The sequence below is a fragment of the Paramormyrops kingsleyae genome, chromosome 10 (genome assembly GCF_048594095.1).
Source record: "Paramormyrops kingsleyae isolate MSU_618 chromosome 10, PKINGS_0.4, whole genome shotgun sequence".
Taxonomy (NCBI): domain Eukaryota; kingdom Metazoa; phylum Chordata; class Actinopteri; order Osteoglossiformes; family Mormyridae; genus Paramormyrops; species Paramormyrops kingsleyae.
The window spans coordinates 8,201,867-8,273,955 of record NC_132806.1 but is presented as its reverse complement, the minus strand read 5'-3'; the positions used below and the strand labels follow the sequence as shown (position 1 = coordinate 8,273,955).

Here is a 72,089-nt window from a genome sequence, read left to right as displayed (position 1 = left end):
TGTGCTTGAAGTCAGTGGTGTACAGGGTGAAGAAAAAGATAAACTGGACCGTACCCTGCAGAGCTCCTGTACTTCTCAGCACCTCGTCAGACACACCATGCTGAAGACGAACATGCTGTGGGCATCTGACCAGGTACTCCATAATCTATGCCAGCAGGGGAGCTTCCACCTGCATAGCCGACAACTCAGTTCCAAGCAGGTGTGGCTGGATGGTATTGAAGACACTGGAGAAATCGAAGGGCATCCTCACAGTCCCTTTTGGCTTGTTAAGGTGGGAATAGGTATGGTGCAACAGGTAGATGATGGCTTCACCAATCTGGGCCTGGTAAGCAGGCTGAAGGGGTATCAAACAAGGACCTAACCAGGGGACAAAGAATCTTCAGGATCAGTCACTCAGGATCAGTCTTCATGCTGTGTGAGATCAGTGCCAGTGGTCGGTAATCAGATGGGACACTGGGACACCCCTTCTGGACAGGAACCAGGTGGAATGTTTTTTATAGTATTGGTACCTTCCTCAGACTGAGGCTTAAGTTAAAGATACTCTGCGGAGTTGGGAGGCACAGGGTCTGAGCACCCAAGGACCAATGCAATCAAGACCTGCTGCTTTTCCTGGACAGAGTCTGCACAGCTCTATCTTCACTAGGCACTGGGAAATGATGGTACAGCAGGAAACAGAAGCAGGTGTAGGATGGAAAGGAGCTGGGTAAAGTAGGGTAGTGGGAGGAAGGGGACTCGCCAGTCTGGGAGTCTGGGTGGGGGATGAGAGGACAGGTGAGGGGCACCGGTAGCTGTTACAGGTGGGGGAGGGAAGGCAGCTCTAGGAGCAGCAGTTCTGATGGTGGGGGGCAGCTGGGGGGGATTCAGCAGAGGTGGATGCTCAAATCTCAACTCACTACAACAGATTAAACTCTTTTATTCATTCTGGTTTACCCCCTGTCTTCTGTTCTTGTATCCAGCGATGGTCTTCATGCTCCACCATACCTCCCTGCTCCTGTTCCGCCTGTAGGCATCATTCCCCTCTCTGATCTCAATGAAGTTGTGTATGGATGAAGCTTTATGACAGGGGCGTCTCTAGGATCTGAAGATATCCGGGGCTTAGCCCAGAAGCGGGGGCGGGAGAGGGGGCGGGGTTGTTGCCAAGATCAAATTTGCTGTTGGGGGGGGGGGGGGGTCACTGATTTATGTTACAGTACTTGCGTCAAACTATTTCACATAATACATTTACTATTTTTTTACACTTAGTAAATGCAATTGGATCTGTCTGCCCCATACAAAGTGCATTAGTAACTCTATAGTAACTCTGAATGTGGTGTTTCATGACAGCAAGACCACATTATACATTGCACATATGATACTGACACCCATCTGGAACAACCCTGACATCCTGTTAAATAAAAAAAATGATAAACTTCCTTGCTTGGGATAATAAAGGAATCAAGCGCCTCGAACATATAATCCAAGACAATCGCATGATATCATTTGACAAAATAGAAACTTATGGCATTGAGAAAAACAAATACTTAGAATATCTTCGACTTAAATCAATAATACATAATAGATGGTGCCGTAAGCAATTAGATCTGGAGCTTTCACCTAAAATAGCAAACTTCTTAATAACTCCAACTAAAAAACTACTGTCTAGGATTTACGTGCATCTAGCAGAATCTGATACAACGCTCTCACCCCCTACCCACAAATGGGAAAGGGATTTACTCATCAATCCAGACACTAACTTCTGGAGGCAAATTTGCTTGAATACCTTTTGAATGATTCAGAACTCCAACCTGCAGCTATTACAGTACAAAATTTTACACAGAACACACTACACAGGGCAGAGGATGTTCCAGATGGGTATCAGAGATACTGACATATGCGTAACTTGTAAGAAGGACGCACCAGATTATTACCTGTATGCTTTCTGGTACTGCACACCGGTCAGCGAATTCTGGCAAAGGATTTGTGAAGACTTATCGACACACCTAGGGCATCCCATCCCACCCTCCCCCTCACTCTGCCTGCTTGGGGACCTCACTGACTCTAATATGGACACGAATAAATCTTGCATGCTTCTCACAGTACTAACCATTGCCAAGAAAACAATCCTTCTGAACTGGAAGTCAAAAGAAAATTTAAACATAACTCAGTTAAAAAATCTGCTCTTGGATTATGTTTCCATGGAGAGGATGTCTGTCTGTAAGAAAAATCAATTGATCGATTTTGAAGATAGTTGGACTCCAATAATTAATTTTTTTATGTAATGTTGTCGGGGGTGGTGGGGCCTTGCCCGGGTTGGGGGTGGGGGGGCTGGGTAGTTGGGGTCCTCTGGTGTTCCTCTTGGCTGAGGTCACGTGGTTGGTGTCTCTGGGTGGCCGCTGGCCCGGCCTGTTGGGGGCGGTGTGGGGGATGGGAGGTTCTGCCCCCACTGGGGGTGGGTGGCGTGCTGGGGGGGGTCGGGGGTGGGACCACTGGGTTCCGCCTGTGCCACTGTGCTAGGGTGGGTGGGTTTGGGGCCGTGGGCTCTATCTGCTGGGGCCGCTGCTCCGGCTCCTGGGCTGGTGGTCGCCCGCATGCAGGGGGGGCCTGGTCTGCCTGGGCCCATTGCCTGGTGGGGGCGGGTCGGTGTTTGCCGTTGGCGATTCCGGTGTGGGGCCCTAAGGTGCTGTGGGGTGGTTGGAGGAGGGGGGAGGCCTGTCGGAGGGAGCCTCTGCCTCGCTTGGGGGGGGGGGCCTGGGGTGGCCGGGGGTCACCCCGCCTGGCCGGACCGGCTCCCCGTTTGCCGGGGGGTCTGGGGTTGTCCCGTCCTTGGCTGCTGGCTGGGGTCTCATCGGGCGTGGTGGGGCGGGACTCTCCCGGTCTGTGCATGGGGGGGGGGGGGGGGGTTCCCTGCTGCCGGGCTGCCTGTGGCGGCCCTGATCACCCCGGTTGGCCGTCCCTGCCGGCTGTGCGGGGTCGGGGATGGGGACTAATAAGGGCCAGTTGGGGATCTGGCTCCGGTGTGGGGGGGGGCCCACTCCTGGCACGCCCTTATTGCTCCCCTGGGCCCAACATCACATTTCACACAACACTAGGGCCTTGAGGGGCGGTGGGGAGGTGCGCCGAGACACTGCCCCTTTACTTGCATGTTAGACACCACATGACATTAGGGCTGAGGAGGTGGGTTGAGGCAGGTGGGGCTCTGCCGTCTGCCAGCGGTGGGGCGACCGTGCCTCAACTGCTCGCCCACTTTTTGCACCTTAGTCATATACGCAGTCCATATTACATTAGGGCCTTGGGGGTGCGGGGAGGGGGATGGGGGACTCTGCCATCTGCCAGTGGTGGGGCCCTCATACCCGAACTGCACACACTAATTTTAATGCATTGTAGACATAAACACACAACTCTCTCACACATGTACATGCACACTTCACACCAACATGGGTCGGGGAGGGGATGGGGGCTGCTAGGCGGATTGGGGGGTTCGGTTTGGGCTGGGCAGGGCAGGGTGGTATTTTATTGGATTTATTAAAAAGGGAGAAGCACAAAAGACAATGTTACATGTGAAAACAATGCAACCGTAGATATAGGAATTGAAATATACATGTGTATGGGTAGGATCACGTGTGTGTATGCTACAGGTATATAATACCTATTTGTAACATTATCATTATTATTATTATTGTTATTATTATTATTGACATTGTTGTTGTTATAATTTTTGTTGTTTGATGTCCTTGTAATGTAGGTATGTGAAGAAAAATGTAAAACTCAACCAAATTAATTAATGGTACCATTGGAAAGAGCTTGAATAAACAAAGACAATGACACCAAAATCACTCAGATATCTTAACAAATAAGGAAAATATTGGCAAAAGAAGTTCGCTAATTAGCCCTATTTTTTAAAATGGAATGTGTGTAGAAAACTGTGACCAAATACCTAACTTTTTATATAAAAACGCTTGTAGTTTCCTTAATAATCAAGATATCTCAATGAAACTTTTAGGGAAGGTGTATCTCTTTATATTCTTCAATCTGAAAGAATAATATATATTCCAAGTATGTCCTTAGTCTGAAATAAAATGGATACAAGGTGAAGACTGGAATGGTGTATCAACAGGCACCGCTGTTGGTTTAGGTCACGTGACCATGTGAATATCTCTTACTGTATCTTCTGCTTAATTAAATGCGACTCAGTGGATATAATCATCTTTTTCACATCTTAAGATATTTCCCTAATATCATGGCATATTGATGCAACAAATCACTGATGAACATACAGCAGATTTCAGGATTTTTGGCCCGTGACGATCCTGTATGCTGCCGGTCCGGGTCAGTAAACTTTTTTTCTGATCCATAGAAAGCTATGAAACTGCAGGATTAGAAAGATGAAATGATAAACAATATGTCAATTTAGCTTTCAAAAGCGTCACTTAATCCTTTGAAGTGGTTTTTGTATGTTGAAATCGAGTGTATTTTCCGGAAAAGGTCTAAATGTACACAGAATTGAAAAATTCAAAACGGAGGACGAAGAGGGGTTCCCCTTCTATGTTATCAGTGGGAATACCGCGGAATTCCGCAATGCGATACAATAAGAATGCGTATTTTCCGGGGTATACCCAGCGCTCAGATGACCCGATGGTGGAACAGGAATCTGGAACAAAAAAGGCGGCCATGTTGGTCGCGCTCTTCACATACCTATGTAATGAGTGTTATGTTTCTTATGGTTGTTTGTATTCTGTATTCCCCTACACTTCATTTTCTCCATCCCACCTACATTATTATAATTATTATTTCTGTATAGCCTTGTTTTCTTTTTTCCTTTTAATGTCTGTTATTGTTACGATTGTTTCTGTATCCCCCCCCCCTTTTTTTTTCCTTCACGGTACTAGGACGGGTGAGTTCGGAGCGGCCACACTCTTTACTCTTTAATTTAATGTAAGATAAAATTGTCCTCCGAAGAGGGGGGGTGGTGGTGGGCAATTAAAAATAAAAATACATTGCACATATAACACACAAAAATAAATGAATAACCATGAATAAAAAACATTCTGATTTTGCTAAAAACACTGTGGGCTGAAGCCTCATTAGCCTGACACTGGCACCGCCGCGGCTTTCCATCCCTTTCAAATCACAGGTTAGTTCCTTTAAAATCTCAGTAACGATGGTGCTGTAGCTACCAGGTGATTCTGCATTATTAATTCGTTTGAGGAATAAATGGCACAACTGAACAAGTAACGGTGTTATAAGGCCAGTGTTACTGCCTCCTTTTCTTTGCTTGTGCTTATTTGTTTTCTACAAGGCTATTTTCATGATTACAGGCAGTGTTTACTGCTGCCCTGCAACATCAGTGTCTTGGACCAGGGCAGACTTGGGGCGCTGGCGAGGCATGATGCTGGCAGGGAGGGGGACGACCCACTGGCGGCTTGCAGGGAAACTGGGGTTTATAGACAAACTGAAAACACAAGGAACACTACAAAAACAAACGAACCACGAGGGGTCAAAGGCAAAAAAAGGGATAAACAAGGACTAACTACAAACGGGGCAGGGAAACAGGGGGGGGCTACAAAATAACAGAATATTCAACATCAGCAACAAACATCAAACAATGAACCACTGGGGAACTGAACTGAGGCAGGGACTTTAATACTAAGGGGTAACGAGACTAACACAGGAGAGGTGACACTAATTAACAAGAACTAGTAAAACAGGCCACAGGTGAAACTAATAAACTAAAACATGAAAAACTAGGAAACAGAATCTAACAATGGGGACAACAGACGGGTAAAAACACAATCAAGGGCACAAGGGCAAAAGACCAAAACTGAATACAAATCAAAACACAGGGACTAGAAAACTGATACAACTGAAACACAAGGGAACAAAATCTACAAAAACAAAGGACAAAGGGATTTGGAGGCAGCTGCATGCGCTACACAGTGAGCTATGCAGCTGACAGGTAGCAAAAGAAAACACAAAGGCTGACAGGAGGGACAGGATGGCCAGCGACACCTGCTGACCAAACGGGGAAGCGACATGAAAGACTGGGAACAGGACCTGACCCTGACAATCAACCATTCTTATAAAACTGTAAAACAGTCAAATATATAAATAAATCATAATCTTTGAGTTAACTTGTTGAAATAAATCGCAGGTTTTCAGTACATAGGTAATGGAACCATTTTTTCCCCTGGTTGGTAGCATTTAGCAAAATGAACAACAGCTCATAATCCTGGACATTTATCACCAGGTGCTGAACGTGAACCACCCATGGCCCTTCCCTGTGTCCAAAACCAGCCACACCAGCAGTATCTTATCTCCTTAAGGATATTGCTGCTGCAATCTGCCAGGTCTGCCCAGCTCCTCCACGTCCTTGCAGCAACAGTAAATATTGACGGATAAGTATGGCGGCGAAATGGGACATCGTTTTCTGTCTGCTCACACCATCAAGTGACTATCGCATGCTGGATGACTGAAATACGACTGAAGATCAAAGACTGTATTAAACAAACTATTCTGCAGTATTATTATGTTTGATTACACGTGCAAGTATGTCTAAGGAGATATTTTACAGCTCCCAAGATAGGGACATCTTTTGTGTCTCAGGTTTTATTTACATTGTAACAGGCTAAACGTGCTAAAGTAATTCCACTTTATTTTAATTTATGATTATGAGACTAGTCATTCACAGGCTCTTTAATGGTCAGACATATTTAGTATTGTTTAGAATGATATGCCAAGGATAGGTCAGTTTGAATCTTTGTGTTTGATGCAGTCTTTTTTCATTAAAGAGGAAGTGTGGTGGGTAATTTCCTGTCACACCACTGTACAATGGCAGTTCTTACACTGAAACAAACACACTGAATCTCTTATTGAAGTAGCTGTACTGTACACCATCACAAAGAAACTACACCATAAAGCATTACTAGCAAGCTAGCACACTGTATACCATAAACAGGCAGGATTTGGCAAAACCATCATCAGGCAAACACAGTATATACCAGCATCAGTGAAAGACCGCCACCAAGGAAGAATGTAACAACCTCCAGCTTGAAATTTGCAATTTGAAAAGTAAGAAGATAGAAGCTTTCGAGGGCAATGGGATGCGAAAGTCTTTAAAATCATTGACTGCTTGTTTCAAGATTTAAGAGAACTTCATTATCAGCCCATCAAAATACATCTGGGACAAAATACTCTCCCTGCAACCCATGGTGCTACATTTATACATTTACTACACAACACATTATGACATATTAACATTTATACATTGACTGAACAATGTACTTCACTACCTTTTGCTACTTTTACATGGTGACCAGACAATATGCCACAATAAGTGCAGAAGGGACACAAAGTCCAGACATGGCCGTACAAGAACTTTTTCTATCAGTGTCAGTGCTTACAAATCCTGTGCGCCTTGAGCATAGGGTATTTTGGCATTAGCTAACCATAACAGCCATTTTTGAAATATGCCCTGATTGTAGACAAAACCAGGATGAAAATAATTACATTTGTCAACCTTTATGGTTAATATAAGTAAAAAAATAAGTATAATTTTAAAAAAATAATAATAATTTCATAACAAAATATCTGTGGTCACCTGTTACTTAAATGATTAACCAAAACAAGGCTGTAAAGCTTTAGTTTACGGAAAGTTTGATTATCATGGGCCGTAAAGATTGTGTTTTATTGCTCTCCTGTACCTTTGCACCATAGGCCTCCTGAGCTCAGGACCTCGGGCTTCTGCTGGTTTCCCCAGGTCAGGTACAGACCATGGGACTCATCATGCTCCCGTGATTACTGCATGAACACGATTACACAACGCTCCGCTCTGCATGCGTGGCGTTTATATGGTGACCCTGTGTAGTGTGGCCTTCCTCATAGGCCAAAAACAGTTAGGTGAATTGGTGTCTCTAAATGGCCCATAATGTTTTATTATGGGTGAGTGTGTGTGAGTGCCTTGTGACAGACTGGCATTCGATCTGGGTGTTACTCTGCCTTATGCCATGTGCTGGGATAGGCTACTGTTCCCCCATGATCCTGTACTGGGTAAGTTGGAAAATGGATGGATGGATAAACATGCCAATCAGTCCACAGTGTAGTATTATTTATTAATTACTTTGATAGGATGATTTGTGCATACTCTAAAATGTCACGTCTATAAAATATTTGTCCTTCTGTGTTACATCCATCAGTATACTGGAAGACATCCATGACTTCATTTATGTCCAAGAGGGTAACTGACTTCATGTCTTTACTGGAACTTGTCAAGAGTACGAGGAAATGTGAGCACTTGCCATCAGCTAATTATAAGGCTCTCCCACTTGACCGGCACAATTGTGATAGGAAAAAGACCAACTTGGTAAACAAAGTCCATTTAGAAGCAAGAAGGAAATAAACCTGTCTGTTTAAGAGCATTAACTTAGGAAAGAAAGGTTTAATCTCTTGAGTTCCTTTGCTTTAGTTATCTAGGGTAAGCTTACTTTATGATGTTTTTACTCAGGAACACTGCAGGGCCTATGTTACAAAAGGCTATGTTTCCCTCTAGTGGTCATACTTGGACCTGATCACCATTACCCCATCATGAAAAAGTAGGGTATATTTGGTGTATCATAATCCGATTTCATATTTTGTTCATTCTTTTAACTGAAATATAAAATATTACTTGTTGGAATGTGTTACATGTCATGCATAGTGATTGATATTGATTTTGATACTTTAGTTGTATGTATAAGGTATAAGGTTTATGATTTTAAAGTTTGTTCACACTGACAGATTGATCCACCTTTCTCCTTCGGCTATTTGGGAAATTCTTCAGGCTTTATGTGATTTTCCTCTGACTGTAAAGCATCACTTTTATGGACAGAATTTCTAGGCACAGCCAGGGCGTTGAGGGTGTCCAGTTTGGTGACCTCAGGATTAGGTCTCTGCTTTTTGCAGATGATGTGGTTCTGTTGGCCTCATCAGACCGTGACCTCCAGCTCTCACTGGAGCAGTTCACAGCCGAGTGTGAAGCGGCTGGGATGAGAATCACCACCTCCAAATCCGAGACCTTGGTCCTCAGCCGGAAAAGGGTGGAGTGCTCTCTCCAGGTCGGGGAAGGAGTCCTTCCCCAAGTGGAGGAGTTTAAGTATCTCGGGGTCTTGTTCACGAGTGAGGGAAGGATGGAGCAGGAGATTGACAGGCGGATCGGTGTGGCGTCCGCAGTGATGCGGGTGCTGCATCGGTCTGTCATGGTGAAGAAGGAGCTGAGCCAAAAGGCAAAGCTCTCGATTTACCGGTCAATCTACGTTCCTACCCTCACTTATGGTCACGAGCTGTGGGTAGTGACCAAAAGAACGAGATCGCGAGTGCAAGCGGCCGAAATAAGTTTCCTCCGCAGGGTGGCTGCGCTCTCCCTTAGAGATAGGGTGAGGAGCTCGGTCATTCAGGAGAGACTCAGAGTAGAGCTGCTGCTCCTCCGCATTGAGAGGAGCCAGATGAGGTGGCTCGGGCATCTGATTAGGATGCCTCCTGGACGCCTCCCTGGTGATGTGTTCCGGGCATGTCCCACTGGGAGGAGGCCCCGGGGAAGACCCAGGACACGCTGGAGGGACTATGTCTCCTGGCTGGCCTGGGAACGAGCTGAATGAAGTGGTCAGGGAGAGGGAAGTCTGGGTCTCCCTGCTTAGACTGCTGCCCCAGCGACCCGACCTGGAAAAGCGGTAGGAGATGGATGGATATTCAAGGGCTCCTGTATAGTGCTGGGTTCTGTGAATCTGCCAGGGTACTCATGCCCCTACAGTACCCTTGCAGAGACATACATTAAATAAAGAAGTTAGGAGAGAATATTTGTACATAAGAACATACTGTAAGAAATTTACAAATGAGGCCATTCAGCCCATCAAGCTCATTTGGGGAGAACTTAACTAATAGCTCAGAGTTGTTAAAATCTTATCTAGCTCTGATTTAAAAGAACCCAGGGTTTTAGCTTGTGGGAAGACTATTCCATACTCTAACTACACGCTGTGTAAAGAGGTGCTTCCTCAAATTCATTTTAAAATCTTCTCCCGCTAATTTCCACTTATGGCCACGAGTTCTAGTATTTAAACTAATATTGAAATAGCCATTTGGCTGAACAGCATCCAGGCCTGTTAGAATCTTATATACCTGGATCATGTCCCCCCTTAGTCTCCTTTGCTCCAGGCTAAACAGATTCAGCTCAGCTAACCTTTCCTCATAAGACATTCCTCTAAGACCAGGAATCATTCTCGTAGCCCTCCGTTGCACCTTTTCTAAGGCAGCAATGTCCTTCTTAAGGTATGGTGACCAAACCTGCGCACAATATTCTAGGTGGGGTCTTACCAAGGAATTATATAATCGACTTGACTTAAACTCCACACACCTAGAGATGTAACCTAACATTCTATTGGCCGTTTTTATTGCTTCCACCAATAGCGGCTGGCCCATAGGGGGCGCTCGGGCATCGCCCTCCCAGATGTGGGGGGGGGGGGGATATAAAATATATCAAAATAAAATATATATATATATTATATATATTATTTTTTGTCAGTTTTACTCATTCAACAGTGAATTTCCACCGACAGATTTCCACCAATCATTTCTCTTCTTGGGCACTCATCAAAGCGCCCCAGAAGTGCAGCGAAATAGCCAATCGTGTATGGTTGCTAGGCGAAAATAATAAAGATTTGGCCTATGAACATCGCAGAATTAAATGGTTTTGGGGCGCTGGAAATTTTGCCCCAGCTACAGAAAATGCAGGAAAGTACCCTCAAAACAATTATTTTTCATCCAATTTGTTTCTTACCTCTTGGTTACCTTGTTAGGCTTCCTTATCCATGAAAAGATTGGTTTTAATATTTTTGGTGTGGATTTCTGGACCTTTCTTTGACAGCATTCCTCTCGTTTTCAATAAAAAAATAATGATAAAATAAACCTCTAGAGAATTATATAAATAAACTGAACTCGTCTTATCTTACCTTACATGTATGGGCATGCCTTACCTTGATTTTGTTTTAATTTATTTAGTTTAAATAGAGATTCCTGACAAAGTCAAAAAGCTTTGATCCAGTATCACTCTTAGAAAAAAGGGGTCTTGGGGGTGCTATATAGAACTAGAGGCAGGGGTGAAAGTAAGCCGGTACGCTCCGGTACGACGTACCGTTATAAGATTTACAGCCGGTACGTAGTACTGGTAAGAGTAGAGGGTCTATGCGGTCTAAAAAACACATTTACAATGAGTAACGTCCGCTGTTTAAGTCTACCCACGAAATGTAATTTGAGACATGCATTCGATGAAGAGAATAGCGTTTAGGCTACTCGAAATAGCTATTAGTCTGTGGTGCACTTGCATGCGTCTGCTGCAGACAGGTCTTTTATTTGCGCTCTGTCGGATTTTGGCAGGGCGTTTGGTGTGAAGAATCCCCTCGATAAAAATGTGTTCCTCTTTTGTGGTGATTTGTGTTTATTCCGACATCAGAGAGCGCTGCACAGGTGTTTTCTGTCAGACAAACTATTGTCATGACTTGTTTCCTATGCGCGCATATTAGGCTACTTTGAAGGGGTGCGCTGCAGGGACGCTCGAATTCATTATACGAGAATTTCACACTACACATTTTATTACAGTAGGGCCTGGGCTTAAAAAGAAGGCTAAAAGGTACCAATTGTTTTTAAAAAGGTTGACAAAGCCAGCACTATGATCAATAGCTTTTAATAATTTCTGCAAATGTCTACTTTGCTCTTTCTGTCGGTGCGTTTTTGGAACTCCCCAGTCGTCACCTCTCTAAAGTATCGAGCTTGCGCTGCATCTTCCGCAGTTATTCAGCCAATGAAGTCTTTGTCTTTTATAAAAAATGTGTAAATTATATAATTGTTTAATTGGCATCTTTATTTCAAACGACCTGACCGACCGCGACCCGAATATTGTTAAAAATGTATATTTTTTTAGTGATTGCAAGTAAAACATTTTTGTCATTTCACGTAAGCCCACTTAAATATTAAAGTTTTTTTCAGGAGCGACTGAAGAGAGATATAAAACGATAAAGTGATTAAAAGATTGTAGTACCGGCAAGAAATGAAAACTACTTTCACCCCTGACTAGAGGGGTTCTAACCAGAGGAAATTTAATAATGTCTCTAAGGATGGTAGCAAACAGGGCTCTTGGGCCGTCGCTTCACCAGACGCCGCGGGTGGCGAGTCGTGTTGAGCAAAGTAAACCGCATCATTATTAGCGTTGTTGATGTTGTCTATTTCATTTAATAACGCTTCGGGTATAGGAGGGGGTGTTGCTTCGTCCATACCTGCTGATTCAGGTCTTGCGTAGATTTTCTCTTGACCGGTCCGCGCCGCACGTCTCTCGTACATAGAAAAAAAAAACAGAGAATACCTATTATTAGAATAAGTTATTTTTCATGTATGGCGTTTATCATAAAACACGTATAAAAGAAATAATATACTCACTCTATGCAAGTCCTGTGTAGTTTTCTTTTCTTTCTTTTTGCAGTGGGGTACTTGTGTTTCTTTACCAAAGGAGGAAAACCCGTACGGTGACCGCTCAGTGTAATAAAAATATCTGCGACTGGTTATTCTTAGGATTCTTTAAGGAGATATAGCCTGTCAAGTTATAGGATTATCTCAGTTTCTTAATTATGTCTATTTCATGTATGTCGCTGTGTTTTTCTTTTAACTCATATTTGTACTTGTGCGCAGACGATACGCTCGACCCAGGGATGTACATAACGGGCGTATCGGAAAAACCAAAACTTAAAAAAAAAATTTTTGTAAGACAAAATGTCCAATTTGATGTGTGGCCCAATTACACTTTGACCGGGATTTGACCTACGCTGATGTAGTATAACGGCTGCATGAGGAAAAACACAAACTTGAAACAAGTTTGAGAAAACAAAACCCTACCACACACACACACACACACAGACACACCTCCCAAACTGCTGCTAAGCGTTTATTGGAGGAGGATAGCGTCAGACCCATTTTCCCAGACCCACCTCCTCTCATTCTTAGCTGCAACTTTCTCATTCTCCCAGTTTCTTTCAGTCTCGCGCAGCACAGCTCTCCAGCATCGCTCTCTCCGAGTCCTTTGCGCTATGCCCAAGTACACGCTCCGCCGGACCGACCGGGACCTTCCCAAGGTACAGCTCCACAGGCACCCCCTCCGAGTCCTTTGCGCTATGCCCAAGTACACGCTCCGCCGGACCGACCGGGACCTTCCCAAGGTACCGCTCCACAGGCACCCCCGGCGTACGGTCACACTCCATCAGGCAACCGACCCACTCAGCTCCGCGCTCAGCTCCGTGTTCGGCACCGTCAGCCTCATAGCACAGGGCTATTCCGACAAAAACCCCACTCATAAGCACACAATTCACTCTCCTCAAAATAAAATAAAATAATAAAAATAATAAAAATAAAATAAATAATTTAAATAATAAAAAAATAAATAATTTAAAAATAATAATCATAAATAAATAATGTAAAAATATTAATAAGAATAAAAATAAATAAATAGTCACTAGTCGTGACATCACCTGGCTCCGCCCCAAACCACACCCACCCAGTGAACTTTTGACCCGTGACCTTTTTGACCTTTAGGTCATAAATCTTTTTGAAAGAAGCGGCATTATCCATCTCTCTGATGTTCATCGCCGTCTGCCCTGTTCCTCCTAATAAACCCTCGTATCCTGCATCCTCGCCTGCCTCGTCCTTCCCTGCTTCCTGCCTGTTCGCTACCCCTGGTCACAACAGGTATGGTGGCAGGGTCCGGAGAATGTCATGTATAATACGCTTTATGAAGATTTATATGGATGGCAAACAAAATACACTGGCCGTCCAACAAAAAGTCACACACTCTAATATTTCATTGGACCGCCATTAGCTTTGATTACAGCATGCATTCACTGTAGCATCTTTTCGATAAGCTTCTGCAATGTCACAACCAGAGCATGTGAGCGGAGTGGAGCGGAGCGGGCGAAATTTCGTCATCGGATCGGATCAGTTTTTTAATTAAGGCTGGAGCGGTCGCTCTGTCTCGCTCCAATTTTGCTCCGATACCGCTCACACTACGACTCTGAGACGTGCCCAAATCTACCCAGAATTCATCTATACAATTATCAAGATTTAGATCCGCTTTGGAATCTAAAAAGACCTTTCTCTGAAACACGAGTGTGCAAAGCGAACACGCGGAGGCCAGAGCAAAATGTGAGCAAGTTGTATATGGTTGTAGCATATCAAGTCTATAAAGTAAATAAAAGTATAAAAGCCTATAATTTGGTAATCAAATTAATTAGTTTGTCATTAAAATTAGGTCTAATAGGATTTTTTAAATTCACGTAACGCTGTCAGTGAAATTTAATTTTATAAAGAGAGACGCAGCAGCAGCATCAACAGAAAATAACTGAGGAATTTAAAACGTGGATGCGCTTAGCCTGTATATTCTTTAGGCTATTAAGCCCTCTGATTCCTTTATTTTTAAGCCTATTTTGTGTGGAATGCCATTGCCAAACCTGTCCATTGTTGCCTATATGTTGTTTAAAAATAAATATTTTCAGTTCTGAGTGCCGTTGCTCACATTTCTTTATGATATAAGGCTTCGGTTTAAGGTGACATTTGTTAGGCATGCAGATTATTTGTCCCTCTTTTAAATTGGAGTGGGAGGAAATTTTAGTGGAGCGAGGAGCGGTGTTGAGCGGAGTGACTTAGTGCGAATTAGAGCGGAGGAGCGGGCGGAGCCAACAGCCTCGTGAGCGAGGAGCGGAAATTCTCACCGCTCCACTCCGCTCACATGCTCTGGTCACAACTTTTATATTCGTCCAGAGTTTCATTATTTTTTTGGCAAGATCTTGTAGTGATGATGGGAGAGTCGGACTTCTGCGCAAAGTCTTCTCCAGCACAGATTCTCAATGGGGTTAAGGTCTGGACTCTGTGGTGGCCAATCCATGTGAAAAAATGGTGTCCACTCTTTCACAATTTGAGCCCGATGAATCCTGGCATTGTCATCTCGGAATATGACCATGCCATCAGGGAAGAAAAAATCCATTGATGGAATAACCTGGTCATTCAGTATATTCAGATAGTCAGCTGACCTCATTCTTTGGGCACATAACATTGCTGAACCTAGACCTGACCAACTGCAGCAACCCCAGATCATAGCACTGCCCCCACAGGCTTGTACAGTAGACACTAGGCATGATGGGTGCATCACTTCATCCCCCTCTCTACTGACCCTGATGCGCCCATCACTCTGGAACAGGGAAAATCTGGACTCATCAGACCACATGAGCTTCTGCCATTGCTCCAGAGTCCAATCTTTATGCTCCCTAGTAAACTGGAGCCTTTTTTTCTGATTAGCCTCACTTATAAGTCGTTTTCTTAAGGCTACACAGCTGTTTAGTCCCAATCCCTTGAGTTCCCTTCACATTGTACGTGTGGAAATGCTCTTACTTTCCTATTAAACTTAGACACGAGTTCTACGATTTTATTTCACCAAATGTATAAGTGATCGCCGATCATGATCATTCACACCCATTCTTGTGTTTGTCCAGTCCTCCTGTGTGCCACGTCATTAACGTCATGTGGAATCCCAGTGTCATCAGCTGTTTCGAGTTGTTTTCATTAGTCCTGTGTAGTTAAGTCTGTGTCACAGTATGTTTCTCGAGTCCTGTCATTGAAGTCCATCCATTTTCCAACTGCTTATCCTACTGGGTCGAGGGGGGTCCCGAGCCTATGGGCACGAGGCAGAGAACAACACAGGACGGGGGGCCGCCCCATCACAGGGCACACTCATACACCAGTCACTCACACCTATGGGCAATTTAGAATCTCCAATTAGCCTCAGCATGTCTTTGGACTGTGGGGGGAAACCGGAGTACCCGGAGGAAACCCCACGACGACACGGGGAGAACATGCAAACTCCACACACATGTAACCCAGTCATTGAAGTGGTTATTTGTTTTGCCCTGTATGCCTCTCCGATTGCCTATTAAATCCCTCATTCCCCGATCCTTCGTCTCCTTCTCCTACTTCCCTGGTCCGTGCCCTGCGATTTGTGACAGTTCTTAACCCAAATTTTTTAGTTTCAGCAGTCTCCTTAGATGTTTTCTCTGTTTTGGGACGTCATTCCTGAAACTCTCTGCAGTTTGCCCACCGCCACAACAGGTCACTGAGATGCTGTTTCCTTCAAATCACCCCGATTCATATAGAAAAAAACAACTACTATTTCAGGCTGCTGTTTGTGGATTACAGCTCGACATGGTCATCTGTCCCCAGGTATGCAGGGTTTGAGGCCAGAACACAGAACACTCTCCCACAGAAAGCATAAAGTTAGCTGGGGGAATTTCTGTTGCCGCTGCCTGAACAGCATGTGTGGAGAATGTTTAGGAGGGTCAAGCCATGCAAAGCTGCTGGCCCTGACGGCGTCCCTGCCTGCATTATCCAACCACAGCTAGCCCCTGTCTTTACCTACATCGCTAATATCTCTCTGTACATTGTGAAATCTGTTCAGAACATCACTGGGACTGACCTACCCTCCACTGACCAACTGTACCTTAACTGCCTCTGTAACAAGGTTCAGTCTATAATCCAGGACCCGAGCCACCACCCACAGACTCTTCACCCCTGTGCAGTCTGGTTGGAGATTTTGCAGCATCAGAACACTGGCTTGCTGATTCATGAACCGCTTAATTCCTTAAACAATTCAAATTTGCAGCTTTTGCATTCCTCTTTTGTGTTGTTATACACCATGTGTTTCGTTCTGAGTAGTGCCATTATGCAATATTACCAAAAAAATCTTGAGGATATGCAGATTCTCATTGATGAAGGCACGTGTTTTATGTAACATACTGAAGGAGCTGTACAAATTGTTAGATATAAAAGTGAATAGGTCTGGCATCTGTCATCAGAAAATAGATGGTGTGTTTTAAACACTTTGATAAAATCTTGATTTATAGGTTTGTTACCACAGAAACCTCAAAGATTAGTCCTTGTTCAGAAGATTAACATGGATTAAAAACAATTTGAAAGTGATTCAGTTATGTTGTAATTTAAGAATATGTGGAGAGAAATTAACTTGTCTTTGTCAAACATCAATCACTGAACCAAGCTGCAGCGTTGGCACCCCCTAGTGGTGAATTGAGGATTGTTCTGTCTGAAGCAGCTCACCAGGAGATCTGGCATCAGCTGCTGTCGATATGTGCAAAGAGGAAGGTGAATTATAAAAGAATTTAAGAAGATCCGTTATAATTTGGGGGTGTGGTGGCTAGTTATCTGGATAGTTAATATAAGGCTGAGTTTTGGTCTAAAAATTGACTTTAATCATTTCAAGCATAAACAGCCAAACTTGCTGTCACCTGTACTGTATGTTTCTTTCACTGATACCAAGACAGGACAGATGAAAACACAGTTTCCCCACAGGGATGAATAAAGTACCTCTATTCTGTTTTATTTAAATGTAGCCCATGCAAGCCTAGCCTATGTAATTACACGAGGGTCTTGTTTAGTTATTTACCTTAGTGTTGCTCCATCTGTTTGTGACCCCTTGTGGTCCTTTGTTTTAGTAGTATTGTTTCATCAATAAATCCTGTGTGTCTGGGAGCTGTAAGTGGATCATTGCCCTTTTCCCATCTGCACCAATGCCATGGTCTGACAGTTCCTGTTTAAACTCAAAACTTTTCTCTCATCATCCTGATATTCAGTCTTCAGGAACACACTTCAAACTCGCCACATTAAATGTAATCATTTATTAAAAGTTAATAGTAACACTTGGTTACAAGTCTGAGAAGGATGCTGACCTTCTGCCTGGTGTTCTTTTTGCTGACAGCACTGGATAGGTCAGGCTTCCAATCCTAACTTTGCCTCCTCTTTTTCTTTCGTCGACGGGTGCCGGAGGTCTTCAATGGCAGCTCCACCACATTCCCACCCTTGGCTGCCACTTTCACTCTTCCTGCTTCATTTTCATGGAAGTCATCTTGCCTTAGTTGCACTTCCTTCATTAGCAGGTCACAGATATCCACTGTTACGTCATTCAATGGGACGCCGTCGCAGTTTGCAAATTCCACTTCTGTGACTTCCACTTTTATTTCTGTCTCTTGTATGTCATCCTCTACCACTTCCACAATGACATCGCCAATTTCAAGCCCAACAATCTCAAAATGGGCGTCACCTTTGAATTCTTGAAGGTCTGTCAGGCTTATTTCGATGTCGAGATCTTCAATTTTCAAATTTTTTTCATCTCTGACTCTTATGATGACCTTCCCTCCCTCCACTTTTGCAACCTCCACCTGCTTCAGCTTCATGAACCCTTCGGTCTCCACTTTTGGTCTAAGGCCAACCTCAGCTCTCTTTTCTTCTGCTGCTGGTGTCTGATTCTTGGTCTTTCGACACTTTTTCTTTTTGTTTTGATAATATTGCAGACTCTCTTCGACAGCGGTTTCTGCCACACCAGCATCCAAGCCTCCATTACGTGAGCTAACCAGGTTATGGGGAGGGGTTGTGGATGAAGACTTTTCCTCATCTTCCCACTGGATTATCTCATCCCATTTATCCCAGGCTGCCCAGTAAGCATCGTCAATCCAGGAAACCGCTTTTTCCATTCGCCTGCTGCTGAGAGAAGAAACAGCATTCGGTTAAAAAGGTAGCAGTACAGGAAAAGAGATAACAGTGAAAACCTCACAGAGAACAAACAGCTGCATAATCCGGTTTAGTCAAATAATATTTAATAACAAACATCTAAGTACCATCAAAGTAGACGGCCAGAGCATTTTAATGTTACATATACACATTCATCACCTATCCTCCAAACACCTCTGCTAGCTAGTTTGGCAGTACAATAATTAACAATAATAACTGATTGCAATTAATCAATATTAATTGTCATTAACAATAATAATTAGCATCCCCATCTTGGCGAAAATTTGCTGGAAGAGGGGGAGTCTACCACTTACCTTGCCATCTTGATCAAGAATGAGATTCGTTGGGGATGGGTCAACATCATAGAATGCGCGAACGTTCTAGAATGTGTATAATATATCGTATTGGCCGAATATGACACCCCGCCCCCCCACCCACACACAAACACACGCACGCGTTTTGGCAACTATTTTGCGTGCGTGCCTGTGTGTGCTCGGGGTACTTGGTACCGAGCGCCAGAGTGTGACGGGAGCGTTTGTTGGAATTGCTGGAATAGATTTTCTTTACTCACCAAACTGAGAGGTCCAGACTTTTATTCTAGGTAACTCTCTGTGTTATCACACTGTAAAAAAATCTGTAAAATAAGTCAAAAGTCTGGCAGCAGGCATGTCAGACAGAACCTGTTAACGGTGAAAAATATTTTCAGAAAATATGGTTAAAATCTGTTAAAATACAGTAACTTTAACTGATAGGAACACAAATTTATACCATACTTCAACAGGTTTTGTAAGTTTTCTAACACATTAAGTAAGTTTAATAAAATTTTTCAAGGTTGAATGATTATCTGTGTAAAAATAAGTTTTTAAATCAATAAATATTTTTGTTAAAAAAAAAGGAAAACTGTCAATTTTAATTAAATACCCTGTAAAACATTTAATTTAGCCTGTAATTTGAAGGTTTTTAAGCTATAACTAAACATAAGCCTTGTCTGGTTTTGGAAGGACCAGTTATCTATATGTACCACATAAACTATCTTGCCACCTGGTGCATGTTGTCCTGATGTGTCGTCTGACTGTTGTTTAGGACAAAAAAAAGGTTTTTCCTGGCACACCTTCCAAATAATCTGTTAGCACAAAGGGGGGGGCGTCTGATAGTTTTTTAGAGACGTGGTAACCTTAAGATTTTACTTGATCTTGTAATTCACCAACAGTCATCCTTGGGGATTTTTTGCCTCTCTTACAATCCTCCTCACTGTAAGTGGGGAAAAACAATCTTGGGTCCTCTTCCAGGGGGCTTCCAGTTGTTGTCCACTTTTTTATTATTGCCATAACAGTAGAAATGGGCATTTTAAGGCAAGTAGCTATTTTTTTATACACAATCCCTGACTTATGAAGGTCAACACACATCTCCCACATTTGGTTTGTATGTTGATGGATGATTAAGGGAATTTGGGCTCTGTGTCACCTCATGTTTGTATCCCTGTTAACCAGGAAGTCATGGATTACAGCTTGAAGGTTCCTCTTCACTCCACTCAACTCAAAGATGTGCAAATTAAAGGGGAAACATGCTTCAGTTACATTGTGTTCACTATCATTTCCAGGGGTGCCAATAATCGTGGCACATGTGTTTTGTTAAAGATAATTATTTCTTGATGAAGGGATTTTTCCTTTGAATAAATTAATGTTAATGATTTTCTCATTTTTTCAGTGTGACATGAAGCTGCTTCACCAAAAGGTTTGTTTTCTAACCCTTTTTACAAATCTTTACAAGGGCTGCCAATAATTGTGGAGGGCGCTATAAACGGGTCCAACTAGGCTCATACTGACCAGTTAAATGTGGTCAGTCAGTCATAGGACAGTGTGTCTATCAGGCAGGTAATAGGAAGATGGGCTATTTTTGCACTTTAAGCTACTAACAATGAAAATACGCTCCTAAATCACAATATCCATGTTGTTTTGAAAACAAAGTCATTTGAAAATCTGAAAAGGCATTAGATCAACATATCTAGTTATCTGAAATTGGCTTTATTCGGGATATTACAAATTATGAACAAAACCGGACAATGCAAACAAATAAAAGAATATGCATGACAGAGTTAAAGCTAGAATGTTTTTGCAGCGGTGGGTTTAGTTTATGTATTAGCTCACATTCGAGAAACAGCATAAATGCTACTTGTACGTATACAGTTATAACTGTAACTGCACGTAAAAACAGCAAAGTATAATTGCTTACTTTCCGTGGAAACAGTCTGTTGAATTTATGGGCTAGCGGAGAACATCCTGTAATTCTGTTCAGGCATGCACTCGAAATCAGAGTGTGCTATTCTGATCGGTATAATATAATCTCAGAACACCGGTACTAATTAAGAAATGTAATACATACCGAACAGCTTTCAAAAACGCGGTACCACAGTCCCTTTTCTATATCGGTATCCCATGCAGCGGGATTTACATTTACAACTCAAAGATAATTAGTAAAATATAGAAGTAACTTCTTATACGTGCAGCATGAATGAATTAAAATCACTGCGCTGCATACTTAATAAATCTATGTGTGTCGATCGTCGTGGTCAAAACGACTCCAAATAAGTCACAAAATAAGGGCATTAATCAGGAATTTCTTTCTGCTGTGCGACTGCGCAAACCTTCCTGTTTGGGGGGGCAATCGTGCTCAGTCACGGTAAAATGTAAACGGATAAATTGTGAATTAATCTAACTTCAGGTTCTTGAATTGTAGGAGGCTTGTCCGGCATAACCTTGTTCAGCATACCGATATCAATATGTATCGGTATCGCTGTACGATTCATCTTATAAAATTCCATTCTTATTATTATTATATACAACTACTATAATTATTGTTATGTTATTATTTAATTATGTTATCGCTGCGTTGCTTGGTTACATTAGACGTCTCGGCACGTGGGACGCTGCAAGTTTGAAACACGCAGCTTCACTTCCGTTTCTGGACCAAGATGGCGAGGTACGATAAATGTCTGCTCCCATTTTATTATGTTAATTATCTTACACTTTAGTATCTGTCAAATTTGCATGTATATTAAAATGTTTCTAAGTAAAATCAGTATATTTTAGTTGATATTAAACTTTTCCGCGTGTGCTTTCCTGCGCTTGAGTAAATTTTGCGCTTGACTGTGAGTAAAATCAGTATATTGCTATTAAATAAAGTGAATATTGTTCTGGGCTGCTGTGTTAATTACACTTAAATTTTATGTGCAAGTCGGCTAGTTTCCTGTGCCGCAAAGTCTAGTTGATATGTCCCTTTTCCGCGTACGCTTTCCCGCGCTTTCATGTTGCGTTCGGCTTCGGATGCGGATGGTTGCGGTCGGTGCTGCCTACAGCAGTGATATTCCACCAGACCAGGAGAGGGCGGATGTGTTGCAACAAACACAAATAAAGGCAGTGTAGCGAAACGGGTAAACTTTGTCTGGTGACTGAAATCGGTACATTGCTATTAAATAAATTTAAATTGTCCCAGGCTTCTGTTTTGATTATTTTTAAATTTTATGTGAAAGATAGCTAGTTTCCTATGCAGTAATGCGATTGTTGATTGCAAAGGTGTGGGTCTGTGCAGACCTGTATTCTGTGTGTCTGGAGTGACTGACAGCTCCATTGCATTGCCTGTATGTTGTTTTTCCTCATTCAGAATCAGAAGAATGGCTAAAGCTGTCAGCTGGAGCGACGACCAGTACTGGGCGACTTGGGACAAGTGGGGAGAGGTGATTGACTGGGGAGAAGAGGAAGAGCTGTGCTCCCCAGCAGAATCACCCTCTGACCAGGCTGACGGTTCCATCGTGTCACACACCCGAAAGCCAATTGCCAAGGCAGTTAGCTGGACGGATGATGTGTATTGGGCAGCCTGGGACAAGTGGGAGGAGATCATCTGCTGGGGCGATGGAGAAGAGTGCTTCCCAGTAACTGCACCCACCAACCAGCCTGGGAGGGATAAGCGGTTAGATGCACATGGGTTGGAGGCCTTTGTGCTAAATAAAAGGACAATCTCCATAAAGCCTGCAGACGACCACCAAGACAGGCTGAAGGTAGGAGCTGTACTTGTAGACCTCTGCCAGTTTGATCTTTATGATGTAAATCAAAGTAATGTTAATTTTGAAATAGTAGAAGTACAGATTGGAGAAGTGATATTGGAGGAGACTGCAGAGAGGGGTTTTGATTCAGCAGTTGAATTGGAAATTATGGATGTAGAGATAGAAGTTGTAGACGGTGAATTCCAGCTGAATGCTGTTAATTGGGACATTGCTGAAACTAAAGTGGATAAACTATCAGTGGAACACCTCAACGTAAATGATCCAGAAGCAGGCAGTGTGAAGGTGTCCACATCAATTGGCAATGTGGTGAAGGTGCCCCTGCAAGCAGGGCATGGGAAACAGAAGAAAGGAAAGAACCGGCAAAATTAGAGCCCACTGCCAACCACGAGAGCCGGTGGCTGAAGCTGAACATCCTTCTCAGCCTCTTATTTGAATTTGCCCCATTGAACCATTCACATGCATACTTATAGCATCTCTAAAATACTTTAAATTGTAAACATGTTTCTTCTCTACATCCATTTATTTCTTATCTATTATGCAATGTAAAGGGAATCTTACTAATAATAATGCTAACTAATAGTAATGTAACTGTTTTGCTTATGTTTGGAAGTCCTGGGTTAAGGATACCTAGCTTAGAACCAGAGTTTTTGTGTGCGTACCTGCCTGTATGTATGCCTGTGTGTGTGCAAGTGTAACTGTGCATGCCTGTGTGCTTGCGTGCGTGCATCCCTTTCTGCGTGCGTGCCTGTGCGTGTGTGTGGGCCTGTGTGTGTCTGTGGGCCTCTGTGTGTGCGTTTGCCTGTGGTCTTTGCATGGCTATGTACATGCGTGTGTCTGTACCTGTCTGTGTGCGTGCCTGCCTGCGTGCAATTGTGTGTGCGTTCATGCCTGTATGTGTCTGCATGCGTGCAAGTATGTGTCTGCGTGCGTGCCTGTGTGTGTCTGCATGCGTGCCTGTGTGTGTCTGCGTGTGTGTCTGCGTGCGTGCCTGTGTGTGCGTCCGTGCATGCTGGTGTGTGTGCGTACCTGCCTGTATGTATGCCTGTGTGTGTGTCTGTGTGCAAGTGTAACTGTGCATGCCTGTGTGCTTGCGTGCGTGCATCCCTGTCTGCGTGCATGCCTGTGCGTGTGTGTGGGCCTGTGTGTGTGCGTTTGCCTGTGGTCTTGTGCATGCCTATGTACATGCGTGTGTCCGTACCTGTGTGTGTGCGTGCCTGCCTGAGTGCAATTGTGCTTGCGTGCGTGCCAGTATGTGTCTGCGTGCGTGCCTGTGTGTGTGTCCGTGCATGCATGTGTGTGCGTGCCTGTGTGTGTCTGCGTGCGTGCCTGCTTGTGTGCCTGCCTGTCTGTGTGCATGCGTCCCTGACTGTGTATGTGCCTGTGTGCGTGTCTGCATGCGTGCCTGTGTGCGTACCTGCCTGTATGTATGCCTGTGTGTGTGTCTGTGTGCAAGTGTAACTGTGCATGCCTGTGTGCTTGCGTGCGTGCATCCCTGTCTGCGTGCGTGTGTCCCTGTCTGCGTGCATGCCTGTGCGTGTGTGTGGGCCTGTGTGTGCGCGTGCCAGTGTTCTTGTGTGCATGCCTATGTACATGCGTGTGTCCGTACCTGTGTGTGTGCGTGCCTGCCTGCGTGCAATTGTGCTTGCGTGCGTGCCAGTATGTGTCTGCATGCGTGCCTGTGTGTGTCTGCGTGCGTGCCTGTGTGTGCGTCCGTGCATGCTGGTGTGTGTGCGTACCTGCCTGTATGTATGCCTGTGTGTGTGTCTGTGTGCAAGTGTAACTATGCATGCCTGTGTGCTTGCGTGCGTGCATCCCTGTCTGCGTGCATGCCTGTGCGTGTGTGTGGGCCTGTGTGTGTGCGCGTGCCAGTGTTCTTGTGTGCATGCCTATGTACATGCGTGTGTCCGTACCTGTGTGTGTGCGTGCCTGCCTGCGTGCAATTGTGCTTGCGTGCGTGCCAGTATGTGTCTGCGTGCGTGCCAGTATGTGTCTGCGTGCGTGCCAGTATGTGTCTGCGTGCGTGCCTGTGTGTGTGTCCGTGCATGCATGTGTGTGCGTGCCTGTGTGTGTCTGCGTGCGTGCCTGCTTGTGTGCCTGCCTGTCTGTGTGCATGCGTCCCTGACTGTGTGCGTGTCTGCATGCGTGCCTGTGTGTGTCTGCGTGCAAGTGTAACTGTGCATGCCTGTGTGCTTGCGTGCGTGCATCCCTGTCTGCGTGCGTGTGTCCCTGTCTGCGTGCATGCCTGTGCGTGTGTGTGGGCCTGTGTGTGCGCGTGCCAGTGTTCTTGTGTGCATGCCTATGTACATGCGTGTGTCCGTACCTGTGTGTGTGCGTGCCTGCCTGCGTGCAATTGTGCTTGCGTGCGTGCCAGTATGTGTCTGCGTGCGTGCCAGTATGTGTCTGCGTGTGTGCCTGTGTGTGTGTGCGTGCCTGTGTGTGTCTGCGTGCGTGCCTGCTTGTGTGCCTGCCTGTCTGTGTGCATGCGTCCCTGACTGTGTATGTGCCTGTATGCATGCCTGTGTGCGTGCATGCGTGCCTGTCGGTGTACCTGTCTGTGTGCCTGTGTGTGTCTTCTCCGGAGAGTCGCCACCTTGTCGTGGTGGGGAGGCTTGCGTGTGCCAAAGATCCCGAGAGCGATACCGTCTGGAGCCACGCTCCTGGTAGGGTCACCCTTGGCGGTAAGGTTGAGGGGGAGGTGCCAGACAAAGCGCGACTCAAGAAAGACCTCAAGAGCGGAGCAGGCGGAGGATTGTGTCCAGGCATGCAGGTGGATCACAACAACGGCTGTGAAGGTGGAAGAAGGCTGCAGCAGAGATGGACCTTCAGCTGTCTTGGAGTCCATGCCGTTGATAATAGGTTTGTCTCTGTCAAGGACCGTGTGGTGGCTGTTTATGCCCCAGTCTCCCCACATTAAAAGAAGCCACGCACAGGCGTCCACCTGTTGGGATAAGGTTTGTGGTTCGATAATTGGCCTCTTCAGCCATCTGAAGATCCACAATAAGGACCCCCCAGGTGGACCATCCTACTCGATTCCGAGTGATCGCCGATGATGCCTGTGTGTCTCTGTGTGCATGCATGCCTGTATGCCTGCGTACGTGCGTGCCTGTGTGCATGAGTGCCTGCCTGTGTATGTGCGTACCTGTGTGCACCATTCACACCTATGGTCAACTTGGTAACTCCAGTTAACCTCAGTATGTTCCCAGAGGCGGGTGGCACGGTGCTGCAGTGCTTAGCACTGTCGCCTCACATCTCTGGGACCTGGGTTTGAGTTTCTGCCAGGGTTCCATGTGTGCAGTTTGCATATTCTCCCTGTGTCATCATGGGGTTTCCCCCCACAGTCCCAAAACATGCTGTGGGGAACTCAGGTTAGAGGGATGGTGGAGAGGGCAAATCAAACACTGAAACTGAAATTGGCCAAAATTTCAGAGACGACAGGCCTGCCCTGGGTCGATGCAGGAAGGCCGATGCGTGTTTTGTCTCCCTCACGATATGTTACACTGGAGACCGTGGATGGGGATTTGCTGACTTATCTGACAGGTCTGCGGTGAGCGACAGGTGCAGCCTGGGACCAGGTTCGTGCCAATTGGAGGAATGCGGACGGTAAGCCGTTACAAGCTGTGACACCGCTCGAACCTGGGAACTGGGTGTTAGTTCGTGACTTGAGAGGGAAGAGATGGACCACGTCGAGATGGAGGGGACCACACCAGGTCCTGATGGTGACCGCTCACGCAGTGAAAGTGGAGGGAATCGACGCCTGGGTCCATCGGGTCCACTGCAGACGCGTGTCCGACCCTGGTGGTTCCTTCAAGACTGGCCCCCGAGAGGGTCACAATTGTGTGGAATCTACGGGATTCCATACACCAATCATGAAATGGCAGTCCTAAATCAAACATGCCCCGGCTATTTGTCCGTCATGGCTGCTCTGCTGACTGCGTGCCTATTCACGGAGCAGACGGTCTCTTAGTCGAACTGAGCAATGGTTTGGGGTTTATTCCATCCCTTGGTGTAGCAGACCTTCAGACAGAGGTGGCTGCCCTGCAGACTGCAGTTGAAAAAGTGACCAGTCAGACACTTGACACTGTAAAGGCCGTTAAAGGTGAATTATCCACAGTGAAGCAGGTAGCTCTGCAAAACCGTGAGGCATTGGATCTCCTATTAGCTGAGAAAGGTGGTGTTTGTGCTATAGTGGGGAAAGAATGTTGCACGTACATCCCTGATTCCTCTCAGGCTGTGCAGGATCTAGAGGACGCAGTGCACAAACAGCTGTCTGAGATACATGAAGAGCATGGCCTGTTTGAGTACATCTGGGACAATTGGTTCTCCTCACTGATTCCGGGGTGATTAAACCATTAGTTTTTAGTATATTGCTTTTGCTTGTAGTGTTGCTACTAATCATATTGCTAGTTCTGTCTTCCCAGGCAAAATCTCTTATGTTCCTGCGGGCTCCCTCTTTTCCATACGTGGATGATCCTCCCATTCCTGCCTGGCTCTATGGGCCTCAGCCCCCGGTCGTCATCAATGTCACCAGCAACACCAACACCGCTGGTGACTCGTGTTCCATCCAACCGCCACCGGCCCGCTTCTACCCGTTGCGCTTTCGTCCGGAGGACTACTACACCGTGGACTCTGATTATTTGTGAACAGCGCGGATCTCGCGTGTTCAAAAGCGGGGAGTGTAGAAGAACAATTGGACATTGGTAGGCCCGGGAGGGGAGGCATATTGGGTCTGTTATGTCTTAGGCCTTAGGCAAGAAGAGATTGTTTTGAATACTGCTGTACGTTTGAGCTCCATTTGTTGGTGTTTTGTGACCAATCAGGGCTTAGAAGTCCTTATAGGGAATTGGGAGTTATGCTTTACCAACTGGTTGCTCTGTGTTCGGGGTACTTGGTACCGAGCGCCAGAGTGTGATGGGAGCGTTTGTTGGAATTGCTGGAATAAAAGAGATTTTCTTTACTCACCAAACTGAGAGGTCCAGACTTTTGTATTCTAGGTAACTCTCTGTGTTATCACAGTGTAAAAAAAATCTGTAAAATAAGTCAAAAGTCTGGCAGCAGGCGTGTCAGACAAAACCTGTTAACGGTGAAAAATATTTTCAGAAAAGATGATTAAAAACTGTTAGAATACAGTAACTTTAACTGATAGGAACACAAATTTATACCATACTTCAACAGGTTTTGTAAGTTTTCTAACACATTAAGTAAGTTTAATAAAATTTTTCAAGGTTGAATGATTATCTGTGTAAAAATAAGTTGTTAAATCACTAAATATTTTTGTTAAAAAAAAAAAAAGGAAAACTCAATTTTAATTAAATACCCTGTAAAACATTTAATTTAGCCTGTAATTTGAAGGTTTTTAAGCTATAACTAAACATAAGCCTTGTCTGGTTTTGGAAGGACCAGTTATCTATATGTACCACATAAACTATCTTGCCACCTGGTGCATGTTGTCCTGATGTGTCGTCTGACTGTTGTGAAGGACAAAAAAAGCTTTTTCCTGACACACCTTCCAAATAATCTGTTAGCGTCTGATAGTTTTTTAGAGACGTGGTAACCTTAAGATTTTACTTGATCCTGTAATTCACCAACAGTCATCCTTGGGGATTTTTTGCCTCTCTTACAATCCTCCTCACTGCAAGTGGGGAAAAACAATCTTGGGTCCTCTTCCAGGGGGCTTCCAGTTGTTGTCCACTTTTTTATTATTGCCCTAAAAGTAGAAATGGGCATTTTAACAGTGGATCTTCCTGCTGTTGTCTTGGCAGATGTATCTGCCATTTCATTCCCCTCAACTCCTATATGGGCTGGCACCCAAACAAAAGTTAAATAAGCTCCTGATTGTAGAAGACTGTCTGCTAGCTGTACTATTTCAAATGACACCTTTTAATGCTGAACTGGAATCAGAAGCAATTACTGGAATCTTACGCTTATTGCCTTCCACCCAAAGCAGAGCCAAACATATTGTGACCAATTCTGCTGTGTACACACCTCAGTCATGTCAAATCTTGTAGCGGTTACTAATTTTAGCCATGGAATTACATAGGCAACTACCACTCTCTTATTCTTCTTAGATGCATCTGTATACAGAGTTACATCTTCTCTGTATTTTTCCACCACATATCACAGCTCTCCACCCTCTATCTATCCACAACACCTGCCCTCTTCTCTTCCAATAGCCTCAAGTCAACAGACAATTCTTTAAGAATCCATGATGGTTTTGTTGGAAAGACTACAGTGAGACTTATTTTAAATGAATTCAATTTCATTTCCTTCACGTTTCATTTAATCATCCAACCATAACTTCTCACTAAACCCTTCTCTCACTCTTGACATTGCACTTTCACTGTGACCCCTCAGATTTGCCCAATACACCAGGCCCAGTTGACCTCTCCTAAGGTGGAGGGGCATCTCCTCCATCTCCACCTGGATGGCTGCCACAACAGAGCCTTAGCGCTTGATTTTGGTTCACATCCAGCTTATTAAGTAATGTTTTAGTCACAGATCCATACACTATGCTTCCATAATCGAGTACAGACCTAATCAGTCCCGTGTAGATCGTATTTAAGGCGTCCCACTCCCTCCCCATTCCACTCCACATAAACACCTCATTACATTTAACACTTTCTTACATTTGTCAATCATTTTTTGTACATCCATTGACTATGTTAGTCTTTTATCAAACCATATACCCAAATATTTATAATATTCAACCCTTTCTAGTTCAGTTTCAGACAATTAAATCTTCTGATTCGTAGCTATTTCCTTTCTGGAAAAAAAGGGGTCTTAGTTTTATCCAGTGAAATCCTAAAACCGCATTGAAGGGCCCATTTCCCACTGCATTAACTGCCTGCTGCATCTTATTTACCACAAATTCTCTTTTCCATATGGCACCGGGGTTTTGGCAGATATTATATTAATATAGTTTTAAAAAATTGCCTTTTGGGATCTCCTCAGCACCTGAGCACTTCCAGCTGAGAATATTTCAGATTGTTTCAGGGACACCAGGAACACTGGGTCATGGTGATGACATTATGGTGTTTGGCAAAGACCAGCTGGATCATGACGATAGACAATGCGAAGTTCACCAGAAGTTTGATAATGCTGGACTCACTCTAAATGAAAAACATGAGTTTGGGGTGAATTATGTGAACTTCCTGGGACATAAAATAAGTGATGAAGGGACTGAGGCAAACCCAGATAAAATTAAAGCCATTATCAACTTCAGAGTACTGAAGGAGTGAGACACTTCATTAAAAGCAATGGTAGGCCGGGGGGGGGGAAGCATTGTGGGACGGTTGTTATGTCTTAGGCCTTAGGCATGAAGATGTTTTAGAACTGGTACTGCATGTCCTTGCCTTGCAGCAGCCTGCACATAGTCAGTTTCACAAGCCAAAAGACCTTGGAGAGTCAGGCAGCAGGAAACTCCTGGGGGGGGGGGGGGCACCTACATGAAGGGATTCGAAACTGCTGCAAATGGTTAGGCCCAGGGCAGTGTACAGAATGTTGTAGAACTAGAATGGAGTTGCAGTGTTATATGGTACAGTTTACTATAAGTGTATAAGCACGATTTATCATGCATCCACAGTATATAAGCTTGATAGTAGAAGCCCATTGGGAAAATACCATATTTTGAGTACTGGGCGGGTGCTAGGTGAAAGGTTATATGTTTGTTAATTATGTTTGTTGTGTGTTTAAAGCTTGGTATTCTATGACCAATCAGGACTTAGAAGTCCTTGTAGAGGATTTGGAGTTAGAGTATATTAACATTGATTTTTGTGTAGCCAGAACGCTGTGCTGGATTGCAGAACAAATGAGAAAACTTTGCTCACCATCTGCAAGGTTTGGAGTCTGATTCGTAGTTCTACCAAGGGGGTGTTAGGATAATTAGAAAGGTTGAATAGATCATTTTTCCTTCCACAGGGATAGTGAACTATGTTGGCAAGTTTTCTCCCTGCCTGCCCAATCACACAAAGCCTTTGAGGGACCTATTGGAAAATGACAATACCTGGACAATGGACATAGAGCAAAAGAGGATGCTTTAGGGGAAGTAAAGAAGGAACTCAGCTCCCCAGCTGTGTTAGTACAGTACAGTGCAAAAAGAGAAACTGGTGTCAGCAGATGCATCATCATATGGCTTCGGAGGAGAGCTAATGCAGAAACAGCAGATGTAGAATACAGACCAGTAGTGTACTTACCCAGGAGTCTGACACCCACTGAAACCCAATATGCAGAAATCAAAAAACAGCCCCTTGCCACGACGTAGGCGTGTGAACGCCTGACTGCATATTTCTTGAGTTTTGACTTCCCGGTGCATACAGACCACAAGCCTCTGATCTTGCTAATCTCTTGAGTACTTGATGATTTACCTCAACAAACACTCAGACTGAGACTGAGGGCGATGAGATTCAAGTACAGAAGCATTCACGTTGCAGGAAGACAACTGGGGACAGGTGATGCATTGCCACTAGGAGAGTAACACACTGGAAAGGCAGTGTGCATTGATCATGTCATGGAGCGCATACCAGCACTGAAAATGAAACTAGAACAGATTAGATACATGCAGAACAAAGACAGAACCATGAGGCAAATAAGTGTCTTCATGGACAGAAGTTGCCCTATGCACAGTGTGGTGGAGCGGTCCAACCAAGACCCTGAAGAAATACCCAAAATTGCAGACTACGCCACCCCGGGCTTTGCACCCGGAGACATACTCCCAGGAATATAGATAGTGCAAAAGCACACAGGTTCGTGTAACCGAAGGAGGACAGAGACACAGCACAAATCAACAGTTTATTTGGCGCAACACAGGATTGCTATTCCCCTGAAGCAGTCAACACCGGTTCCAGGGCTGGCAACATGGCATTCCCCAATCGAAGGACAGATGACACTCGCTCAGACTGGACCACTGGACATTTCGCAGGGCCCCTACCCCCCACAAGCACATACACAGTGGAAACCTAGGCCAAGTGCATTGCACCACCTAGAATAAGGACCACCACCAGCGAGACCGGACCCGACTCAGGCCGCTACCTCTGAAATACACTGCTCAAAAAAATTAAAGGAACACTTTGAAAACGCATCAGATTTCAATGGGGAAAAAATCCTGCTGGATATCTATACTGATATGAACTGGGTGATGTGTTTAGAGTGAAAGGATGCCACATCGTTTGATGGAAATGAAAATTACAAACCTACAGAGGGCTGAATTCAAAGACTCCCCAAAAATCTAAGTGAAAAAATGATGCAGCAGGCTAGTCCATTTTGCTGAAAATTCATTGCAGCAACTCAAAATCGTACTCAGTAGTTTTTATGGCCCTCATGTGCTTGTATGCATGCCTGACAATGTCAGGGCATCCTCCTAATGAGACGACGGATGGTGTCCTGGGGGATCTCCTCCCAGATCTGGACCAGGGCATCACTGAGCTCCTGGACAGTCTGAAGTGCAACCTGGTGACGTCGGATGGACCGAAACATAATGTCCCAGAGGTGTTCTATTGGATTTAGGTCATGTGAACGTGGGGGCCCGTCAATGGTATCAATTCCTTCATGCTCCAGGAACTGCCTGCATTCTCTCGCCACATGAGGCCAGGCATTGTCGTGCACCAGGAGGAACCCAGGACCCACTGCACCAGCGTAGGGTCTGACAATGGGTCCAAAGATTTCATCCCGATACCTAATGGCAGTCAAGGTGCTGTTGTCTAGCCTGTAGAGGTCTGTGCGTCCCTCCATGGATATGCCTCCCCAGACCATCACTGACCCCCCACCAAACCAGTCAAGCTGAACAATGTTACAGGCAGCATAATGTTCTCCGCAGCTTCTCCAGACCCTTTCACGTCTGTCACATGTGCTCAGGGTGAACCTGCTCTCATCTGTGAGAAGCACAGGGTGCCAGGGACAGACCTGCCAATTCTGGTATTCTGTGGCAAATGCCAATCGAGCTCCACGGTGCCAGGCAGTGAACACAGGGCCCACTAGAGGATGTCGGGCCCTCAGGCCACCCTCATGAAGTCTGTTTCTGATTGTTTGGTCAGAGACATGCACACCAGTGGCCTGCTGGAGGTCATTCTGTAGGGCTCTGGCAGTGCTCATCCTGTTCCTCCTTGCACAAAAGAGCAGATACCAATCCTGCTGATGGGTTAAGGACCTTCTATGGCCCTGTCCATCTCTCATAGAGTAACTGCCTGTCTCATGGAATCTCCTCCATGGCCTTCAGACTGTGCTGGGAGACACAGCAAAACTTCTGGCAATGACACATCAATATGCACCATCCTGGAGGAGTCGGACTGCCTGTGCAACCTCTGTAGGGTCCAGGTATCGCCTCATGCTACCAGTAGTGACACTGACTGTAGCCAAATGCAAAACTAGTGAAAAAACAGTCAGAAGAGATTAGGACGGAAACATGTCAGTGGCCCCCACCTGTTAAACCACTCCTGTTTTGGGGGTCGTCTCATTGTTGCCCCTCTAGTGCACCTGTTGTTAATTTCATTAGCACCAAAGCAGCTGAAACTGATTAACAACCCCCTCTGCTACTTTACTGACGAGATGAATATCCAAGAAGTTTAGTTTATTTGATGCTATACTCTGATTAATAAGCATTCCTTTAATTTTTTTGAGCAGTGTATAAATAAAACAGAGGATTGGGATTACAACTACAATCCAGGGCCGGTTATACTGCGAGAGAGGCACATACAAATAAAATTTCCCCCAAAACATACAACACAGCAATCAAATAAACATCCCCAATACAGGGCAAATCATACTCAAACCCACACAACAAACCAGAAAGCTAACCAAACTAAATTACATATAAAAACCAAAATAACAAACTTAGCCAAAACAAAAACATGCAAACGGGAAATACAAATAATCAAAAGGACTTCAGGCAGCGCTATGCCGCCGAAATAAATAAATCCAAATCCCCGATAAATCCAGCCCCATGACAGTGCACATGCAGCTCGTCCGCATTGGACTACGCCAGTGGTTCCCAAACTTTCTCTGCAGGGCCCCCCTTTACTAGATAGGAACATTATTGAGCCCCCCCCCCCATTCAAACTACACAGGTTCGGATTCAAACTTTATTTGAAATACAACTCCCTTTTCTAATTGAGCGAAACAAATGCAATTACAAAATACAAATGGTGCAATTTCACCACTGTGGGAGAAAAAAGATCAATCAATTAAAAATAAAAGTCCAGCATAAGTTTGAAATTATACAAATGCAGATTTAACATTCCTGTTAATATTCATTGGCGTACACAAATTAAAGTTTGTCTTACCGCATTTTGTTTTTAATGATAACCGCAGGTTTCAGCATATACTATAGCAGAAAACAACACTAAATCATACCCATTAATTGATAGTCTCCCTGCACTTCATATAGAAAATTCTAAACCTCGTTTTTCATGATTTGTCCGGCGCTGCAAAACGTCGTCACGCGTCACCATGTCACATGGTACAAAAACCTTGCAAGAGCAAGATGACTTAAGACAGATGGTACAGCACCTCTCAGCCGGCTGAACAAACTGGAACAGCCTCCGTGACGACACAACTTTGCCCTTATTGGCTGAAGAACGTGTCGTTTGTATGACGTTTGTATCCCAGGAAGTTCCGATGCATTATCTGCTATTTCTCCCGAATAACACATAAAGCAGTGACAACTGGTTTTCAGTTAATTTACCTGGTAAAATAAAGTTTAAATAAATTACATAAATGCCCTAATAGTACACGTAAGTTAGTGGTTTATTTGTTAAGAACATAAGAAATAAACAAACGAGAGGGGGCCATTCGGCCCATCAAGCTCGTTTGGGGAGAACTTATCTAATAGCTCAGAGTTGTTAAAATCTTATCTAGCTCTGATTTAAAGGAACCCAGGGTTTTAGCTTCCACTACACTAGCAGGAAGACTATTCCATACTCTAACTGCACGCTGTGTAAAGAAGTGCTTCCTCAAATTTGTTTTAAAATGTTCTCCTGCTAATTTCCACTTATGGCCACGAGTTCTAGTGTTTAAACTAATATTGAAATAGCCATTTGGCTGAACAGCATCCAGACCCGTTAGAATCTTATAGACCTGGATCATGTCCCCCCTTAGTCTCCTTTGCTCAAGGCTAAACAGATTCAGCTCAGCTAACCATCATTCTCGTTGTTAGTTACTGTAATGTTGCGCTGCTTTATTTGTTTAATCGTCCAGTCTGTGAAGAGATTATTTTAGGGTGGCACATGCCCCTGAGGTTATCCCATTGGTGCGCCCCTCTGCAATACCTCTGCGCCCCTATAAGGGGGCGCGCCCCCCAGTTTGGGGACCACTGGACTACGCGTACTCCACACCGACCCCACTCGGCGCCGGATGACCAAACACACACTGAGGAGCGCTGAGGCTACAATGTTGTAAAAGCCGCATCAAAGGGATAAAACAAAACAGCAGCGAGGTCCAGCGCCCCAGGATAACCCTGGAACACATTATCACAATCAGCCATAAACACTATACATTGGCCAACTGATGGTCCAAATGGGTACATATTACCTGCTGCAGGCAGATGACAGCAGCACGGACCTGCTCCTACAGCTCTGTTGACTGCAGACCCATCGAATAATGTCCTAAATGGGACCGCATCAAATCATGCTTGCAACAGGCTTACCGGGAGAATAACCTTTGCATACGCTGGTGTTCTGTCATAAAATACTACCTATTGAGCCTTTCTGCGCATGTGCAGTTCCACCGTCTTGGGATTAGGGTTAGGTTTTAGGGGTTGGGGTTAGGGTTAAGGTAAGGGTTTTAGGGGTTTTTGCGGGGTTAGGGTTAGGGTAAGAGTTAGGGTTAGGCTATCGATTAGCACTACGGTAGCATTTTTCGACAAGGCAGCATATATCGACAGAACACCGGCATCCCGCGGTACGAACCGCTTTAATCCGTGAAACAGTAGGGGAAGCACAATTTAACCATGCAGCCCCGCTGCCCCACTACAGCTGGCTTGCCGAATCGCCTCAGTTCAGACGCCATCCCCTTCCAGACGCCAACTTATATGCAATTAGGTATTATTGTTCTATTACCAGCAGGATAAGACTGAAAAAAAGAGTAAAGAAATTCCAGACCCATCAGTGATAGGTGAAAATCCGCAATATAGAAAGACCATATAAATAAACGTTTTTTTATATATATATATAGTTTAGGCCTTAAAATACCCCTCCCACATGCTTTAAAAGTGATAGGTGAAAATCCGCAATATAGAAAGTTTATTATAAATAAACATTTTTTTTATAGTTTAAGCCTTAAATCGTAGGGCTTAAAACAAAAATGAAAAGTTCACAAAAAGTTTGCTCACAACAATTGGACCACAAGCAAGGTACGCGATACGCAGAGAACTGTGACGCATTGGGGAAAAATCCACGGTATAGCGGGGGCGTGACAGTTGAACCGCGATATAGCGGGGGATCACTGTATGTTAATTCATTAAAGTGGGAGGTGTAGTAGAACCATGTCAGGACACTAGGGGGCACTAAAGTATTGGGGAATAGGACATACAGAGACTGGAGAGTAAATAAAATAAGGTAAAATTCTGAGTTCACAGAATGCGTCCCTGTCGTTCAAAATTCTAATATTCACAACAGAACATTATATAGTTTCTGAGTAAGAACATTTTACATTAACGCAAATAATCCCATTTGGTGATTGAGTTATGAAATTAATAACTGGAATCCACCCAGGCCAAGGTCTTTCATTTCGATATCATTACCTGTGGGACTGAATGGTATGCAAACAAAATTAAAAAAGAAATTTTCTTTGTTGGGAAAGAACTGTCTGTTTGACTACATGTTTATCATTTGTTGGCAGTTAAGAACATAAGAACTATACAAACGAGAGGAGGCCATTCGGCCCATCGAGCTCGCTTGGGGAGAACTTAACAAATAGCTCAGAGTTGTTAAAATCTTATCTAGCTCTGATTTAAAGGAACCCAAGGATTCAGCTTGCACTACGTTATCAGGAAGACTATTCCATACTCTGACTACACGCTGTATAAAGAAGTGCTTCCTTAAATCCAGTTTGAAATGTTCTCCCGCTAATCTATGTTTATCTATGTGTGTTGCTATGGTGACTATGTCTAAAACCCACATCTCTTAAGTTACTTTAAGAAATCAGGCTATGTGATTGGTTCACTGAGACCTATAATTAGTCTCTGAATGTATCTGTGGTTAGTGACATCACTAACAGAAGCATGAGGCCAAAGAGCAGGAGGGGAACAAGAGCTTTCGAAAAACAAGTAAGTGAGATTATAAATATGCAGTTGATATTTTAACATCAGAGTACATTGGGAAATATTAGAGTAAAATGATCAAATGTAATTATATTATACATTTTAGATTAATTTGCTTTCCTGATGCAACTTCATCTTCCTCTGGGTTTAAAACCTTCAGAGACAGTACTGCAGCCTTTATTACACAAAGCAATTTAACTTATAAAAATACAACTGAATAAAATGTAAGCAATACCTTTTTAACAATGACGCCATAATTTCACTGGAGTGTATATAAGCAATCTGTTGCTCCCAGAGTTAACTCTCTGTAGACACGCACATAGAGCCCCCAAGACCGTAGCCTAAAATGTAAGAATTATTTTGAGGGGCTTTATAAATAGGGTTGTGAACCCTGCTCTCTGCTGTTTCCTCTTCTCTGTCACTTACTTGCATTTTCTGTGCTCTTATTCTTCATGGGTCATTAAATAGGAGGACGCTGTGACACCATAGTGACTTAATTAATTAGAGGACTGATTGGCTGAAGAGTCCTCAGACCTGGGTTTGAACAGCTGACCAAAAGGTTATCCTAGAAACCTGCAAACACACTGGCCCTTTGCGGATAAGATTAGCTACCCCTGTTATAATCTGTACCTTGATAGAATAGAGAAAATCTCAGGAGGAATCTGTTGATCTCCTGTCATCCAAAACCAAATTCTGACAAAACATTAAAATCAGTGACGACAAAAATGAAGTTGTGCTTTCTGTAAATATTTAATATTCATTCTCCATTTCAGTATATACTGTGATGATATGTAAATGTCACACAGATAAAAAGTAATTAATAAAATCTGTAGCAAGGCGTACATTTTAAACCCATTAACTGAATGCAAAGGTATTTGTAACAAAACAAAGACACACATAGAAAGTATTGTATAGTAATGGAAAAATGTAGTGCTATACTCAGCATCCGGTCACATGACAGCTTTAATCTGAGGTGCCACATTTCTCGTTGAACTCCTGCTCAGTACGAGTATCGATATGGACAATCAAGCACATTTACTCTCCTGGGTTATTTTGTCTGTCCTCTCAGGTAATGTTTTTGATAACTTTTCTATGAGAAACATAATTTGTTAGTGCTGGTTGTTAGAAATATCACACTTGATTTACACAAATTCGATCTCAGGTTATTGTTTGAAATAAGTCATTTTACTGAGCACTGTTCAAGATTTGAACTCTCACAAACTGTCTTTGTGAAATACATGTGAAAGAAAATAGACAACTGACAATAATGTGACATGAACTTGTACAATGTATGTTTTTATACAAAAATGCAAAATAATGTGAAAATTCAGTAACGAAGTATTTAAAGTTTCACATTTAAACACCTGCAATGGGGAGGGGCCCCATCCTGGGTTATTCTCTGCCATGCACTCATAGCTTCCAGGATGGGTTCCAGACCCCCGCGATCCTGTACAGGACAAGTGGAAGGATGGATGGATATTTAAACATGTAAGTGAACCTTCAAACATATTTCAATGTTGCTGGCTAAACATAGTGTGTTTGTTTCTTCAAAGGCGAGACCAGCGCGAACCTGAAATGCTGCAGCACGGGAGGAACTGTTTATCTGCACATACAGAACACGAGCCGAAAACCCGGGGATATAAGATGGAAACATGAAAACAACAACAAATTTGAAAATAAATCTACACCCTCAATTGAAGTTTTCCAAAACTGGACACTTAAAATTAGCAACATCCATAAGAACTGGAGTGGTGACATTACTGCATACGGCTATGATTCGGATGGGAGGCATCTGCTGACAGAGACACATCATTTAGTGGTGCTGGGTATGTTTAAAACTTCAAGTTACCAATTTGAAACTGATGTGCTCATTATATTAGAGATTTATAATAGTAGCTTAAAAATATCTTTAGAACAGTTTCTATCCTTTTTGTTCATCTGTTATTTTTAGGTCACCCTGTGGTTGAATTCCTCACTTGTGCTCATGGCACATCTGTGTTTTACTGTGCTGATGACAATGGGGATGATACTCTGTACACATGGACTGTCAGAGATGATGTCCTGGGTGAGGAGAAGGTATTCAGTAACAGCAGTAAACACATTTCTGTGGAGGTGCTTTCAGGAAGCGTCCACTGCACTGTGGAAAAGAAGAACTGCACTGTTCAGAGTGAACCTGTCAGCTTTAACTGTACAAGTAAGTTTGATTAACTAATTCATATACATTCATTATAGTGTGTGTGTGTGTGTGTGTGTATGTATGTGTATATACACACACACACACACACATCACACATACAGTTTATACAGCACTGTGCAAAAGTCTCAGAATCAAAAGAAATGTTTAAGGCTATTTATCCTTATAGTAAGTGTACTTTTGCTCAGAACAAAAAAACATTATTTAGAATTAGAACATGTGCAAATTAAGAGTAACAGAATAAAAACTACTAAGAATTTCTTCTGTTCTCCATAAAGTTACTGGTATCTAGTTGGATGGCTAGATGATCACTGCTTCAGTTCCCAAACCTCTCTGCAGAGCCTCCCCAGCCATTCCATGTGTTTATTAAATTTCACCACCAGCTCACCTAATTAATTTAATTAGTTAAAAAAACTCAGTGAGATATTGAGTAGCAATACAAAGTTTGCTAATACATGGGTGTATTGTATGGTTGCTGCAAATATGGGGTGATTTTAGCAGACGTTTTGAAATGGCTAAAATGACACCCTTTCACAGCCATAATAGCATATAGTTACACACCAAAATTAAGATCATTTAAACATCATCTCTTTGGCTGCACAGTACTGTGTGTATGTATGTGTGTATGTATATTTACACATACAAACACCCGTCATCTTTTAATGCTCTAAGTCAAACTCAAATACCTTTATTAAATTATTTTAAATATAACATTAACAGACATGTGTCAGTTAAAACCATTTAATTTATGCACTAAATGTAAAAGGACAATTTTCCCAAAGGGATCAATATAGTATCACTATTTCAGAAATGAGATTTATTTTATAAATGATTAACAATAACAGTTTCTGAAAACATTGCTGAAAGCTGATAAATTACCTTTGATTTTGTGTCTGTCCACAGAAACTCCCACTCCCTGGTGTCTAACTGCTCTGACCGGCGTCTCTGTCTTGATGCTGTGCCTGACTGTGGCTGGGATCTCATTCTGCTTTCTAAGATGGTACAAGAAACACCGTTTAAGTAAGTCGTGCATTTTATATGTTAATAGGATTTTTATAAATATCCTTTACCTTTTGTCTAAAGCTTGTGATTTTTAAATTTAGTGAATAGTTAAATATCATTGTGTATATAAATATGACCATATATATGCATATACATATTTTAAAATAATCTATACATTTCCCGTCGGGGTATATTTTAGCTAGAGCTTTCATTTTGTCTTTTAGGCACCAAATCAGAAAATTCCAGTGTCTCACCAACGCCAGTTAATGAGGATATTGTTTACAGTGAAGTCAGAGTTGCAAAGCAGCGCAGATGATTCAACTAACTTTAGTTCAACTACAGAATCACAGTGTTCAGCTGATTATACCGTCTTGTATATCTTGCTGGTAATCCAGGATTTTTGGGATGTGCTCCAGAGCCATACAATACTGAACAATGGATATGTGTATTAGGTCTGTGTTAAGCTGAGCTATTATTTGAATACTTTTAAAACTAATTCAATACAGACTTTATGCAGAAAGTTGGTATATGTATAGATAAAGGAAGTGAAACCAAGTGTCAGTTGAGCAGCGGTCCAGCCTTTCTGGGCTTATAGGGACTGTGGGGTCTGCAGCTTTGTCTCTGAATATGAACATTGTTACACAGATATGATTAAAGCTGGTAACGACAGTGGTTGTTCCACATATAAATGATTGAATTCCTCCCAGGCCATTGATATTAATGTGCACATATAATTATGTAAATATATGGATACAATACATAAAAACACTTACATTATTAAAAAAAACTTTTTGGACTGTCAGAGATGGTGTCCTGGTTGAGGAGAGGGTGTTCAGTAACAGCAGTAAACGCATTTCTGTGGAGACAATATCTGGAAGAGCTGCAATATTCAGAGTGATCATGTCAAAGAGTCCTAAACAAGATTGATTATTAAAGATCTTTATGGGACATGTGGAACAGGAATGCTTGCCTGTTTGCTACACTTGGTTACAAGAAAACTAGAGATAATACTAAACAGTGCAAAAATAGAGAATATGCTTCTGATAAAAGTGCAGTAGCAGAGCCATAATGTGTAGATACCACAGGTATGACATATGGACGACTCATATATTTTTAAAGTATTTTATTAATACAGTGAAAACCGCTTACAGTGATCATGGTTATAGTGATCAACTGCTTATATGGATCAAAAAGCTTGGGACAGAATCATTCCTGTACAAATACCGTTTAAATAATTTGCTTATAGTAATCAAGTAGTCTGCTTCCAGTGCTAATTTTTGATCTTTTTAAACAGGACAACATATTGAAAAAGTAAGACAGCGGTTATTCTTTTTTTTTTACTTTGATAGCCCTACTTTGCCTTGCGGTAACCCATCTGCTGCTGGCTAGCTACCTGAGGCTAATGCTGTGTGCACAGAAAACATGATGGGAAATATATTGTCTCTCAATGACAAATATAGATTCATCAAAGCTTATGATAAACCACCAAAAATGAGCCACTGAGATGCAGCAGCAAAGCTACAATAACAATGAGACAATTTGAGACAATTTAATGTTGTGAAAATACAACGTGTAAATAAAATTGAATATTTATGTACAATACTGTACTGTAACATACTTGAATTATTCACAGTTCAGTAATTTAATTTGTACAGTAGCATTATTTGAAAAGTATTTGAAACAGCTGTACTGTATTTTGAAATAAATTAAATAAATCAACAGATCAATAAGTCAATAAAAATTACATAAATAGCGACGATGTCCATTTTATTACTTTATTTTCATGTAATAAATATACATATGTCAATTAGATGGTAATCTGTCTGATACAAAGAAGAAAAGAATCAGTTATAATGATCATCTGGGGCAGCACAGTAGCGCAGTGGTTAGCGCTGCTGCTGCCTCACAGCAAGTAGGGCCTGGGTGTCACGCCACGCACAGGACGAGTGAGCAGGGAGCGTGGAATCAGGGTCAGGCAGACGGAAATCCAAGAACACAGGGTTTATTGCTGGCAAACAAGGCACAACACAGAGTAGACTTCAATGACAGGACTGGGGATACATACTCTGACGTGGACTTAAATGCACAGGACTTAATGAGACAACAAGAAACAGCTGATAACACTGGGATTTCACATGAGGTTAATGAGGGGGCTGTGGCACACAGGAGGATCGTACGAGCCGGGTGTGACACTGGGTTTGATTCCGGGTCCTTCATGTGTGGAGTTTGCACGCTCTCCCTGTGTTCACGTGGGTTTCAGCTAGGGGCTCCGGTTTCCGCCCACGGTCCAAAAGTGTGCAGGGCAGGTTGATTGGTGAGTCTAAATTGTGTGTGCGTGTGCCCTGTGGTGTGTTGGCGACTGCCCACACCACATTGTTCCCAGGATAGGCTCCAGTCCCCCCCGTGACCCCAGTTGGGATTAAGTGGTGATGGTGATGGATGGATCATCTGCTTATAGTGATCAATTTCACTCAGACAGACGTGATCACTATAAGTGGCTTCAACTGAACCATTGACAAACACGTCAAAGGTAAAACTATTTAATCCTGATTGGTAATCATTTTTTTAAAAAAAGATTTCTTGATTATTTATAAATCTGAAAACTTGTGGGTATTTCAGAAGCTTGTTCAAGTTTTTTCTTTTTTACAAATAAACAGGTTATAAATAGATTTCTAAAAATATTGTTGAAAGCTGATAAATCACTTTTGGTTTTGTGCCTGAAAAAAATAACAGAATCTCACGGCACACAGGGAAAAGCTGGTATGTTGACGCTCTGATCGATGTCTATGTCTTGCATCAGTAGCTGGGATTTCATTCTGCTTTCTAAGATGGCACAAGAAATACAGCTTAAGTAGGATTTTCATATATTTGGTTGGGTTCTGGTTAATTTTTGTTCATGAGCTTTAAGAAAATGTACAGTCTGCACTTGCCGGGTCCTTTGCCCTTTTGCGCTTTCCATAGCACCCCCACACTCGTCCCCCACCTGCCCCCCCTTTCTCTCTCGTTTATCAGCTACCTGACAAGCGTCCGCCCAGCAATGGAAGGAACACGGCAAATGCTCACAAATGTCTCTGTATACCTGTATGACTAATGCTACTACACGGGATTGGGTGTTAGATATGCTAGTACTATTTGTGCCAGGTCAGATTCGGTCTCAAACTGTCAGATACGGGCCAGGCTCTGGCATTAATTTCAGGCCTGTGTGTGTGTGTGTGTGTGTGTGGTCATGTATATATTACATAAAAATCTGGGTGCCACTTTACAATAAGGCTACCCATATAAAGGGTTTATGAATGGTTTATAATCTGGTTATTAATTAGGTTGTAACACTATTAATAGACAATTAAGTTATAACACTTTTCTTTTTATTACTGAGTTACTACCATTTATAAGTGGCAAAAGGGAGCCTTATTGTAAAGTGGTGTCAAAATCTATTATTTTGACCTAGTGGGACATTTTTTCGGTCCCCACAAGGGGATTTTATAAAAGTCTATAATGGCAACCAAAAAGCAAAAAATGGCAACTCTTGTATTTTGTTTGGTTACTTATGGTTAAGGTTAGGGCTGGGTAGAGGTTAAGGTTGTTACAGTTGGGGTTAGGGTTTTGCTCATAGAAATGAATTGATGGTCCCCACAAAGATATGAATATAAACATATCTGTGTGTGTGTGTGTGTGTGTGTGTGCGCGCGCACATGCATGTGTGTTTGTGTTAATTTCAAAATGCTTCAGTGAACATTCATTTTATTTTGTTTTGTAGAATTCATGACACAAGATCACAGTTTCTTACCAAGACCAATTAATTAAGACATTGTTTACAACGAAGTCCGAATTGTAAAGCAGCACTGATGATTTACGGTTCAATAAAAGATGTATAATGCTGTTAATTGCACTGTCTTGTATACCCCGCCTTCTACAACAGTCCTAAGTGAACAATCGAAGAATGTATTAATGCTACTGTACTGTAATCTAAATTTTTTATGTAAATACCGTGTAGATCCATATATGACGTTTTTTTCCTCAAAATATGTCTGAAAAAGTGGTGTCGTCTTATATTTCAGGCCTAGACAAAAAAAAGTGAATAGATGGCGCCAAATACAATATTATGTAAAGAGTATTTTTATTTACCGTAATACAAAATTGCCATAAGATTTCTTGCGTGAGCGTGAGCCAGATGCGTGAGACCTGGCAACCCTGGTAATACGTGTTTAGCCTGTATCCCTGAGTGTCGTGTATATTGTTGGCTTTCCTGGTTGTGCTGCTGCTAGTATTAAACAGTTAGAGGGTCTTAATAAAGACAGTAACATTTATTTTAAAAGGGCTGTCATATCATTTATTAATATGGCTCAGCCTTTCTCCATAATACGTTTTTTTACCCTCTTCATGTAGGGCTGCTGCATTGAAAACATTCTGCAGCTTTGTGATATACATTATCTACCCCCCACCCAAATAATGCATTGTTTTTTTTCTTTATACACTTATTGTAATCCAATTGTCTGTCATGGTTTTTTAAGCTGTGGTTGCTGGCTAACTTATTATATGTTCTTATCAAATGAGGATTCAAAAAATCTTAAGAACAAATGTTGCAAAATGAATATTGTACATCTGAATGAGGAATGATGATTTAGGTCCATACAATAAATTTCCCATGATTTTCTTCAAAGATACTCTGCAGTATGTTAGTCTTGTGCTCTGGAGTGGTTCAGTGTTTCCTAACCTGGTTGTTCGGTACACCCAGCCGTTCCATGTTTTTGCTTCCTCCCAGCTACCTGCCAGACAGTCAAAAACATGCATCTGACAGGCTTGCATGGCATCAAATGTAGTTTAAATGTGTTTGTGAATAACAGGAAGTGAGACGTGTCTTTAAGAGAAGCCATATGCTTTCATCTGCGGGCAAGATGTGTGTGACCATGTGGCAACAATTCCATGCCCTTTTTGTGGTTGTTTGTAACTAGACGTGAAAATACAAAGTTATTAACAGAAATATGTTTAAATGTCAGAAATTGTCAAACTGTAATTATTTGAATATATTTCTTTTGTCAAGAAAATCGTAAATAATAAAGGTTTCAGAAATAAATCCACTATGAACTCAAAGTAAATTTACATGTATATGAAGTGCAAGTTGTACAAATATCACTTTGCAAACATACATGCTGTCGCAGAGCCAACTAGGCATAAGTGCAGCTACAGTATGTACATTTGTATTCATGTTCATTTCATGTCATTTGAAATGACATTGGCACCATTTTTTACAAAAGGTAAGACTGAATGCACCTGAAAATGTCAGTGTAACCACAAAAGAATGAGAAATATTACATATTTTATCCACTGAGAGTGGATGCAAGTGTACTCATAAAAATAATTACTTCATTTTAAAATATCACTTGAAAATAGATTTTATTGGGATTATGTATTTAAGTTTTATGCATTTCTGCAATATAGAGCAGTGTTATGTCCTGCTCTTGTGTAATGTACTCCAGCTGCCTCTCGTTCTGCCCCCTTGTTAGGCTAGATCTGTATACAGGTGCTTCCCAGACCTGTGCTCCCTCATCCTGACATTAATGTTGTTGCTCCCATGTGCCCTGGTTACTGTTTGCCCTTCCTTTTGTTTGATCCCCTGCAATCTAGTTTGTTTTCCTGCAGTTAGTTTTTTTTTTCTTCGTCCTGTCCTGTCCGGCAGCTTTAGCAAGCAGAATCATGGTCTGAGAGATATGTCCAATTTCAGCGCCGCACCACCGCACTTCTAGGCCACCAGTTCAAGGCCACCAGCTTCAGGACGGAAGTTTATTTTCTAAAGTACTCCAAAGAGCAGGTTTATCACTGAGGAAGACATTTTTCACAGGTTTTTAATATTATTTTGTGGTCTTTCACTTTGTGCATAGCAGCTATGCTTCTAATTATGGGCTGTAGATGGACCTGTCTTTGCTGCTAGAATTGCATCCGATAAAAATAGTTTACACGTTCACTAAATTTAGATTTATATGCATGCTGTATCTTAAAAAGGAACAAAACTGACTTTCAAAACTTTTCTACAGGACTGTTCTGAACAGAAGTAATGGCTATCCGTATAATACCATATTCCACTATCTCTATAATATATAATATAGTATAGTACAGCGGTCACTAACAGGCGGACCGTGGTCTGGGTCTGGACCTAGAAACTGTCCCATACGGACCCAGACCGACAACCAAAACATTTAGTTATTGTTTAAAACCTGATGGGGAGCTTTTATTTTAACCAGCGCAGCGTTTGTAGTCTTTTCGGTAGTGGTTTAGCAGTAGAACCGCCGTTTCCCACGCCAATGAACGTCAAACGCCTTTGACCGCCAAGCAAGACATATAGTTTGGCGTATGCAGCCCTTTGTCTGCGCTAATGTGCCTTTCGTGTTAATAGCAGCAGTGAAGCTAACACCCGCAAACGAAAAGTTTTCAAATACAATATGTATTACAGTCCCGATCAAAAGTTTAAGACCACTTGAAAAATGGCAAAAAATCATATTTTGCATGGTTGGATCTTAACAAGTTTCCAAGTAGAGCTTCAACATGCAACAAGAAGAAATGGGAGTGAGACAAAACATTTTTTTGAGCATGCAATTTATTGAAAACAGCGCTTAAACTGAATCAGGCTGTTTTACAGCTGATCAAAAGTTTAAGATCACATGCCTTTAAAAGGCCAAATCTGTGCAAAGATGTGGATTCTACTTTGAGAGGCTCTACTCTCTGCCTTCAGATAATGAATAGTATTACACTCTCATTGTGATCAAGCTGAATATGTTTTGCCCTCCCTCCAATACCCCCCTCCTTTCCCTTTCTCTCTCTCTGTCACGCCCCGCTCCGTCCGCTCCCGATGTGTGCCACGCCCACCTCATTACCTCCTGTTTCGCCCTAATTGTTCTCACCTGTGGCTCGTTCTCTGTTACCTGGTCTTGTGTATTTAGTCCGAGTCTCAGTCTGTCTACCCCAGATCTGTCATCGTTGTATAGTCCGTCGATGTCTGCACCTGTCCTTCTACCTCAAAATAAACCCGTTATTGGACTTCCTGGCTTCGTTCGCCTGCTTCCGTGCTCGCGTTCCCCTCCGAAGCTGACAGAATGACAGATCTCCAGGAAAATACGAAGCAGCAGTCCGAGCACCACCGGCTCGGACTGCTGCAGGACTTCGTATACTGGCATGCCCAGCCCGAGGTACAGCAGGACCCGGTAGCCCTGGAGCTGGTTAGCCGGGGCCGGGACCTGCTCCGGGAGGAGCGCCCGTCAGGGCAGGACTACCCCCTGGCCAAAGCCCGGAAGTACCTCCGTCGGCTGCAACGCCGGCTCGCCAAGCGAAGGGAGAAGCTCCAGGAGGAGACTCCGTCGCTCTTCCTAGGAGCCTGCTATCTCCTCCCCGCCTTTGAGGACACCATCGCTACGAGCCTGGCCAGCTCACATCCGGAGCGTCTGGGGCAAGGCGGAATTCGCGCCGTACTGGACGCCATTCCCCGGGTTCCCAAAGCCCTGAAAGGGAGGGCGCCCACGCGCTTAGCACCCTTCCTGCCGGCTCCGGATCTGCGTGTTCCGGATCTGCCCGCGGCATCGCCTGCTGCTGATGCCTCCGCCGATCCGCCCGCGGCTGCGCTGCCTGCTGCCGCCGCCGATCTGCCTGCGGCTGCGCTGCCTGCTGCCGCCGTCGATCTGCCTGCGGCTGCGCTGCCTGCTGCCGCCGCCGATCCGCCCGCGGCTGCGCTGCCTGCTGCCGCCGCCGATCTGCCCGCGGCTGTGCTGCCTGCAGCCCCGCCTGCTGCAGCCGCCGCGATGCCAGCAGCACCGCTCGACCTGCCAGTCCTGCCTGTCTTCCCTGCTGCAGCTGCCGCTGCTCTGCCTGCGGCACCGCTTGCTGCAGCTTTCGCCGCTTCCGCAGCGGCACCGCTCGACCTGCCCGTCCTGCCTGTCTTCCCGGCTGCAGCTGCTGCCGCTCTGCCTGCGGCACCGCCTGCTGCAGCTTCCGCCGCCTTGTCAGCGGCACCTCCTTTCCTGCCTGACCCGTCTGTCCCATCTGACCCGCCTGCCCTGCCTGGCTTGCCTACAGTCCCGGTGGCTGGCCGCGGGGTGACAGCGCCCGTCGAGACGCCCCCTGCTGGCCGCGTGGAGGCTGCGCCCGCCGAGGCGCCCCCTGCTGGCCGCGTGCTGGTGGCGTCCGCCGAGGCGCCCCCTGCTGGCCGCCTGGAGACTGCGCCCGCCGAGACGGCCCCTGCTGGCCGCGTGCTGGTGGCGCCCGCTGAGGCGCCCCCTGCTGGCCGCGTGGAGGCTGCGCCCGCAGAGGCGCCCCCTGCTGGCCGCGTGCTGGTGGCGCCCGCCGAGGCGCCCCCTGCTGGCCGCATGGAGGCTGCGCCCGCCGAGACGGCTCCTGCTGGCCGCGTGCTGGTGGCGCCCGCCGGGGTGTCCCTCTCTGGCGCGCCCGGAGTGCGCGCCTTTGGGGGGGGGTTCTGCCCCACGACGGCGCCCCCTGCTGGCCGCGGGAGGGCAACGCCCATCCTGCCGGCACCTGAACTGCCTGTTCTGCCGGCACCGGAACTGCCTGACCTGCCTGTACCGGAACTACCTGCTGCAGCATCCCACAGGGTCCCGGAACCACAGCCCTGTCTGGAGGAGAGCAGCAGGTTTCACGTCCTGCAGGAACAGTACTGGCGGGTGGTTGGTGAACCCGCCAGAAAAGACTCCCCGGAGGCAGCTCCGCTCCTGGAGCAACTCCGCAGGGAGTTTGCCATGGCAGCCCCTGACTCCCCATTCCCACAGCTAGCCGGGGTAGAAGAAACCCTGAGGCAGCTGCTCCGTATGCGGCCTGCGGCCGCCGCTCCTCCTGCGGCGCCTGTCCAGCTGGCCGCCGTTCCCGTCCTGCCCGCGGCCCCGCCTGAGGCCGCCGTTCCAGTCCTGCCCGCGGCCCCACCTGAGGCCGCCGTTCCTGTCTTGCCCGTGACCTCACCCGAGGCCCTGCTTCGACTTCCCCCAGCCCTGCTCATTGTCCCCGAGGAGGTCCCAACCTGTTTGGCTGCCGCTCCTTCCTCCGTGGAGGAGGAAGGCCTGGAATGGGATCCCTCTGGGATGGCCCTATGGACCTCCCTCCTAACTCCCTCTCCCTTACCCCGGCAAGACCAACACCACCCAGGACCCCGCCTGTCAGTGTCCCATAAGGGAAGGGGACACAGGCGTCGGGCCTGGGTCCCGCCCGCCATGCCCCCTGGCTCGCCCGTTCGGCCCCTAGCTGTGGCTCGGTGGCTGCCTGCGGGTCCTGCGCCTCGGGGTCGGCGGTCGCCGCCGGGTCCCCCCCTGGTCCCTGGGTGCCGGTCCTCGGTCCCGCCTCCGGCTCCCGGTCGGCCGCCTCCGGGCCCCCCTGCTCCGGCTTGGCGTCGGACGGCGCCTTCGCCGGCTCCGGCTGCGCCTCCGCCTGCCGCGGCTTCCCCCTCCTGCCTGCCTTCCCTGGTGTTCCCTCCTGCTCCCTCCGTGTCCCCTCCGGCACTCCCTCGTCCCGTTCCCTTGGTCCCTGGGTGGTCCCCTCCTGCTCCCTTCTCCCTCTCCCCCGCGGCCCCTCCGGCCGCTGCCCGTCGCCCGCTTGGGCCTTTTCGTGCTCCCCTTGTTCCTCCTCCCTTTCCGTTCGTCCCGCCTGTCTCTCCTTCTGGTCCCTTTGTTCCTCCTTTTGGCACTCCTGGCCCTTTCGTGTCGCCTGTGGGTGTTCCCCCTGTGTCTCCCTTCTGGATCTGTCTCTCCGCCTTCCCTGTCCTCTGTCAGGTCCTGTCCTTCTTGTCGTCCCTGTTCTTGTTTTGCGTCTCCGTCCTGTTCCCTGGGTTTGGTTGACGTTCTGTTTTGTCTTTCAGGTCCTGTTCCCTGGTTTGGTCCCGTCCGTCGCCTCCTCCCTGGCGCGCCCGGTGTGCGCGCCTTTGGGGGGGGGTTATGTCACGCCCCGCTCCGTCCGCTCCCGATGTGTGCCACGCCCACCTCATTACCTCCTGTTTCGCCCTAATTGTTCTCACCTGTGGCTCGTTCTCTGTTACCTGGTCTTGTGTATTTAGTCCGAGTCTCAGTCTGTCTACCCCAGATCTGTCATCGTTGTATAGTCCGTCGATGTCTGCACCTGTCCTTCTACCTCAAAATAAACCCGTTATTGGACTTCCTGGCTTCGTTCGCCTGCTTCCGTGCTCGCGTTCCCCTCCGAAGCTGACACTCTCCTTGGGGTTTTTTTTTTTTTTTTTTTAAATATAATTACTATTTATTTATTTATTTTCGGCAGTAAGCGGGTGGGTGTTATAAGGGGTTCAGAACAGATGTTAAAACAAGATGCTGTATCTATTCAGTTCTTTAATTGTATTTCATTGCTTGAATAAAAATAATAATAATAAAAAAAATAAAGAATATAAAAAATAAAGAATATAGAAAATAAAACAGATATACAAACATACAATATTGTTGTGTGCTTGGATGAGCGCGTGTAAGCATATGTGCATGCGTGTTCATCTGTGTAGGGGAGGTGTGAGCGTGTGTGCATGTGTTCTGCGTGTGTGTTTTCAATATGGACTGTACTTAAACCTCTGGGGTCTAGGGGTAGAGAACACATTTTCACTGACTGGAGCATGGTCACACATTTCATTCAATATCATAAACTTAATTCATGGCAAATAAATTATTTCTTATATATTTGTTTTGCCATTACACTCATCTTTATTTTAATGTATATTGTAAATTATTTCTTATATATTTGTTTAGGCATTGAACTTGTCTTAGACTTAGTGAACTTTGTAAATATGTCAGATTTATGTGAAGTTTGTAATTTGACATCAAAGTATAGATATTGCAAAATGCAGTTTGGAACACTTGCAGAAACATTATAAAAGTACATAATAATAAGCAATGGTGGAAGTTTGTTTTGACCCCAGATATCTGATCACCAAAGTCTTGGCTACATGAAGATGACTAAATGGTGTAGTTGCAATTGTAGTTGTAATTTTTTGCCAGTTTAACCTAATTTAAAAAACTTTAATACTTCCGACAATAGACGTTTTGAAAAGAAGACAGATTATGGATTTATCCAGCATTTTTTTCATGATTGTACCTTAAGATATCAGCGAGATATAAACTGAAATAGACACAAAAAGTACGCTGCGTCGCCAACTATGCACTCGACCCCAGAGGGTTAAACTAGCTACCTGGGAGAACTGAAAACAAGGCCTGGATTTGGAATTGAGGGCCTGAATTGAATAGCCCTGCTGTAAGGCATAACAAGGCACTTGTAATGTCCCATGTTGGTGATGAAGTGGTCATCCACTCATCACCCCTTCTTACAGTATGCAGATTAGGTTAACCCTCTGAGGTCTAATGGTGCGTTCGATTATTAGTCTCCAAGTCGGAACACGGATGAAAACGTCACAAAACGTCACGAAAAACGTCACTTCCCTTCGGAAACACGCCTCTTTTATGACGTTGAAGTCGGACAAGATTTTGTTGTCCGAGTTGCCCCTGTGACGTAATTTCAACATGGCGACTTGGTTTGTTTGTAGTTTATTTACCGTTCGAAAAAAGAATATCGCTATGAATGTACTAAAATATTTTATAAAGCTTTTAATGTGGTTTGACTAGTTCGTGTTTCTTGTTTGTCTCTCGGAAAAATGTCAATTTCTCCATTTTCTCCATTTGGAAAACTCCAAATCTGCTAAAATATAAAGCAACAACACACAGCAACGTGTTCATGGAGGCAGCCATGTTTGTTCCGAGATGTGGGTAGCTCGAACGGGAGATTGTCGGACGTGATGTCACTCAACTCGGAATTTCCGAGTTCCGAGAGAAAAACGAACGCACCATAAGGAACACACTTTCACTGACTGGGGAATGGTCACACCATCCATCCATTTTCCAACCCTCTTATCATTCTGGGTTGCGGGGGGTCTAGAGCCTATTCCTGGTGGGGGGAAACTAGAGTACCAAGAGGAAACCCCACGGCCACACGGGGAGAACATGCAAACTCCACACACATGTAACCCTGGCAGACACTCAAACCTGGGTCCCAGTGGTGTGAGGCAACAGTGCTAACCACCACACCCACATGGTCACACATTTCTTTCAATATCTTAAACTTAATTCATGGCAAATAAATTATTTTTTATATATTTGTTTTCGCATTAAACACGTCTTAATCTTAGTGTACTTTGTAAATATGTCAGAATTATGTGAAGTTGTCATGGATGGCACTGGAGAACCCCCATCGGCATCTCAGCCACACCCCCCTGGGGATTCCGGTCGATAGGGCTTCCCCGAGGTTTTCGCACCCTGTCGTCCAGTTTTTCTTGTTTTACCGGTTGCTCCTGTCTCGGACACTCCTCTCCCAGCTGTTCCTAGTTTCGGTATTCTATATCTGGCAGCTCGGTTTTCCGATTAGTGCGAGATCTTCATGGTGTGCCCAGAGTTCGAGTGTTTTCTCCTGTGTCTGATTTCTGGTGTTCTGACTTCTGCTACGATTACTAGACTCCGAGTTTTTGCCTGCCCTCTTCAGTACCGACGCCGATCGCCTGACACCTGCCTTAAATAAACGGAAAGACCTGAAGCAGATCCGCGTCAGTGTCCATCTTCTTGTCTACACAACAGAAGTTTGTAGTTTGACATCAAAGTATAGACATTGCAAAATGCAGTTTGGAACACTTGCAGAAACATTATAAAAGTACATAGTAAGCAATGGTGGAAGTTTGTTTTGATCCCAGATATCTTTTTTGTGTATTTCAGTTCATAACTCGCTGAAATCTTATTATAGAAACATGAAAAAAATGCTGACTAAATCCGTAATCTGTCTTCTTTTCAAAACGTCCATTGTCGGAAGTATTAAAGTTTTTTAAATGAGGTTAAATCAGCAAAAAAGTAAACCATGTCACCTTACTTTGTTTTACCTGCATCGGGGGCGTGTAGTACCGCTGTCACCCGAAGATCGCTATTCACATTCTAAATAGCCGCATTAGCGCGCATTCAAATCGCATTTGCATGGCAATTTGATGAACAGCGCAACGGTGAAACGCAATCCAGATACATCCCCTTCAGCGCCATAAAAGGGGGGGGGGGGATATGGCCAGGTGTCAATGGCTCATTCATACACATGAAAGTTGCTACATATTCAATGAAAGGAGCCAGAAATAGTGACATGAGTTACCTTTATATTTATTTATCCAACTGAATGTTGCAACTACACCATTTAGTCATCTTCATGTAGCCAAGACTTTGGTGATCAGATATCTGGGATCAAAACAAACTGCCACCATTGCTTACTATGTACTTTTATAATGTTTCTGCAAGTTCCAAACTACATTTTGCAATGTCTATACTTTTATGTCAAATTACAAACTTAAAAAAAATCTGACATATTTACAATATACATTAAAATAAAGATAAGTGTAATGGCAAAACAAATATATAAGAAATAATTTATTTGCCATGAATTAAGTTTATGATATTTGAAGAAATGTGTGATCATGCCCCAATCAGTGAAAGTGTGTTTCCTACCCCTAGACCCCAGAGGGTTAATAATTACTGATTCTGATTGGTCAGAGGCTTAACACCTGGCTCACAGGTGAAGGAAGGCTGGAAAATCAGCAGGGCTCGGCCCTTGAGGACCGTGAGTTGAATAGCCCTGCCTTACAGTTCAGCTAATAGTCCATGTATTTTTCATTCATTTATAAATGAGGTCCTCGCTGGAATGATGAACCGGTTTGTTATTGTCAACATAGATGACATCCTTCCTCTTCTCTAGAGCAGCACATTGTATATGTCCAACTAGTGTTGCAGAGGCTTTGTGATAATTACCTGCACGTCAAAGGTGAGAAATGTGAATTTCACTTGACTTCCTTCAGGCTCCTAGGCTATTTGATTCAACCTGGGTTTCGGCTATGGACGGGATGATGGTCAAAGCGGTTTGTGAGTGGCCCCTGCCCGAACCTTTAAGAAGTTGCAGCGTTTCTGACATATTTACAATATACATTAAAATAATGATGAGTGTAATGGCAAAACAAATATATAAGAAATAATTTGCCATAAATTAAGTTTATGATATTTGAAGAAATGTATGATCATGCCCAAGTTAGTGAAAGTGTGTTCCCTACCCCTAGTCCCCAGAGGGTTAATGGCAGGACTGGGGAAACATACTTAAACGCAGACTTATATATATACGAGACTAATTAACAACAACAGGAAACAGCTGGTAACACGGGGATTCCACATGAGATAGCGAGGGGGCGTGGCACACAGGAGGATCAGACAAGCAGGGCATGACATTTCCAATGTGATGGAAGAGATGGAGATTAGAAGAGATGGTAAATTCCTGACAGTTTCATAATATATACCATAAGTAGTGTAGCACTGGCGGGGCGCATGTTCCAGCATGCCCCGCGTACAATTGTAAATAGCCCTTGTTGTATTGTTATTGTTGTCAATAATAATGGTTGCATTTCCATGTTATCACGCGTGTGTTTGCCTGTGTCTTGTGTATACCCTTGTCTGATCCTCGCATGTATTTAGCTTGCGTAAATGTTCCACTGTGCGTGCACCTTACAGTTTGGTGTCTGACAGCCTTGTGTTTCTGCTCTATGTAATTGGTGCTGAAGAGCACGGCGAACTTGATGAGCGGCGAGAGCAGGACCATGAAGACTGGGAGTAACTGCTAGAGTCCATGGATCAGGAGCTGGAGCAGCTGGGTGGTCAGTTGGCCAGCTGGGAGAAGGAGCGTGACCACCAGAAGCACCTGGCCGAGGCAGTGGAGGTGGTGCTGCATGGCCGTGAGATGGTGCTGCTCGGTTAGGAGGAGGTATGTCACAGCTTGGAGGCCCAGCTGGCTGAAAGATTCCAGGGCCCTACTAAGCAAGGTAGGAGGAAGGGGCGGAGCCAAGAGGGCACATTACCAGAAGTCTCCAGCAGCCCCTTGCGCTGGCTGTGGGAGGTGCTGGGTGTGGGGTGCCCCAGCCAGGTAGACCTCTTGGAAGCTGTATTAGGTCCCATTAATGTGCAAAAGAGGAAGGGTTGGCACCAGGGGAGGATCCAATATGGCAGCACCGGCCAGCAGCTCACCACGTCAGTGCTTAGGCAGCGGCCTGCCCTGTCACTGGAGGCGACGCACCGTCGGCTCCCAGCGGACCCCTGGTACTTGCGTCGCAACTGAGGTAGGGACTGTGGAGGGGGCAGTGTTGTACTGGCGGGGCGCATGTTCCAACATACCCCGTGGGCAATTGGAAATAGCCCTTGTTGTATTGTTATTGTTGTCAATGTTAATAGTTGCATTTCCCTATTGTTGCGTGTGTGTTTGCCCATGTCTTGTATGTACTCTTGTCCGATCCTTGCCTATACAGTATTTAGCTTGCGTAAATCTCCCACCATGTGTGCGCGTTACAGTTTGGCATCTGACAACCTTGTGTTTCCGCTCTGTGTAATTGGTTCAGTGTTCGTTGAGTGCCTGTTGTAGTCCATTTAAGGACTGCTAATAAGGAGCGTGTTTTCCCCGGCAAGCAAGTCTCCCTATCTCTCTCTGCTCCCGTGATGCCTCAGTCCACTCGGCGCCACACTGTTATTATATCAGTAGCAGCAATTGATCTGACATGTTGTTATGCTGAGTGTGAATGCATAGCACTTATAAATAAAACGATTGTTCCTATTCCTCGTGTTTCAGGCAATCTTTTGGAATGTGTTTATTGCATATATTGCAATGACAATGAAAATACAATTTATCCATCAGCACTAAAGAATAGCTGTTATAAGGGTGTGCCCATACTCTATGCTAAGGAGAATTCAAGTGATGCACATTACCAATCTGTACTACTCTGTAAAGGACCGAGATGGAAGGCACAAAGAACACCTGTGGATTGGGAAAAAAATCCTTTGTTTTTCTTTTTAAAAAAGAAGACAATTTAACAAAAGAATAAATGTTGACCCATAAAAGAGGTTAACGTATCAAAACACAACTAAGCATATAACATAAACCAAGCAAACTGAACTAACAAGACAAGACACCATAAGGGCCATATCTGCAGTACACTGGTTGGCCAGACCACAGGACACAAAAGTGGTTACCATAACAACAAATGCCACCAATAATCAAAACAAGACAGTCAGGTTTAAATCAAATGAAAGCAAAATCAAATCAAATTAAATTAAATACAAAAATATATCTAAACAATTAATAAAAAAAAAACTTATAATACAAACAACTCCACCCCCTCAACAAAACAGCCTCTTGGAACAGTCCAATTTGACTTCCTGTATTTAGTCAGGCAAGATGTTGAATTGTTAGTCAGTTATGAGTGATATGGTCCGATTCAATTAATTGATGCACTAATAGGGATGACAGGACAGCACCGATAATTCTCAAACTCAAAGTACACTGTAGCCAAAACTCAAACCCACATTTCATGAGTTTTATTCATTTTTCATTTATTTGAACGTAAACACATATGATGTCAATTGCTTTCATTTACCGTTAAAGCTGTATTTAGAAAATGAAGTTGTGTGACAGACTTTATGTAGACAGCTATTGTGTGTATAACAAAAAGAAACTGTCAATTGTCAGTCTCAGTTGGGAAGCACACCAGCCTTGCTGCGCTTATGGGGTCTGCAGTTTCATGTCTGAGCATGAACATCAAACTCTGGATGTATCTGTGGTTAGTGACATCACTAACAGAACCATGAGGCCACAGAGCAGGAGGAGAACAAGAGCTTTAGAAAAACAAGTAACTGACAAGCCTGCTTTACCTTCTGTGGTATAAAGCATAATTTGTCCAAAGTGTATATTAACCCATACTATAGATTACACTAAGAGATTTTGTGCACTTACAATGACACGTATGTCATATTTAAGAATTATATCTGCAATGCTCTAATTGAGCATTTATATTTTTACATATGGATATTTTGAGTAGCTCTGTGGTGTGACCTCCCACAACATGCAATGGTCAGCAAGGACAAAAGGGCAACACACACAGACAGTTTCCAGATCCTTTATTCATAATGTATGGGATGGAGAGCAGACAAAGTGCATTGAATGCAAGATATGGGACAGCTAAACTGAACTGTATACGGAACATGATAAAATAATTACCGTAACTATAATTATTTTGGAAGGGCAGAAGTTGAACTAACATTAGATGATCTGTAGTGAAGTAAATTGCAATATATATAAAGCAAAAAAAGTAGTTCAAAATAAAAAAATGATCAAAAACCCATCTAAGAGTGATTTAAACAGCAAGGATGAAAATTATTATGGTTGAACGGAGAGCACATGCAGAGCTCATAGAAAAGCAGTGGCAGTAAACTTTAAACTGATTCTTTTTAATATGTACGAGATTACATTGAAAAGAAATAATCATTAACCTCCTTAGTCCCGGGCTTTTGTTTGGAGTGCATGTTTTATTTCCATTAGCTATTTGGGATTTGCTAAGTTTTGTATCCTATAAAAGAGTAAAAATGTCTTAGAAAATCTTAAGCCTTTCTGCTCAGTGGATCTTATTACCAAGATTTCCAAATATCTGAATATCTGAGACAGATAAACATGGTTTGAGTGCCAAGTTTCAATGGGTGTCTGGCTCCCTGTATATCCCCCCCAGTATATCACTGACCTTCTGCAACATCATTCCTGCGGCTGTACTTTGAGATCTACTCAGTCGCATTTGCTTTCAGTTCCTAGGGCCAAATTAAAGAATCGTGGTGATCGTGCATTTCAGTCTGTAGCCCCAAGTTTATGGAACAGTCTCCCAGCGTCACTTAGGTCCGCTCCATCAAGTGAATTATTTAAGAAGTAACTCGAAACACATTTGTTTATTGTAGCCTTATTTTTTAACTTATGTTGTTCGGATATTTGTGTATTTTGTATGTGCCATTATTATAATGGACTTCAAGGGACGTGGCAAAACAGTCCGTTATATCCAGAGTTGCTGTATTCCCAGAACACAACTACAGGACACCATGCATTTACTCATGCCACACTTGTGGTATAGATTATTATATTGTACATGTAGTAATCCAACTTTACCTGACCAGATGCGTGACTATTAATAATCCCGACTACGTACGTATCTGCGCTGGATATCACCGGCACGCTACACACCTTGTAGGCGGAACTGCATGTCCGTTATAACCGAACAAAACTACAGCCAAAAGCGGCCCTGGGGACCAAATTGTTTGTCCATCATAAGTGAAATTCCATTATATGAGAGTCCGTTATATCCGATGCTTTTTCTGCAAGTTTGTAAAGGCGCACAGCCAGGACCAGTGGACCTCATCAGTTATAGACATTATTCTGTTATAAGCGAGTCCACTATAACTGGATTTTACTGTATATATGTATATGCATACATTTCTGTATGTGTGTACATGTATGTGCGTATATGTTTTTTTCTTTTGCCTGCTATATCCTTATCCTTAGCAACGTTATTCCAGAATTTTGAAATTGTGGCGATAAGATTTGTGGAGCGGCTGCGGGGAGGATCCCAATGTACAGCTTCACCGAAAGTAAATACTGTACCACCAAAGCCTACATTAAGTAGTAGTTAAAATAACACATATGTTTTCAGTTCCTGAACATGAAAATATTCAAGTACAAACGAGTAAGGCAAATGGGTAGTAAGTCCATGCATTATAGATTTTTTAAATGCTCTCTCCAGAGGCAACCAATGCAACCCTGCATTTAAAAACATATAATGCATGCCCTCTCATGCACTAACCCTTATTTTGCATTTCCAGTACATGGATCAGGTCCTCTTTAAGATACTCAGTAAACATTTTTAAACTACTTTCTCCTCGTTCAGTCATTTCTGCATTAAAATAATTATATAAGTCATGTAGGTCTTTGAAGAAAAACATCAATATTGTACTGTTTTTATAGTTTACCATAATGTAAATCATCCATTAACCATTATCTATTTTTGGTGTTTTTAAGTAAGAGAGTGAGAGAGGAACACATAGAGAAAGAAATAATATCAAAAATGGTACTAAAAATAAGGAAAAAAAAGTAAAGATTAGGGCAATGTTAAAAGATCCCACAAACCCTATTCTAGCCAATAACCTACAGTACATATAAAGGAGTACATGTACAAGATTGTACTACAACAATATTATCAAAGTATAAATTATCTGCACTGCTTTACCACCCTGACTTCACTGTAAACAATGTCTTCATTAACTGGTCTTGGTGAGACACTGGAATCTTCTGAACTGGAATCTGAAAAACAGAATCAGAGGCTCAAACTGTAACATATATACACTGCATTCAATTCCCAAACCCCCTTTCAGCAGCACCCCTGCCATTCCATGTATTGGTTAAATTTCACCACCAGCCCACTTAATTAATTATTTTATTAAATAATTTAATGAGGTATTAATTAGCCAAATGTGGTATTGTAGCGGTTGATTCAACAAATACATATTGGATAGTTCCTGCAATACTGGGGTAACATTAGAAGAGGATGTGAAATCATGAAGATGACACATTTTGAAAAGTCATAAAACACTGCAGCGCTGAGGTACCGGCGGGCAACACAGCAGGTTGGATGGGTGCCAGCCTTGTAAATAGTTCTCTGTAGTAATTGTGCTGTACTGTAATGTCAAGTGTAATGTTAAATGTTAAAAACCTGCCGCGCTGCCCGCCAGTACCTCAACACTAGAGCTGGCCCTCCGCATCCGTGGGGGTTTGGACCCCCCTGGTTACCAAAATCCACAGATGCTCGACTCCCTTATGATAAATGCTGTGGTATTTGCATATAACCTACACAGACCCTCCCGTAAACTTTAAATCATCGCTAAGTTATTTATGTGTAATAGGCCTACCTAAAATAACACAAATAACAAGGGAAAATGCGGCAGCCAAATAAATGTAATGTAAAAACAATTTCTTCATTTTTTTTGCCCTTACTCAAAATACTCGGGTTCATATACCGAATTTTAACCAGCTTCCTTCATTATCAGCACGATAAAGCAGTGCAGGAAAACAAGAGAGAAGCCATGTTACTTTTCCGCTGTGCTCACTTCTGACTTAAAACTGAATTTTCCACATAATGTTCATCACACGGCAAATCCAGCTTGGGTTTTTGGATTTCTCTGGATGTTTCTTTTCCCAAATATTTTCAATCAGTGGTTGGTTGAAGATGCAGATACGGAGAGCCGACCGTTATATAAGAAAACCATCCATCCTTTTTATGAACTTCACACACACAGCCATAGTGGAGACTGGAATCCTGGTCCAGAAGTGTGAAGCAACAGTGCTAACTTCTGTGTCACCATGCCGACCCAACAAAATATCATTTAAACACAGTGTTTTTTTTTTTACTACCAAACTATTTTGCACAGTACTCAATTTATTGCTGAAGAATTTCGTATGCATGTATACATACAATCTTAATAACATAAAATGCATTACTTACTTAAGATGTGTTTTTTGTGCCTTCTTAGAATGAAGAATGAAATCCCAGCCACAATCAGGCACAGCAGCAAGACAGAGACGCCGATCAGGGTATCGACACACCAGCTTTTTCCTGTGTGCCGTGAGATTCGGTTATTTTCTTACAGACATAAAACCAAAAGTGATTAGCTTTCAACAAGGTTTTTCAGAAAATCTTTTTATGATCTAATTATGATTAGATGTCTAATAATGCATGGTGTATATTTTTTCATAATTAAACTGTATTTGTAAAATACTTTATTAAAAGTATATCAGGTACATAATTTTACTTACTGGTGCAGTAAAAGGAGAGAGGTTTGCTCTGTGCACTGCAGCTCTTCGTTTCCACAGTGCAGTGGACGCTTCCTGAAAGCACCTCCACAGAAATGTGTTTACTGCTGTTACTGAATACCTTCTCCGCACCCAGGACAACATCTCTGACAGTCCATGTGTACAGAGTATCATCCCCATTGTCACCAGCACAGTAAAACTCAGATGTGCCATGAGCACAAGTGAGGAATTCAACCACAGGGTGACCTAAAAATAACAGATGAACAAAAAGGATAGATACTGTCCTAAAGATATTTTTAAGCTACAATTAGAAATCTCTAATATAATGAGCACATCAGATTCAAACCAGGAATGTGAAGTTTTAAACATACCCAGCACCACTAAATGATGTGTCTCTGTCAGCAGATGCCTCCCATCCGAATCATAGCCGTATGCAGTAATGTCACCACTCCAGTTCTTATGGATGTTGCTAATTTTAAGTGTCCAGTTTTGGAAAACTTCAATTGAGGGTGTAGATTTATTTTCAAATTTGATGTTGTTTTCATGTTTCCATCTTATATCCCCGGGTTTTCGGCTCGTGTTCTGTATGTGCAGATAAACAGTTTCTCCTGAGCTGTAGCATTTCAGGTTCGCGCTGGTCTCGCCTTTGAAGAAACAAACACACTGTGTTTAGCCAGCAACATTAAAATATGTTTGAAGGTTCACTTACATGTTTAAATATCCATCCATCCTTCCACTTGTCCTGTACAGGGTCGCGGGGGTCTGGAACCCATCCTGGAAGCTATGAGTGCATGGCAGAGAATAACCCAGGATGGGGGCACAGAGCATTGCAGGTGTTTAAATGTGAAACTTTAAATACTTTGTTACTGAATTTTCACATAATTTTGCATTTTTGTATAAAAATATACATTGTACAAGTTCATGTCACATTATTGTCAGTTGTCTATTTTCTTTCACATGTATTTCACAAAGACAGTTTGTGAGAGTTCAAATCTTGAACAGTGCTCAGTAAAATTACTTATTTCAAACAATAAACTGAGATAGTTTTTTTTGTAAATCATCAAGTCTGATTATTCTAATGTAGCCAGCAACAGGAAACTATGTTTCTCTTAGAAAAGTTATCAGAAACATTACCTGAAAGAAAAGACAAAATAACCCAGGAGAGTAAATGTGCTTGAATGTCCATATCGATGCTCGTACTGAGCAGGAGTTCAGAGAAATGTAGCACCACAGATTAAAGCTGGCATGTGACCGGATGCTGAAGATAGCGCCTTTTCCATTACTGTAAACAAGTATGACAACTATACTGAAATCCATCCAGGAAATGCACACAACAGATGAATACAGGTTCTGTCTCACCTGTCTCACACGTGTGGGTTTAGTCCAGAAGACTGCTTTCTGAGGCATATGCAACTACTTTGATATGGCTGTGGCATAACTGAGATGTAGTGGTCAGCTGTAGTGAGGTGTGCATGTGTAGGAAGTGCATGGTGTGACTCCTTCCCCATCTGCATTTATAGAACCATGTTACCTTAATATTAAATAAAATACAAAAAAAAAAAAAAATCATAAAGCTATTAAAAAACTTCTTTGGTTTCCTACACTGATGAATATGGCTCAGGGCTGCGTAAAAGGAGGGATAACCTCCAGAACAGTGTGGTAGACAAACACGAATATGGAAATTCACTGGGCAATGGACAATCAAACAAACAAATGCAAAGGCATAGGAACAAGGGTGACCCCAGAGGTGTGGGGGAAGTCATATTCATGTAGTTCAAAACCAGTTAACAAGCAAAAAAAAAACAGCTCTGGGACCCTGAGGGTGGGCAAGAATACAAAAGGTGAATTAAACAAAAGAGAGAATACACCTAAGTGACACTGAACAGAGTAGACTAGAGAGCATGACTCACAGCTCTGTTTATAAAGCCTCTCAAAATGATTAAAAATGGTACTTTCATTTTAGGGTACAGCCTCTGGGACTGTCCTCCTCAGGGCTGAGCAAGACGTACGTGCCTATAGTGATCTGACTGTGGGAGCGACAGATGACTTCGCTAGTGATGAGTCTAAACTTGTGGTTTCTTTGTTGAAAAAGAATTAATGAACAATTCAGACATCTTATGTAGTAGTATTGGGATCATTCCAAATGCTTTGTCTAATACAGGTTTCAGTACTTTTGGAAGGTTCTGAAATTAAGCGGCACAATGAAAAAGAATAAATAAAATGTAAAAAAAAAGGGTAACTAACAAAGCTTTGAAATTTTCTTTTTACATTGTACTGATATTTTGTATCATTTTAATCTGAAATACATCAGTCATGCTTTCTACGGCAGAAGGTGAAACAGGTTTGTCAGTCACTTTTCTAATTTTTCTAATGATTTTCTTCTGCAGCCTCAAGTGACCACACATACATCCAAAGTCTAATTAAAGGTTTCAGGTATGAGCCAGTCAAATGACTTAAAGATTGTGGGTCACCAGAGTAACAAATGACACACAGGAAGAGAAACAGTGAGCAAATGGTGCAGATGCAGCCAAGCAGACAGGTCTTTTACAAATAAAAAGCCACTTGCATAATTATATGGGAATACATAAATATATGCAAATGCAATGGTTAGGGAAGATTTCAGGCTTCAATAAAACAATGTTCATGTTCAGAGACAAAGTTGCAGACCCTACAGTCCCTATTAGCCCTTAAAGGCTTGAGCGCTACTCAACTGACACTTGATTTCTCTTCCTTTTTGCTATATATACACACACATACATGTCTGTCACAGTACTTCAGTTTCTAAAAAAACGGCTGTTTTTTTTTTATGTATTACGGAGGCAGGAGCAGGAATTAGGGCTAACAAAATGGAGTTTGTTTAGAACTGACTGACAGGGCAGACAAAAGGTAGATCAAGTGGGGGCTGAGCTAGGGGGTCCTCGGGACCCCAGGAAGTGGCCCCCACAAGGCTGGCAGGACCAGGCAGAATCAAGGGGTTGGTTGGGCTGGGGCCGAGAGGTGCTATGGGAGCTGTCAGGACTGCAGGGCAAGGGGGCAGCACCGTGAGGGTGAAGGGGAAAGGGTGAATGGAATAGGGAAGGTGCAGGAACAGGAACCAGAGGGGCCAGCTGGGCAGGAGAGGAGGGCCCTGGGGGGCTGGAGTGGTGGCCACAGGTGGTGTGTCCCCATCTTCCTCTCTGGGAGAGTCCCGTCAATACTATAGGCCACCTTGGGACAGAGGACATGGGTGGTTCGAGTTTGGGGTAGGAACTGGGGTCTATAGTGCGGGACTTTTAGCAAAGCAAAGTACAGTCTGGGCACAGGGCAGCAAGTGGAGCTCGATGGGCACTTCCAGGAACAAGCAGAGCTGAGCAATTGCAAGAAGGTGGCGGCCTTACTGGGGTCAGGAGTTTGTGGAGCTGCAGAGGCCTCACCAGGGCAGAACGTCAGCTCCACCCTCACCCTTAGTCTTCACTAACAGAGGGCTTCAGAGAGCCAATGGGCAGATCAGCAGCTGGTTCTGGAGAAAAGGCGGAGCTAGGATACCTTGGAAGATGAGCTCAGCGGGTACCTCAGCACTAGGACAGGGGACCTTGAGTGCTTCGGGAGGCAAGAGACACATGGGTACCTCAGGAAGTGGGGCAGAAGAGGCCTCATCGGTGTTGGGCACTAAAGCAGTCTACTTTTTACACCTCCATTCTTGGAGGCTGGGGCTTACAGAGCATGAAGGTGTGTCAGCCAAAGCATCAGGAATGAGCAGCAGGGCTTCCTCCCATTCTTCAGCATCAAGCAGGTAACTCTCCACCAGCTCCATCTACTTGGTCTCTGCTTCATGATCCTGCTCCAGTAGACATTCCTCCAGCTGCTTGAGGGCATCCTCCAGTACCAGGTCAGTCCTGCCAAATTCTTCAGTGCAGGTCCTGATACCAACCCCAAAGAGCAACCCAGGCAGGACTGGAAACCATTACCCCAAGCACAGCTGTGGGATTTGGGGAAATGGGCATTGCCACCATAGGAGGACCCGTAAAGCATGCACTCTGGTGGGGCTATTCAAAGGCATGCCGTCTCCTTGGGTTCCTCCTCCTTTAGTTCTTCCAGGTTGCTGTCAGGATGCCCCCAAGGACCACATGAGTCGCCCGCGGACCTGTTCTAAAAATAACTCACCAGTGAGCAGCATTTCAAATTAAATTTTGTCCTGTTGCTATTCTTCTTTAATCACATTTGCATTTATATAGATTTGAAAATGACAATATCTAAAAAAAAGCCATTTAAAACATGTTTATTATACATGAAGTTTAGATAAGTTTAGGAGGGTGTTTCAAACTGGTATCCCTTCGTATGGCTCAGTACCCGTGAAGCAGCTCTCAGTTTCAAAAAGGTTGTGGACACATGATCTATACCTGAGTTTCTCAACCTGGTCCTCGGGGACCACCAGACGGTCCACGTTTTTGCTCTCTCCCAATTCCCTGCCAATTGGGAGAGAGCAAAAACGTGGACCGTCTGGTGGTCCCCGAGGACTGGGTTGAGAAACCTTGATCTATACTATATACAGGGATATACAAAATATATATCTGCTAAGTACATATATTGCACTATAGAATAACATTGAACATGGAATTTACAGAACGATGGGATGGCATAGAAGTATGAAGTGCATAACATAATATAATGTAATATAATATAATATAATATGGCCCACAGTGTTATGCATTGGGGGGAAAGAGTGAAGGGTTGATGATGTCACTCCATCACCGTCACTCTCTCGCATCATGAGTATTGTCCTGGTTCAGACACCAAACAGCTTGAGGGAAGAAGCTTCTCCTCATTCTCTCTGTGTTGGAACGAATTCGCTTCCCTGACCTCAGCAGGGAGAACAATCCATTGTTGGGGTGGCTGGGGTCTTTCATGATCTTCCTGGCTTTGGTTTGGTACCGTTTGATGTAGACAGACTGCAGGTCAGGGAGCTCGGTGTTAATGATGCACGCGGCTGATCACACCACTCTCTGGAGAGCGCGCCTGTCCTGCCTTGTGCTGTTCCCAAAACAGGTGGAGATGTTTCCCGTCAGGAGACTTTCAATGGTGCGGGAGTAGAAATTCCTTAGGTCCCTCTGAGGCAGGCGGAAATCCCTGAGGCAAAGCAAATACCAGTGAAGGGTACAGTAGGGCACACACTGAGCCAACACTAATGACTGGACTAGGGAGCACAGGACTGAAAAGCACTCTTATACTGTATGTGACTAACGAGGCAGCAGAAGAGAGGTAGCTGGAATGATCCACATGAGGGCTGAAATGAGAGGCAAGACAAATGAGCAACAGGTGTTGCTTGTAAGAACCACACTAGAGAGAAAACAAGGAGGCAGGAATGCAGGGCATGACAAGTGTACATAAAACTGGAGCGAGTGGACAACACAGCAGTGCTGTACAAGAAAAGCCAAAGCAGACTGTACCTTCAGGAGGCTCGGGACTTTTGATGTGTGCAGCAAGCTCCTACAGATGATTTACAAGCCCACAGTGGCCAGCACACTCATCTCTGCTGTGGTTTGCTGGGGATGCAGCATTAGGAAGGTCAGTGCCATCATAGGACTAGACCTACTGCAGGTACATGTGGAAGAGAGGATGGTGGGAAATCATAATTCTGCACATCACCACCACAGGTGGTTCGTCAACATTAGCCACTAACTCATGCAGAATGTTTCCTTCCTGATGCTCCGCCCTCTGTTAATCATGCAGAAAAGTGTCTCCTAGTCCTGTGCTCCCTGTTCAGTCATTGTTCTCTGTCTGCATGAGCTGTCCTGCCTGCTTTCCTCAATAAATTCCCCTGCCAGAGGTTGCAGTAGCTCTCAGCCGGCATTAATGTCGTCCTTCTCAATAGAGGAGCGGGACCTAATGTTGGATGGGAGGCTATTCCAAAGTCTGGAGGTAGCTATCGAGTAAACCTGGTAGACGAGGGGGTCTAGTAGTAGTAGTAGTAGTAGTAGTAGTAGTAGTAGTAGTAGTGCTTTATTGCACATAAAACACAACAGGACAGTAGCACACTTGACAGTGAGGATAATTGGGGGGGGAGGGTATAATACCTGAACATATATCTCTAAATATACTTATACACATACCTAAAAAACAAGACCATCTAAATAGGACTATCTAAATAGGACTATCTAAATAGGACTATCTAAAAGAACTTTAAAGAGGGGGAGCACATCAGGGAGGCTGTGACAATACAATATATGTTATACAGCAATAGGCTATAGAATATGAGAAACAGTGCAAATATGCTGGCAATGTAGATATGTGTACTGCTGTGCAATTTCCTTGTGCAATTACATTGTACAAATATGAATTAGCAGATCTGAAATGTATTGTGGGGCTAATCTGCTTTAAAAACAAATAGCAAAATCTCAATTCTGTATTTTGCAGGTAACCAGTGCAAATGAGCCAGTACAGGAGTGTCTTTCTTTGTTTCAGTTAAAAGTGTAGCAGCTGCATTTTGAATGGTTTGTAGTTGAGAAAGTGTGGAACGGGACCACTTCATATACAGAGAATTACAGTAGTCAAGCCAGGAGCATGGGATAACTATTTGTAGGTCCTTATGAGGTAAGTTCATCTTTAATTTAGCTATAGTTCTAAGTTGATAAAAAGCTGCCCTTCACAACACCACTGACTTAAAATTCAAAGAAGTATCCAAAAACACACCAAACATTTTAACTGCATTACGCAGATTTGTGGACAGAGGACCAAGTGTCCCTCCTGTGTTCCCCCCTAGCATGGCCCTAATAAGCCACACCTGGCATTTGTTTGTCTTACCTCTCGTTCCTTCCCTAGTGCTAATCAGTGATGCGCGGGTTGACCCGAAATGAGCGGGTGCCCGCGGTCACCCGCGGTTACGAGTCATCCAATAATATTTTTAATGATATTCGGGTCGCGGTCGGTCGGGTCGTTTGAAATAAAGATGCCAATTAAACCTTTGTAATTTATATAGTACTAGACACAATTTTCTATGAAATACATAAGCCTACACTTTATTGGCTAAATTACTGGCGCGAAGATGACGCACAAGCTCAGTCTGCATGTAGAGATGGAGGCGGCAAGAAAAAAGGTAAAGACTTAGAGTGGACTTCGCTGAATGGGCCGATGATGTCGCTGATGTGGGCTTAACGAACGAATTGAAGCGGTACCTTGCTGCACACTTTACGCTGGATGACTGTGACGAGGACCGGTTGCTTGAATTTTGGGAGAGACAGGCACGCACCTTCCCGAGGCTTCGTGCATTGGCAAGGAGGATCCTCTGCGTTCCAGCATCAAGTGCAGCCAGTGAGCGCACATTCAGCTCCGCAGGTCGTGTCATAGAGGCGAGAAGAAACCGTCTCAACCCAGGGACGGTTGATTCAATATTATTTCTACACAGCGCGAGGAAAGCTAAAAATAAGTAGGCTATTCTTCTGTTTTAGGCCACCAACAGCACCTTATTGCCCTTTTAAGCCCAAGTTAGGCTTACTGTACCTGATTTAGGTTCCTGTGTTAGTTTTATGAATATATTTGTGTAGGCTAAACAATGCAGCCTATTTTATTTATACAAATGCATATTTTGCGTTTATCTTGTATTAGGCTACTTTTTTTTTTTTTTTTTTTAACCAAGTGGCACTTTTTAGCCCATGTTAAGTTTACTGTGTGTTTCAGTTTTCAGTTTTACTTTCATGGGTATTTGTGAACATTTATTTATGGATATTGTAGCCTCAGTCTTTGGTTTAGCCTACCTGTTTTTGTTCGTTTAAAATGCGTTAATAAAGACTTTATTAACATATTCTATGCCTGTATTTTGTGCTTGTGAGAGCTTCAATTGGGCATCCACGTGGCGAAATAGCCTAAGCCTACTAATACAAGTAGGTAATCCTTAATTACCTTTTGAATGTTGAGCGTTATTAATTGTTGAATAAATGCTGATGCGGGACAAAATTCCCGATTTCCCAACACGTTGAACTGAGCTATGCCATTGAATCATTTTAATAGGTTACTTTTAAACGCATATAGCTCAGTAATGTCAGTTTTATGTATTTTCTGAGAGGGGGTGGGATTTTGTTGGGAAAGTCGGGGGAGAGACGCACACTTCGATTAGACTGGATAAACACATGCAGCATCTTAATTAAGAAAATGAAATGAAATAAATGAATAAATCAAGCCTTTATTACATAACACTAGGCTATAAAAAAAAATGCGAGTCAGGAAGCGGGTCGGGTACAATATATATATATATTTTTTTGCGGTCCGAGTTGCGGGCGGGTTATTGAAAACGTCGGTCGGGTTCGGGTTGTTTATACATTGACCCGCGCATCACTGGTGGACATGAATGTATTGGTAAAACAAATGGCTTTAGTACAGTTAATAGATTGGACAAGCGCATGGGGCTGGGAGGAGGTGGAAGGGGACAAGACAGTGTGGATTCAAACACAACCAAGACATGATTAGAGACCCCAGTATCCACAACATTGAGTTTAGAGACAGAGAAACGGACCATTACACAACAACTAGTGTATGACCCTTCTGATGTGTTGGAATCAATACTAATGAGATCAGACTAAAAGAATCCACAAGGCAGAAAAAATAATTGACTATGGAGTTTATCAGAACAAGGGGCTATAAATGACAGAAGGTGAGAAAACTCTTTAAGTTGCACAAGTCCCGATCGTTCCGATTCTTCTCTGTACCTCATCTACCTCATGTAGAATTCTCTTGCTATCAGCTGTTTCTAGTTATGTTTAATTGACTCGGTGTATTTAAGTAGTTTGGTCATTAACGTCATTAACGTCATAGAAGTCATTCATGCCCGTTGTTCTGTGTTCCCGAGTGTGTTTTCCCCGAATAAATCCTACTTTCCCCAACTCCCTGGACTCCTGCTCCTGTTTCCCTGTTCCGTGCCTATAGGTGTTACGGGATGGCCAGTAGTCCCTGGGGAATTTAAGAAGCTGCAGCAGGGACGACAGAGAACACCAACTGAAATGACATCACCAGTGTAAAATCAGGTCTCAGTCACAAATAAAAAGTCCAAGAGATGGAATGTAAAATTGTCATTTAAAATGAAAGTGTTGTTTCATAGGAATTGAGTGTTTTTTAAGGCAAATTTGACAGGTGAGGACCCCAGCACTTTGCAGCCTGCTTCGACAGTGCATTTAATTCATTCAAGTTTGCGACCTGAATCAAATTTTCCCATTTAAAATAATGTAAATACAAATAACTTGTTCAAAACTCAGAAACACTAAATACAAAATCAACACCATAACCTCTATACAGCCAAACTGTGGAATGAGTGCGTAGCACAGTCCATGAACCTGAGTTTCTCTCCTTATTCTCAGCTCCTTATTCATAATTTCCATTCTACCTTAATTGTTTAGAGGCCAACTGCAATGACGCTACTGCACCTGTAGTTGGACACATTTACCGAGGCTTTCCTGAAGAACATTTGATTTTCAATTTGCATTTACTTAAGTACTGTAGATTTACTTAGGCAGTAGACTGGATTGATGTCAACCCTGTAAACATTTCTCTGTAGTCGCTTTAGCCCACTGAGCCACATATTTTACATAAAATATTGTAAAAGGTGGCTGCTAAGCCATTTAGAGCTTTAATTAATGGACCAACACATTGCGAGGTTTTAACCACTAGGTGGCCTTTATTGCAGTCGTACCAGTCATACTGACAACACACTCGCACTGCCCACCATGCCCATCACCTAGCTTACTCCTAACATACACAGTGGGCAAACACAGTCCTGCCGTTGTGCCAGGCTGCCAGGCGCACTTGGGTGAAGCAGATCTCCCTGGACTCCTTCCCTCCATAGCATGGGAGCTTTGTGAGGTGGTCATAGCACTCTTCCGATCCCAATTCTGACACCACTTTAAGTGTTGACTGCTGGGCTATTTAGAGCTTTAATTAATGGACCAACATAGTTCTGGGTTTTAACCACTAGGTGCCCTTGGTTGCACCCATACCAGTCATACTGACAACATACTCACACTGCCCACCATGCCTGTTGCCCAACTTACTCCTAACACACGGTGGGCACATGCACACACTGACACGCTATGTATCACAATAAACATTCAACATTACACTTGACATAACACAGCACAATTATATTACAAAGTGACTACAGAGAAATATTTAGAGGGTTGACATCAATCTAGCCTACTGCGCTGCTCGCTGGTACCTCCACGCTACAAAGCCCCCCCAAGGGGGTTAACGGTCCCAAAACCCCCAAAAAATCCAGAAAATGCTCTCGGCAGTGGCGAGTCCTCACACATGGTGGGCACACACACACACACAAACACCACAAACACACACACAATAAACTTTAAACACTACACTTGACGTAACAACACAGCACAAGTACATTGCAACACAAACAACTATGGCAGGGGTGGGCAATCTTCTCTGGTAAGGGCCGGTGTGTATGCAGGTTTTTGGGATAACTTTTAGGTCAGCTGTTCAAACCCAGGAGTGAGGACTACAGCCAATCAGTCCTCTAATTAGTAACCTAATTAGGGAGTTGCAGCAAAAACCCGCATACACACTGGCCCATTCTGGATAAGCTTGCCCACCCCTGGACTACAGAGAACTATTTACAGGGTTGGCATCAGTCCAGCCTGCCATACTGCTCAGTGGTACCTTCACACTACACTTCACACTTCACACTTACTGCTTATCTGAATTCGCGTTATCTCGTTAATTGAAGAGATATATTTTTATCGTATTTCCTCAGTGAAATTTCAGTCAGTGTAACCAGAACCGAGAGACATGCTCTTGTTTATGAGAGTTTTCACATTATTTTATTGACCCAGAAACAACTGCGGGATTATCATATCATTACTTACTACTTGCTTGTGCTCCTGAGTGTATCTTGTCCCTTGTGTTCCTGCCAGATCCTCCTCTCCCCATTTCGACCCCTCTTGACCCTTTGATTTTTCACAATGAAGCTAAGGAGAAACCCAGTGGTGTGGAGGATCCCCGAAGTGGCGGATCTCTTCCAGTCGGTATATGAAAGGCTCTCCCGGCTTGGACCCCAATTGCTGCCTGCTGCTCTGCTTCTTTTCAGAGCAAGTTTGTTATGGTTGCACGGTGTGTTTCCAGAACCAGCGCATATAAAGCGTGTGTGTATGTGTGTCTGCATGTGTGTGTGTGTGTAGTGATGCTGATCGCTCTCTGCTCCACAGCCCCCGTCCCGAGGGCTAAGAGGCAGGGGTCCCATGTGGGCCCAGGGGCCCTATTTTGTACCGGCGGAAAATCCGACACAAAGTGGTTTTGCT

General features: G+C 43.7%; 1 protein-coding gene and 2 long non-coding RNA genes across 6 annotated transcripts; 1 reads left to right on the top strand and 2 right to left on the bottom strand.

The window, feature by feature from the left end:
* Nucleotides 1-17,701: 17,701 nt before the first annotated feature.
* On the bottom strand, nt 17,702-18,987 carry LOC140593158 (uncharacterized). The gene is made up of 2 exons (XR_011993420.1): nt 18,143-18,987; nt 17,702-17,966 (listed from the first exon to the last, which is right to left on the bottom strand). It is a non-coding gene; the product is annotated as an uncharacterized lncRNA (long non-coding RNA).
* Nucleotides 18,988-36,848: 17,861 nt separating this feature from the next.
* On the top strand, nt 36,849-54,636 carry LOC140593265 (uncharacterized). 4 transcript variants are annotated; one of them, XR_011993519.1, is made up of 5 exons: nt 36,849-36,920; nt 38,468-38,740; nt 38,866-39,108; nt 40,012-40,128; nt 40,335-45,188. XR_011993519.1 is itself a non-coding variant. In XM_072717244.1 (5 exons), exons 1-5 carry the CDS (start codon nt 37,932-37,934, stop codon nt 53,968-53,970), a joined length of 693 nt encoding a protein of 230 aa, XP_072573345.1. In that variant the 5' UTR covers nt 37,795-37,931; the 3' UTR covers nt 53,971-54,636. The 4 variants fall into 4 exon arrangements, 3 of the variants coding, with proteins under 3 accessions (XP_072573345.1, XP_072573343.1, XP_072573344.1); XM_072717244.1 differs by lacking the exons at nt 36,849-36,920; nt 40,335-45,188 and adding exons at nt 37,795-37,983; nt 53,963-54,636; XM_072717242.1 differs by lacking the exons at nt 36,849-36,920; nt 40,335-45,188 and adding exons at nt 37,795-37,983; nt 49,955-50,109.
* Nucleotides 54,637-57,075: 2,439 nt separating this feature from the next.
* LOC111836992 (uncharacterized) lies at nt 57,076-61,357 on the bottom strand. Its single transcript, XR_011993524.1, has 3 exons — nt 60,820-61,357; nt 60,509-60,619; nt 57,076-59,310 (listed from the first exon to the last, which is right to left on the bottom strand). It is a non-coding gene; the product is annotated as an uncharacterized lncRNA (long non-coding RNA).
* Nucleotides 61,358-72,089: the final 10,732 nt, after the last annotated feature.

Coding starts and splice junctions, on each gene's coding strand:
- LOC140593265 (XM_072717242.1), top strand. CDS start 37,932: ATGGACAATCAAGCACATTTACTCTCCTGGGTTATTTTGTCTGTCCTC. Junction 37,984..38,467: donor TATTTTGTCTGTCCTCTCAG/GTAATGTTTTTG, acceptor GTTTCTTCAAAG/GCGAGACCAGCGCGAACCTG. Junction 38,741..38,865: donor ACATCATTTAGTGGTGCTGG/GTATGTTTAAAA, acceptor TGTTATTTTTAG/GTCACCCTGTGGTTGAATTC.